At 40.9% G+C, this 70,600-nt stretch overlaps 6 protein-coding genes and 2 long non-coding RNA genes across 12 annotated transcripts; 4 read left to right on the top strand and 4 right to left on the bottom strand.

Moving 5' to 3' along the window:
• Positions 1–9,703: 9,703 nt before the first annotated feature.
• Positions 9,704–20,121, bottom strand: LOC308397499. 2 transcript variants are annotated; one of them, XR_013971787.1, is made up of 4 exons: positions 20,022–20,121; positions 12,167–12,266; positions 11,027–11,071; positions 9,704–10,468 (listed from the first exon to the last, which is right to left on the bottom strand). It is a non-coding gene; the product is annotated as an uncharacterized lncRNA (long non-coding RNA). The 2 variants fall into 2 exon arrangements; XR_013971788.1 differs by lacking the exon at positions 20,022–20,121 and having other exon boundaries at positions 12,167–12,788.
• A 3,376-nt stretch (positions 20,122–23,497) lies between these two features.
• On the bottom strand, positions 23,498–29,521 carry LOC308397498 (uncharacterized protein). Its single transcript, XM_080883428.1, has 7 exons — positions 29,310–29,521; positions 28,205–28,279; positions 27,553–27,652; positions 27,143–27,262; positions 26,783–26,851; positions 26,528–26,674; positions 23,498–25,583 (listed from the first exon to the last, which is right to left on the bottom strand). Exons 3-7 carry the CDS (start codon positions 27,649–27,651, stop codon positions 25,533–25,535), a joined length of 486 nt encoding a protein of 161 aa, XP_080739554.1. The 5' UTR covers position 27,652; positions 28,205–28,279; positions 29,310–29,521; the 3' UTR covers positions 23,498–25,532.
• A 1,399-nt stretch (positions 29,522–30,920) lies between these two features.
• On the top strand, positions 30,921–32,433 carry LOC308397506. The gene is made up of 5 exons (XR_013971791.1): positions 30,921–31,152; positions 31,250–31,361; positions 31,677–31,766; positions 31,881–32,053; positions 32,217–32,433. It is a non-coding gene; the product is annotated as an uncharacterized lncRNA (long non-coding RNA).
• Positions 32,434–34,753: 2,320 nt separating this feature from the next.
• LOC308397481 (uncharacterized protein) lies at positions 34,754–35,642 on the bottom strand. The gene is made up of 2 exons (XM_080883407.1): positions 35,453–35,642; positions 34,754–34,924 (listed from the first exon to the last, which is right to left on the bottom strand). Exons 1-2 carry the CDS (start codon positions 35,630–35,632, stop codon positions 34,769–34,771), a joined length of 336 nt encoding a protein of 111 aa, XP_080739533.1. The 5' UTR covers positions 35,633–35,642; the 3' UTR covers positions 34,754–34,768.
• Positions 35,643–35,666: 24 nt separating this feature from the next.
• LOC308397043 (multifunctional protein CAD-like) lies at positions 35,667–39,573 on the bottom strand (the record flags this gene model as incomplete). The annotated part of the gene is made up of 3 exons (XM_080882767.1): positions 39,292–39,573; positions 38,922–39,200; positions 35,667–35,672 (listed from the first exon to the last, which is right to left on the bottom strand). Exons 1-3 carry the CDS (start codon positions 39,379–39,381, stop codon positions 35,667–35,669), a joined length of 375 nt encoding a protein of 124 aa, XP_080738893.1. The 5' UTR covers positions 39,382–39,573.
• A 1,495-nt stretch (positions 39,574–41,068) lies between these two features.
• On the top strand, positions 41,069–43,795 carry LOC308397042 (low-density lipoprotein receptor-related protein 11-like; the record flags this gene model as incomplete). Its single annotated transcript, XM_080882766.1, has 2 exons — positions 41,069–42,786; positions 43,710–43,795. The coding sequence occupies exons 1-2, from the start codon at positions 41,250–41,252 to the stop codon at positions 43,793–43,795; spliced, it is 1,623 nt and encodes a 540-aa protein (XP_080738892.1). The 5' UTR covers positions 41,069–41,249.
• Positions 42,832–48,197, top strand: LOC308397188 (uncharacterized protein; the record flags this gene model as incomplete). Of its 3 annotated transcripts, XM_080882995.1 has the most annotated exons (4): positions 42,832–43,273; positions 43,766–43,854; positions 45,971–46,080; positions 47,803–48,197. In XM_080882995.1, exons 2-4 carry the CDS (start codon positions 43,802–43,804, stop codon positions 48,195–48,197), a joined length of 558 nt encoding a protein of 185 aa, XP_080739121.1. In that variant the 5' UTR covers positions 42,832–43,273; positions 43,766–43,801. The 3 variants fall into 3 exon arrangements, with proteins under 3 accessions (XP_080739121.1, XP_080739122.1, XP_080739120.1); XM_080882996.1 differs by having other exon boundaries at positions 42,832–43,854; positions 47,806–48,197; XM_080882994.1 differs by having other exon boundaries at positions 42,832–43,854.
• Positions 48,198–52,401: 4,204 nt separating this feature from the next.
• LOC308397189 (uncharacterized protein) lies at positions 52,402–59,942 on the top strand. 2 transcript variants are annotated; one of them, XM_080882997.1, is made up of 5 exons: positions 52,402–52,774; positions 53,123–54,962; positions 55,455–55,543; positions 57,660–57,769; positions 59,492–59,942. In XM_080882997.1, the coding sequence occupies exons 3-5, from the start codon at positions 55,491–55,493 to the stop codon at positions 59,884–59,886; spliced, it is 558 nt and encodes a 185-aa protein (XP_080739123.1). In that variant the 5' UTR covers positions 52,402–52,774; positions 53,123–54,962; positions 55,455–55,490; the 3' UTR covers positions 59,887–59,942. The 2 variants fall into 2 exon arrangements, with proteins under 2 accessions (XP_080739123.1, XP_080739124.1); XM_080882998.1 differs by lacking the exons at positions 52,402–52,774; positions 53,123–54,962 and having other exon boundaries at positions 55,054–55,543; positions 59,495–59,942.
• The last annotated feature ends 10,658 nt before the right edge of the window (positions 59,943–70,600 follow it).

Here is a 70,600-nt window from a genome sequence, read left to right as displayed (position 1 = left end):
CGACACCTGCACTGATGAGGTAAGTGCAAAGAGGTGCAAGGTAAGTGATGACACGTTTTATGGCCCTTCAACATCCTCGGGTTCTGTTGGTGTCAGACGCTTCTGGGAAAGGCCTTTTAACCTTTCACTTGATGACAGCGACTCTGACTAGATTATGTTAGAACTTGTTTTTAAGCTTTAAATGTTTAAGTTGGCCTTTGCAGTGTTTGTAAATGACTAACATTTTTTTCTCAAGCTCTAGCTCACCATGCGGGACAAAGGTAAGTCCGTACTTAATGTCAACACAAATAAGTAGAAAAGGTTTAAAATGATGTCGTGAACTGACTGTAGTCTCTTGTTTTTACATAAGGTATAGCCTGTGGCTCAGGGATCAGAGGTAAGGTAAAAACACATAACAGAAGAAAAGTAAAGTGAACAACTCTGTGATCTGTGAATTCATGCTTTTCTCTTTGTCTTTTTGTCTTCAGGTGCTTTACACTTGTCCTCTCCCAGCATTCAGCACTTCAGACACTCAACGCCCAGGACGGAGCTAACACAGAGAGATACTCCACCCAGAAGACAGCCTTACCCCAACCCGATGAGAAGGATGGATGACCAAATGACAAACTGGAGAGTGGTGCTGTGTTCCAGCTATGTAAGTTATCACCTCACATTGGCTACAAACTGTCTTGAAGACTAAATCCTTCCAATAGCTGGTGTAAATCATCGTCCTACAGTACTGTAGGTTTAAGTTTAGTTATAGTTATTGTGTGTATATGTTGAGTTTAAAATTGCATTTTAACAACATGCTGCAGCTACCAACAATGGAAATGCTGTTTTGTGTTAAAATGACGTCTTTCTCGTGTTATTGCTTTGCAGGGCAGCTGAGAGTGGACAGAGCTGCACAGAGGACCAAAGATCCACTCTCAGCACTTCATACCTGACTGGCCACAGCACCACCCCTCTTCACCCAGGGTGAGGAGGGCCCTGACCCCACCTGCACAGAGGGAGTTGTGAACATGCACTTCTGTGTCGGTGGGTTTAGGAGCCTCCTCACACTCACACGGATGAAGACTGTCACTGGAAGATGTCTCCATTGCATCAGCAGGACGTAAGCATTTGTATAATATTACAGTTTGTGATGTTTTATACATGTTTTTATTGCTTCACTTCAAACTAGGAGATATAAAATAAACCAGTTTTCATAATATTTTCTGTGTATTTAGTTGTTTTCTTAATAAGTTATTTGGAACATCATTGCAACCTGTCAGCTTTTTATTGGGGATTTATAAAGTTGCTGGTGGCTCAAGTGTGTACAGTGGGGTGTTGTTTTTGTCACATGGTAAAAGTGACCTCATAGGGAGCAAAAAGAACAACTGAACAATTTGGGGATTCACAGACTTTGGTAATCATTAAAAGATGAAGAAAAATAGTTTTATGTGATCAGTTTTAAGTAGTGAGCAGCAATTTAATCAAATGCTGGGATGAAATGGGACAAAAGGGTCATGTGACAGCCACATTAGTTCCCTTCCCTCGTTTAACAATGTGTAAGCAGACTGCTTTAACCTGCAATTTACTGCATGTTATTAGGCTGCATGGTACAACCACAGTCTGCTAACCACCTGTGGTGAGCGAAGGTTTTGAGGCATTGTTCGAACTACTGATGAAGCTTTATCAATGCTTGTTAAGTTTCCCAACCACATTTCATCCCGATGGTCCAAGGCTTACATCTTTATGCTCACAAACGTGCTTCTGTAATTAACCAGTAACAAATGTATTACTTTAAGTTACAGTGTGAGGGGCACTGATGAACATAAATTAGATTTAACTTGATTATGTGTTTAGGTCAAGAGACACAGACCTTCATCTGTAAGAGGCTTTTCTTAAATGTCTGATCACGATGTTTGTGTTTGTCTGCAGCATCACTGCAGCAGAGAGGGTATAACACAAGGCCACAGTCACGTGGTATTCTGTCCTGCTATTAAGTGAATAAAATACTGAAACTCTGGCAGTAGACTGGAGCGAGGCAAAGAGTATGTAAAGGGACAATAAGAGGAAATGATGGGAGAAAAAAAAAAAAAAACATACATGTCTGAGAAACAAAGGAAGAAGAAAAATAAAAAAAATGGTGGAAAAAAGGATTAGAGCCTAAATTCTAAAGCTGCAGCTTTGCATGCTGGCAGCTCCAAGATCTCACTGACATGTAATCATAGACTGAATAAACATAGGCCAGTGTGATGTCATTGATTTGTAGACTTTAATTTGTAACAAAGGGCAACCTCTGGGTACACACGACACAACACTGGGAAATATACCATTCACATCTGTGCCAAATTGAAACTCTCAAAACCTAAACTCTGCTGTCAAAACCTAACATTCCTTTGTCAAAATGTAACTGTTGACAAAATGACACATACTTGCATCATATGCAAACACTTACAGATCAGGGGGAGCACACTAGTCTACTTTATATAAAACACTGCAGTCTTTCATTGTTTATTCAGAAGGCATATTTTCAGGAGACACATTTTCAAACAACCAAAACAACAAATAGGCCTACTCAGTATTGTACATTGCAGTACCATGAGAATGGGTGAATGACTGAATGTAGTGTAAAGCACTTTGGGGTCTTTAGGGACTGAGTAAAGCGCTATACAAATGCAGGCCATTTACCATGAATTCAGAGAAAGCAAAAAAAACCCAAAAAACACCATAATACTGCAATAGAAAAAACACCATACTGTAAACACAAAAAATCATGACAATTGTGCATACGTGGGCTCATGGATCCCGCCGTCTGTTGGGGTCTGGCCACAGGACCTCATCGACATCGCAAGCAATGTCTTCTCTCGCTAGGCACCGGGGAAAATATCCTCTTGCATGTCGAAACCATCCATGGATTGCTGTCACCTGAATGTCGCCGCAGGCCTGTTCCATTGCCTGCAGAAGAGGCATGCGGGCATGTGGTTGGCGGTCATATACACGCCATCTCCAAGCCGAAAAAAATTCCTGTATAGGGTTTAAAAATGGTGAGTAAGGGGCAAGTATACCACTTCAAGTTGGTTGTGGTTGGAGAACCAGGCCTGGACCAGAGCAGCCTGATGGAAACAAACCTGGGCTGATCTGGTCTGTTCTGTACAACTATGTTATGGAGAGCATCTAGAAATGTGAGTATATGTTGGCTGTTGTATGGACCTAGTTTTGCATGATGATGCAGAAGCCCTCGAAGGCTTATGGCGGCACACAATGTGACATTTCCCCTGCGCTGCCCTGGGACGTGCACAATTGCCTTTGACCAATGACATTACGACCCCGTCGTCTTGTTTTGCACAGGTCGAATCCAGCTTCATCAATGAAAATGAATTCATGAGGCTGTGCAACTCCATCCATGGCCAAGAGAACATATTACTGTACTACAGTGCTACACATACAGAACCCCATCACACAGGTACCTGTGTAGCTCTCAGAATGGATCCATGTGGTACTGATATGGTACATATTCAGCTGCTACTGGACTTCACCAATACTGTATTGTACATGTAAAGGACAGTTACACTTACCCGTACATATTCAGCTCAAAGTCCTTTGACCCTGTCACTGTTCCTCTCAAATGGGACTCTGTAGAGCTGCTTCATGGTGATGCTGTGTTTACCCAAGATGCGTCTGATGGTGGTGATGCTCACATGGTTTATGCTGTTGAACACTTGCCTGTCTGCAAGTATTTGCTTTCGTAGCTGGTGGAGACGGATGGCATTGTCTGCCCTCACTAGGTCCACAACGGCAAGTTCCTGCTGTTGTGTGAACAGGCGTTGGCGTCCTCCCCCAGAAGGTCTTCGAGTCAGTCTAGAGAAATACAACCACATATTGTCATCGCTTTGCTTATTTTTCTTACAGTACTTTACTGTATGTACTGTGTCATCCACTGTACTTCAATATAAGTAATCATGCTATGTTTCACAGAAACTACCACTTTGGCTGCAAAAGGAGCCTTAGCACCCTGCAATACCCTGTACACTTGATATGGTAATGGTATATACTGTAGAACAGTGCTATAAAAACCATCTGAGTGGAGTAGAAGGTAGAGAGGTGAAGACAGACCTGTTTTCTAGTCGGAATTTTCTTATTACAGATGCCACTGTGAAGCAGCTTAGATGTGGGTGGACTCTCTGCCCAGCTTCCCTCATAGTCAGGCCATGGTTGATGACATGGTCCACCAAAGTTGCTCTTATATCATCAGAAATATGGGTCCGTGCATGGCCTCTTCGACTTCGACTTCGACTTCGACATCGACCTGCTGCTCCTCCTCCTCCTCTTGCTCTCCCTCCATCCATGCTTGCAAAGTTCTTGAATTGGCTAAACTGAGGGCTTTTTGTAGTTGGCTAATTGGTGTTCAGTTTTACAAGTAAGTGCCTTCAGGTGTGTATTTGAGTGGTTGCAATTACCCGATGTGTTTTGTATTTTGGGTACATGTGTTTTCCAAATGGCACCCTGAAATTTCATTTTGTGAACAAAGTGTCTTATGTATGAAATAGAGTGTAGCATGCAGGACCATGTGTGTTGCATAAAGGAGTAAGTGTGTTGCATAATTGCAACTAGGGTGCAAAGCAGCGCTTTTGTTTAAGGTAGGGGTACATGTGTTTGAGGTATGGTAACAAAAGCTTCAAGTTGTGTTACTTTAGTCTAAGCATGGGTTTGTAGTGTTCAAGCAACGGGCAAAAACTGTAATATCTCAAAAAGTATGAAAGGTATGACCACCAAAAGATACAGCTGGCATTAGCACAGGGAGCAGAACAGATTCAAGTTTAAATGGTGGAAATCGGCTGAAAACGGAGGGAGTAGTTAACCAGCAAAGGTCGGAGCAACTAGAATAAGGTAGAATAAAGTTTAAAGAGAAACAGGATCTCAATAGTGTGAATTCACACAATAAACAGAGGAGACAGTTTTCTGGTTGTATGAATCTCAAACATACTGGTTCCAGTCTGAGTACATATACTGGGTAAGTGACCTGGAAACTTACTGGAAGGTGACTCTAACGCATGATAGGTGGAGCAACATGTGAAACCACAGCCCCTAAATGTTTGTTTACACTGTCTTCTTGAAATATCTACTTGTGTGATTGTGTCTTAAAAATGTTCTGTGTCTTTAAAACAGAGAAACCTCTGCTTTTATATGAACTTTTCAGACGACTAAAAAGGACGATAACTAAAAGGTGTTTCTCGTAGTTCTGTCAGTCTGTGATAAATATCTTATAAAAATCATTGATGTGTCACAGCTGTGGCTGTCAAAAATGATCTTAAATAAATACAATGAACTTTGCAAATTCTTCTTTAAGCTGACTGTCCAGAGATAAGCTATCAAACCTGTGATCGATCAATATGCCAGATCTACAAGTTTTTTAACTGAAGGAAAAAAGTGTGTGACTGAGGAAAGTTAGTTTTGCAAAACACCCCAAAAACACATTTTCAAGAAAATGATAAAAGGAATCTTGAGTCTATGTAAACCTGTTTAGAGCAGATGGTTTACTTTATTTTTACAAACATATAAACTTCATAGAAAAAGTAAGGAAACTTATATTTGGACAATCAGTTCTTTGCTGTCGCACTTCTTGGCAAAAAATCTTATGCTACTGGAAAGTGTTGGGTCTGCGCTTCCACAGGCCCCGCTGCTTTAGAGACTTATTCCCGTTAATGAAACAAGACGAACAGCTCAACCGGTTTTTCACATGCTAGCAAGGGAAGGATCTCAGAGCAGCCCCTCTGCCCTCGGTGTCAGACCACTACGAAGAACCATCACGCCACAGCAGCCTTTTATTTCTGTGACACACAGTTTACACAAACACCCATTATAAAAAAAAACCTGTGGTTATAAAAGATAAGGCACTTTCATGTATACTTTCAGTTATCTCCTAAAAGCAGGAAAAGTTGATTTCAATCAATAAGAGACCCTCTGACTGAACTGTGCTTTATTTTAGGTCCCCTTCAGATATGCGATAACATGCTAAATGAAATATAACTCTCCAAATGATGCTATAATTGACTCTTGCACACAGGATGTAGGGAAGAAAAGTATTTAAACTTCAGTTTCACGTGGTTATTGCTTCAAGAACGTAAAATATGATTTTGTGAGTTTGAAAACACATAACATTGTGTGCTAAAATCCTTCAATTCAGAGCCTGGAGACATGCTTACAGCTGAGTTTTACTAAAGACATTGCCCATATTAGGAAAGAGACATGTGTTTGGCTTCACTGATTATGTAATTTTCTGGCCCTCTTTCAATGTGACAAATCAAATACAGTCCACTCCGGAGCTGCAGACATTTCACAACTCAGAAACCACAACCGAAAAAAAATCTGCTTGATTTATTTATGCACTTTGTAAAAGACATGATCCACTTTGTCTGACTTTCATTATCTGTATCATTATTATATTATATGTAAACAAGGAAAGCTTTCCCCTCATAGACATAGAAGTACTCCTGATAATTTTATCACAGCTGTGGTAATGTAAGCCACAGCTGGCCAAACAACATGCTAACATGTGAAAAGGAGAATCCACGTCTTCATACACTGAACAAAAATATAAACGCAACACTTTTGTTTTTGCTCCTATTCCCCATGGGATGGACGTAGAGACCTAAAATTCATTCCAGATACACAATATAACCATCCCTCCCAAACAGTGGTCACAAATCAGTCCAAATGTGTGGTAGTGGGCACATCTGCTATATTGAGATAATCCATCCCACCTCACAGGTGTGCCACATCAGGATGCTGATCTGACATCATGAGTAGTGCACAGGTGTACCTCAGACTGCCCACAACAAAAGGCCACCCTGGAATGTGCAGTTTTGTCTCACAGCAAAATGCCACAGATGCCACAAGCAATGAGGGAGTGTGCAATTGGCATGCTGACAGCAGGAATGTCAACCAGATCTGTCGCCCGTGCATTGAATGTTCATTTCTCAACCATAAGCCGTCTCCACAGGCGTTTCAGAGAATATGGCAGCACATCCAACCGGCCTCACAACCGCAGACCTCGTGTAACCACACCAGCCCAGGACCTCCACATCCAGCAGGTTCACCTCCAAGATCGTCTGAGACCAGCCACCCAGACAGCTGCTGGAACAATTGGTTTGCACAACCAAACAATTTCTGCACAAACTGTCAGAAACCGTCTCAGGGACGCTCAACTGCATGCCCGTCGTCCTCATCGGGGTCTTGACCTGACTCCAGCTCGTCGCCGTAGCAGACTTGTGTGGGCAAATGCTCACATTCGATGGCGTCTGGCACGTTGGAGAGGTGTGCGCTTCACGGATGAATCATGGTTCACATTGTTCAGGGCAGATGGCAGCTGAGAATGTCCCAGTTCTTGCATGGCCAGCATACTCACCGGACATGTCACCCATTGAGCATGTTCGGGATGTGCTTGACCGGCGTATACGACAGCGTGTACCAGTTCCCATGAGTATCCAACAACCTCGCACAGCCATTGAAGTGGAGTGGACCAACATTCCACAGGCCACAATTGACAATCTGATAGACTCCATGCGACGATGTGTTGCACTGCATGAGGCAAATGGTGGTCACACCAGATACTGACCGGTTCTGGGTCCCCAGACCCCCAATAGCGCAAAAAACTGCACATTCCAGGGTGGCCTTTTGTTGTGGGCAGTCTGAGGTACACCTGTGCACTACTCATGATGTCAGATCAGCATCCTGATGTGGCACACCTGCGAGGTGGGATGGATTATCTCAATATAGCAGATGTGCCCACTACCACACATTTGGACTGATTTGTGACCACTGTTTGGGAGGGATGGTTATATTGTGTATCTGGAATGAATTTTAGGTCTCTACGTCCATCCCATGGGGAATAGGAGCAGTAACAAAGGTGTTGCGTTTATATTTTTGTTGAGTGTATATAAATTAAAGTTGAAAATAAAATAACTGTACAACAAAATACACAATACACAATATAGAACTATATAAGAATGTATGAAGAAATCTAAATATAAATAAATATATACACAATAACAGCAGCTGTACAAGTATTAACCGGAAATGAAGAATATAGTGACCAGTGTTGTGCAAAACCAAAGTCCAGAAAGTCCAGTGTGTGTGTAAGAACCACATGTGTGGGTCAGTACTGTGTGGTGGTGTGATTGAGAGACCGTATCGCCTGCGGGAAGAATCTCCTCCTCAGTCTCTCTGTGTTGGTCTTCAGGGAGCGGAATCGCTTTCCTGACCTCAACAGAGAGAACAGTCTGTTGTTGGGATGGCTGAGGTCCTTCACCATCTTCCTGGCCTTGGTCCAGCACCGCCTGCTGTAGATTGAGTGCAGGTCAGGGAGCTCGGAGCGGATGGTGCGCTCAGCTGACCGCACAACCCTCTGTAGAGCTCGTCTGTCCTGCATGGTGCTGTTCCCGAACCAGGTTAAGATGTTTCCCGCCAGGATGCTCTCTATGGTGCACGAGTAAAAGTTCCTGAGCACCTTGGAGGGCAGTTGGAAGTCTCTCAAGCGTCTGAGGTGGTAGAGACGCTGTCGGGCCTTTTTCACCACGGTGTTGATGTGACAGGACCATGACAGGTCCTGCGTGATGTGAACTCCGAGGTATTTGAAGCTGTCCACTCTCTCCACTGGGCACTCGTTGATGACGGGGGTCTGGTAGTTCCTCTCCTGCTTAGTGCTGAAGTCCACTATCAGCTCCTTTGTCTTACTGACGTTTAGAAGGAGGTTGTTCCTCTGGCACCAGTTCTCCAGATTCCTAATCTCCTTCAGGTAGGCCGTCTCGTTGTTATCAGAGATCAGGCCCACCACGACGGTGTCGTCAGCAAACTTGATGATGGTGGTGGAGCTGGTAGTGGCCACACAGTCATATGTGTACAAAGAGTACAGCAGGGGGCTCAGAACACACCCCTGGGGGGCTCCAGTGCTGAGAGTGGTGGAGGCTGAGACATGTCCGCCCATCCTTACTGCCTGTGGTCTGCCAGTTAGGAAGTTGGAGATCCACTGACACATAGATGAGCTGAGTCCCAGATGCTCCAGCTTGGTGGTGAGTGTGGAGGGAATTATGGTGTTAAATGCAGAGCTGTAGTCTATGAAGAGCATTTTAACATAATTCCCCCTTCTAGTGTCCAAGTGAGTGAGTGATGTGTGGAGGAGATGAGAGATGGCATCGTCTGTGGAACGATTTGGACGGTAAGCGAACTGTAGTGGGTCCAGTGTGTCTGGTAGTGAAGAAATGATGAAGTCTCTGACCAGGCGTTCAAAGCATTTCATCACTACTGAGGTGAGGGCTACAGGGCGATAGTCATTGAGAGAAGCAGGGTGGGGTTTCTTCGGGACAGGAACAATGATGGACTCTTTGAAGCATGTGGGGATCACCGACTGAGATAAAGAGATGTTGAATATCTCAGTGAATATCTAATTTGTGCTTTGGACTGTCACCAGATTTCTTCTAGAAGTTTCTTGCCAGTCAGCAACTATCTTGGCAACACCACTTGAGTTTGTGTGTTGCATGCTAACATCCTTATCATATGTGTAATAATACTAAAGCGTCATCTTATGCACACACAAAAAACAAATATGGCTCCTTCGTGCAGGGTTTTCTGGTAGGTTCATTTATGCTTCCCAATTAAAAAAAAAAAAGAAAAAAGAAAAAGAAAAAGCAAAGTTCTTGCTTCTCAGCCACTGCGGCCACATCCTCACCGTTTTTTAGGCAGTTATATAAACATACTGTGAGTGAGTCATAAGCTTAAATACAATAGTTGAAGGAACAAAAACTTAATGTTTAAAAATACCAGTCAAATCTGATTAAAGTAAATAAATAATAAGTATACAATGTAGTTTTAAGACTTCTCAATGTTTCGTAACATTAATGTTCTATGAACTCGTGAGTCCAGAAATCTGAATGTCATGAAAAGTATTTATTATTCGTGTATTATTATTTTACAATACAAGGTTGTTTTTTTCCTGATACTTCATGCAAACCACATTTCTCCAGGCCTGTCCTAATCAGCTTACTCAGTATCACTAGATCCAATGCTGCTCCTCCAGCAGAGCACACAAAAGTAGGAGAGACCAGAGATGCCATGGCTTAGTTAGGAGACTGTTTGCTTCAAGGCCACTAGAGGGTGCTGCCATAAAACTACAATAAATGAATTGACCTTTTGACCTGCTCACACTCTTTTATGCAAAACCCTGTTGATGTTACACACACACACACACACACACACACAGATTCTAGGTCTGACCAACCGTCTCCACCGTGGGCAAAAAGATGACAGTCAATAAAATTCTAAAATTTTATTTATAAACACAATGAATAATATTTAAAAAAGTCCAGTGTCCCATTTAGGTACAAAGTAAAAACACACAGTCCAAGGCCAGAGCCAGCTATGCCACAAAGCCAGTTGCACTCCACACGTTGTTCACTTCAACAGGGGTAGCAATTGTCCTCTGAGACCCACCACCCTGTAAGTAGAAAGCCTGCACAGAGCGACAAAATAAGACAATACACTATATAATTCACAGCCCATCCATCCCAAACATATCAGATCATTAGAGGTTTTGTCACATTACATACCTGCACTGAGAGACAAAATAACACAGCAGTGTTTGTAATGTGGGCTATAAGTAGACTAGCATATCAGTGCAATCAATTACACCTGCCTCCAATTAGTCCAGCCCTTTTACAGTCATTGACTGGGTGAGAAAACACGAGCAAATCAACCCAAGAGACAAGCAGGAAGACTCTCTGAAGGCTCCTGTGGCTGCACAGGCAGTCTTACAATTACGAGGTTGGAGAGTTGTTGTTTCAAAATGTTCACACTGATTTCACATGCTCATTAACTCACAACCAGCTGACCATATATATTTCTGCTGCTGAGCTGCTTTTTGATGGAGATTTTCTGAATTTATTTTGCTACCATAAGAGCAGACTCCATGCTGAAAGCATGTGCACTGTCACTTGCAATGAGTGGCACTAATGACGCTAAATTTAATTACAGGTCATGGACAGCCTTCATAAATGCTCATATTACTCACCCACACTGAATTCCAGCACAGGTTCATCTGGGTCCTGACTATTTCCTGCAAAGTAACACAAACGTCATCAGAACATTAAGTCAGAGAAACAACATTTGGAGCTTTTGTACATGATAAATTATACTGCAGTAGTAAAACAAAGTCAAGCAGCAGTACATTTATTAAAATCACCTTCAGCTGTAATATTTAAACTGATTTAGTGTCAATTTAGATTATGTTGAGATTAAAATGAAACTAGTACCCTTGTAATGTCTTTTTAAATTAGAGGTAAATATTTGTATATTTTTTACATAATATAATTATATTTACTGGATTTTCTCTCTATTGTAGTTTAGTATTATAGTTATTACTTGTTTTTTATTGACTTGTCTTGTTTTTACAATGATTTGCTCTGAATGCAGCCTTTAAAGAAAAGACTATCTGTTCAGTAACTATCCATCAGACTGGGTCCATGTTACCAGCCAAATGGGTAATAATTAAAGTAAGTTTTGAATTACGTATATTTGGGTGTTTAGGTGACACTTTTGCAAAAAAAAAATATATAATTAGGTTTAAAAGAACTAAACATGTATGTATTTAAAAACAATAAGTGTGTTAGAATTACTACAGCAACAGCTTGTAGCTCACTGTACTATTTTTGAGCACAACTTTGGTGCTTTTGCCTCATTTTTAAATCAGTGATCCCAGTAGCACAGTCTAAGCAGAGACCTCAGTGCTTGGCAAACAATCAATAGAATCAATATAATTATTAAAAAGAAACAAAATAAATGCCAACCATATAAAAAAAAACATAAACTTAAGGAAAAAACTAAACTTGATTTTGTGTCTTTAGGCTATTGTTAACAGCAAGCATGAGGTTAGTGCATATGTATTATTATTGGAACGATTACTGCAAAGAAAAAAAGGTTGAACCAGGAGGGGGCGATATTGCTCTTCTTACCATGAGTTACATGCAGGCTATTACTTACCATGTCACTCACATTTATTTCACAAAACAGCTGAACCCACTTAATTCGATTTAATTGTATTTATGCAGAGCTGAATCACAACAACAGTCTCCTCGAGGTGGTATAGATTGTAAGGTAGAAAGTCTACAATTAAAAAGAAAAAACCTCAATACAGTGGGAAGGAACAACTCACTTTTAACAGGAAGCACCCTCTGGCAGAACCACGGTCAGGGAGGGGCAGCCCGCTGCGACCCTTTGGGGATGAGGAGACGAAAAAGGGGACAAAAGACACACTGTGGACGAGAGCCAGAGATGAACAAGAACTAATTATTGAATGCAGAGAGGTGTATAAACACATGGTGGGAATCCCCCAGCAGGGTAGTCCCAGGGTAACTAAGGGAGGATTCATGGTCACCTGATTCAGCCCTAGCTATATGCGTTGGCAAAAAGGTAACTTTGAAACTTAATCTTAAAAGTAGAGATAGTGTCCGTCTCCTGCATTCAAACTGGGAGCTGGTTCCACAGAAGGATGATCCCCTTCTACTTCTAAATATCCTAAAAACCACAAGGAAGCCCACAGTCTGAGAGCAAACTATCAAACTACGAGGTCTTTAAAATAAGATGATTATTCAAGACCTCATGTGTGATGGGAAGGATTCTAAATTTGATGCTGGACCCACAAATCATAAAAGAGAAACACTAACTCACACACACCAGAAAGTGCCAAGAATTATAATTATATGTAATTTAGTTTTGCGTTCCTTTATAATGCTTTCAACTATACAAATAAGACACTTCATGGGGGCGCCTGAGCCTTGTAGACACAACAAATACTGAACAAACCTCATGTGCCCTGTTGTTGACAAAACGATAAAAATGAATGTGTACTTCTGTCTTATTTAGGTCATTTTTGTAGTTACAGAAAATCATTTGAATTCATTTTTCCTTAAATTATTTTAACCCTCTATTGATGCTATTGAAATTGGTCTGTTGCCTCAGGGCAACAACGGCAATAAGGGTTCCACAGTGTCACAGTTTTCTGCATATAGTCGATTAATAAATGTTGAGAAAACAACTAATCGATTCAAATTTTTTATTTGAACAAGTATCAAAGTGATGTTCACAGAAGCGTTCAATGGAACAAATACATAAATGGTAAACTGACCGCTTTTTATATAGGGTTTTTGTATTTTGCTCGTGCATTAAAAAGCGCTTTATACAACATGCCTCATTCACCTATTCACCCAAACATTATTACAAGCACCTTTTCTACAATTAAGCTAAACATGCATAAAATGTTAGCAGTGGAGATTTGGCACCTGAAAGGACCCCCTTTGATCCACTCCTAGTTTGAGTCTATTTACATTTAAATACTGATACTTCAATTTTGCCTTGGTTCGAGCTCCATAAAGCAGGCAAACCAGAATTAATCACAGAAGGCGAAAAAAACACTGAAACTGTGGTGGACCACTGGAGGGCTCCACTCACACCCAGTTCTCAGGAAGTGTTGTTGCTGTGTTTTGGAGGGAAAGTGTTCAGTTCTGTGGTGATGAGTAATAAATGAGCAGTGTTTATCGAGAGCTCTCGTGTCGTCTGTATTTACCTCCACAAAACTACGTTTTAAGCTGCGAGCCAAACAAACCAAAGGTAACCGTGTTTTGAAAAGAGCTATGAAGAGAAACAGACAGACTACTGTAATTTCTCAATAAAATGTCGCTTATTATCGCTCACTCTCAAGAACAAAAACGTGAGTAATTTTCCAGTAGCTCACCATATTTGGGATCTTCTAACATCCACACTTCATGTTTAAACGGTGGTGCGGAGGCGGTGTACCGTCGCAGGACGGATGTAGCATTCAGCGCGGTGTGCCTTTTTTTCAGTTGCTAAGCAACAGATTTGTCCCGCCCCTTTCGTTATGACGAGCCGGGCCAGTCCTTTGACTGGTGACGTTTCTTTGTAACGTCACCTTAAACCGACCTTATATATAGACCTGGCTGTTCAGTTGAAACGCATTCACACAGCGGGACAGCAGCGCTTTAAACGTTCAAACACGGAGTTTAACACAAAACAACATTTTAGACATAAAAAACAAAAAAGTGAAATGGCAAGCTCGAACTGTAACACAATGACAAATGATGAAACAGTTCAGACCAATGGGGATAATTCTACAGTACATGCTTTGGTATCCCTCTTGAATAACTTGTTCAGTAGTTTTTCGAACAAGCAGTGGGGAGAGCTTATCTCAGGCTATCCGGATTGCTTCACCGCTAAGCGGCTTGTAGGTTTTGTAGAGGACGTAATGGACCTGTGTGCACAGTCAGTAGCAGTATCACCACTGAGGTCTTCCCAGAACTCCCCTGTACATGAAAACTGTTCTGTCCACACCACTACTGGCAAAACGGTTTTGTCACGTGTGAAATTTTTGGACGATTCTGCTGAGCAGGAGTTTGATACAGCACAGAATATAGATGCTAACAGCCAAGAAACAGCTAACACAGAAGAAAGCTGTCAAAATGCTGACCAACACAGTGCTGCAAAACCAGAAAACAATCCAATTCCAGATCCCCAGCAGCAGAAATCCTGTGTTGAACATGAAGCCAGCATCCCACCGTTAACAAACATAAGTCAAACGGAGTCATATAAAAAGATACAGCATCACAGATCTTCTGTAGACTGTGAGCCACCTGAAAAAACCTTAGACTTTGAAAGATGGTTAGAGACATTAATTCAGGCTGTGCTTTCAAAGCTTGGTAAACTTTTAAAGTGCCCTCATTCTCACCAAAAACGTTTGTTGGATCTACTCTTGGACAAATTCAAGGGGATGGATTTGCATTTAGACCGAAAAGTGCAGAATTATTTTGACTGCATTGCTAATGCGATTTTCACTGATATTTGTGACAAATTACATAAATTGTCACTAATATCATTGAAAATGGGGAGGAGTGGGGAGGAGGATTCAATGAATTTAATGGAACAACCAATATTTAATATCATAACTACTTCAGTATTCCAAGAACACCTGTTGGCAGTAACAGTTACTGATAGACTGGAATCATATGAAAAGAAAGAAAGATGCAGACTTTCAGTGGAAATCTTTGTGGAAGGACTGATTTCCCAGGTTGCAAAAAAATCAGGCACAGTCTTCAGCATTGAAAGTGCTGAAGCTATCTCCAACCGGCTTACCATGAAAATCTGGACTGAAATCAGGGCCGGATACGACAAAATCCCACCAGAGAAGTTCAAGAAACTCAGCGAGAGGGTTTTCAAATCCCTCTGTAAAAGATGGAAGCATGCAGCGGTTATGGTGACATTCTGGCAATTAAACTTCCAAGATCTTGATGAAGATATTGTTAAAACTTTCAAAAGAAAGATATTCACAGAACCAAGTTGCATATCTAAGTGCTTCTCATCGGTGCGGGCATTTTTTGGGAGGTGTAAGGGAAGAAACAAAGTTTCCACTTTATAGTGACATCGTGATATCAACAGCAAAATATTTTCTAAAACTCACTGGACACTTTAAATGAGCTAGTTTTACATTTAGATCAGATCAAGTCATTTTTGAAATCCCCAGGAATGGTCGCGGCAGATGGCCACCCCGCCCTGAGCCTGGTTCTGTCGAAGGTTTCTTCCTCTTAAAAGGGAGTTTTTCCTTCCCACTGTCGCCTCGTGCTTGCTCAGAGGGGTTTGTTCTTTTGGGGTTTTCTTTTTAATACTGTAAGTTGTTACCTTACAGTGTGAAGCACCTTGAAAACACCATTGTTTCCTTTGGTGCTATACAGATTGAAGTGACTTGCACTGATAACATAACTATGCTGGAACTTTAATTTAACATCAATAAAATTATAAAAATATTACATCTTGATTTCTGCTTGTTTTCATTGTCTGTGACTTAATGAATACAAATGTGTAATTTAACAGATTTTTTCTTTATGTTAGTCTGACCGGTGATTCCACGTTGGCCTTAGGTGTTGGCGCGGATACGCTGCAGCCCCTGAGCCATTAATGGCCCAGCACACTACAGTAAAAACAAAACAACAGCCATCTGTCCAACTAGGAAAGGAAAATAATAAACTGCCTCCTTGGAGGCAACCTGACTCAAAACAGTTGCAGTCCAACTCAGACCGACTGCAATCACTCTCAGGCAGATTGATGAAGATTTGCAAATAACTGTTGTCTAATTTATAAACGCAGACAGATTGCCAACACGTCTGTTCACAATAGAGGACTGTACTTACATGGTTGCAAACTGGTTGTTATCTTGCTTATATGAAAACATTGCTTTGGAGCAATGAAACTCAAACACATTCATTTTTAAAATGCCTCAAAATGAAATTTTGAAATATTTGGCTTTATTGAGAGCAGGCATGTGCCCTCTCCAGCTCAGTCTCATATGACTGAGCTGGAGAGGGCACTACTGCAGGGAACAAAGACACACAGACACATCTGTATCCGAGCTGGGACTGAGGATACTCTTACACTCACCAGCCACTTTATTAGGTACATGTGTTCAAAAGCTTGTGGCAGTAATTTAGTGCATTTAGTCAAATAAAGACATTAGAGTGGCCTGCAGGTGTATATTTTTGTAATGTTTCTGTCTTATGCCTGAAATATGCTTCAACGGGAAATATACGCTGTAACTGGAAACAACAGCGTGGAATAGTGATGTGCGGATCGATCCTGAAATATCGATTCCTCCGATACCAGTCATTTATGTTCTAGAATCGATTCTCACATTAAAATATCGATATTTTTTAGTAATTTAGGGTAAATTTGTAGTTTATCATTAACAGCAACACAGTGGAGAGAAACTATAACATTCGGATTGTCTACATTCAAAGGAACTACTTCCTCTTCCCCCTTTCATAGTCATGTGCAAAATACGGCTGTATAAATGTCACAACAATGGCTGAGCGTAATTGTGCGAACGTATTTTTCCTCCACAAACAGCTGAGACGTGGTTTGCGATACATGTGGCAAAAAAGTGCTCCAACATTGAGGTGTTGTGGCTATACTTTCCCAACCGTGAGACCTCAGAATTAGGGAGACATTCAAAAGGGCTGTTGGGGGGGGCGGGGGTGATAAATACATTTTACAATGTTTATTTATTGGATAAAATACCTTAAATGTCACCGTTATTATTAGCCGGCCCGGAAACAGCGGGGGTGTCGAAATTCAGAGTCTGCTTCCACCTGAGGACCCGCCCTTCACGGTCTAAAGAAAGCCGGGTAGTACGTCATGAGTTCCCTCGGTGGAGTGGAACTGCCGTCTGCTCCTTGCTATCTAAAATATAACCGGGCGCTGGCGTAAACTCTCGACCGTCTCACACTTTCTTTAATTAGTTTTCTGTTTGACGTTTATTCAGCTGTGTGAAAACCCCGTTGGAACCCTCCCGAGGTATTAATAAAGTTAAATTTAATTTAATCGAATCTAATAACTTTAATCTCAGCCAAACCGATTTACTCACGAACAAATAAAACACTGAAAAAGCCAAACAATAACATTTTTAAGTTATCAAAGTGACTTATATATCATGTTTAACCCGAGTAGCGAAAGGCAGCGGGGGTTTGAAAACGATGTGTCGATCGGCTCAGATATTTGAAGTTTACACAGCTACATTCTCACCTGAAAACATGTTAAAAGTTGTTTGTTTTTTTGCGACCCAGAAAGAGAAATAAGAGTAATATTAAAACTAAGTAGCTGCCGCCATTGTTGGAAACTGGAATTGGCTGCAATATGGTTTTTCAATTTTGTTGTCCAGGTGGAAATTCGGGAGAATGGTGGCTCCGGGATTCTCCCGGAAAAATCGGGAGTGTTGGCATGTATGGTTGTGGCAACATCACTAACCTTGTCAAACACCTCAGAGTAAATCATATCACAGAATATGAGGAGTGTATGTTAAGACGAACTGAAGAGGATGAGAGGGACAGGTGCTGCTAGGGCGAGACAGACGTCTCTCATGGAGTCCTTTAGTGCTGCAGGCAGGCAAGGTGTTCAAATAGCGCACAACTTCAGTTTTTTTTATTTCTATATGATGAACTCTGCATTATTAAGTGATAAGAACAAGTAATCTGATGTCCTGTAAATTATTATGACGCTATAATTTGAGATACAATAAATAAAATACGTTTTTGTATAAAGTATCGGTATCGGATCAGTATTGTCGATACCACCCTGAATATTACTTGGTATCGGATCGGAAAGGAAATCAGTGGTATCGCACATCACTAGCGTGGAATGGACCGGTTTAGTGTTAAGAGGTGTTACATCTGAAGTTAGAACGTAAATTTCCTGCAGAAATCTAAATCAAGCTTCAGAGGTACTGTTCCAAAAATATAGGGAGGGACGTTACCCACCAGATGTAAAAACAAACACTGTCTGCATGCACATGCCTGCTCTCAATGAGCCTAATCGTGGCTTAGAAAAAACAACGAGGAGCCGACTTCGATAAATGCCGGGGACGGAGAGCGATACCACTCGCTTCACAAATTCAGACCATCTGTGTAGAAGAATTTTAGAAACGTCTCATTAATATTGTCAGGATTTGACTTTCCAAGCACAGAAACATGTTTTTGATAGACTTTAAAATGACTGAATTTATACAATGAGCAGTATTCATATACAACTTTGTGACAAAGGATTTGCTCATTTTAAGCTAACACACATTTTAGTTCTATATTAGTGAACACATCACCGATGCGCTACGTGCCCTTTTTTTCTTGCATTAACATGATAAGCTGTGCAAAACCCCATTCTTCCAGCTTAAAACTGAAAATACTTTGTTGTACAAATCTTAAGGATAAGATAAGAAGAACTTTATTTATCCCGAGGGAAATTCTTTAGTCATACACATACTCAATGCAGCAAGAGAGACAGAGGAACAGAGGAATAAGATATACCATATATACAATAAGAATACTACTATTACAGTAATATACAGTAGGATAGTGCAAAATACAATATCAAATAACTCTAATGAAGTTAGTTCAGTCAAATGAAAACAAGCAAAGCAGTGCAAGGACTCACCATTCCTCCTCATTTACGCTGATTGGAAAAGTAACAAAAGCAAAACTAAGAGGAAGCCATAAAATGGGAACTGAAGTATTAATGCAGAAATTGAAGAAACAAGATGACCAAAAACGACTGTTTAAATACAAATCACAAGACGAATAAAGCAAAATATAAAAACCCAAAACAGGAGCAGAGGTCATCGCTATGCGATTGCATTTGTCCCTAAACACCAGAATCCCTCACGTTAACTTTTATCAAGTGGAAAAAAGTGAAGCTGGCGTTCATCCTCCAGCTTCACTGTGCTAATGTTATGCTAACAAAGCTGTGTCGCTAGCAATCACGTAGCACAACATTATATACCAGGTAGTCCAACTTCAGTAACCCTGCAAACGCCACTGCTGTTTAGTTTTCTGTCTTCATTTATGTTGGAAGTGGTAGCAGAGCTGTACGTTTTAATTAGTTTAAAAAATCTCTCAGTCAGAACATGGTATGAAATGTTTAGATGGAAACTAGCAAGCTAACTTCCTGTTAACTTGTAACTCCGTTAAATTTAATAAATTCTGTTTTCATTGATTCATGGATGTTAAACTTAATTGTTACACCTGGTAAAGCAGCAAGGTTGATGATTTCATTAAAGATGAAAGAATTTAGACCGTTTTTAACTCTCAGTGTTCGTTTGACTTTGGGAGCTGAAGCCCACGGAGTTTTGGACCCAGATTACTCCGTGAAGCTCCTCACTACGGCAGCCGTAATGCTCTGACAATCCATCAAGCAGTGCAGCTTACCAAAGTTGTACTAAAACATTTTTTAACAGATTTCTGCACGCCAAAATCGGTTCGAGGTCAGTAAGCACAACCAGAATTCATACATAGGCACAAAATTAATTAAGTGTCATATAGTGTGGAAAATATGTTATACAGAAGAAAAGAATATTTCGCGATATATATCTTTACCGCACGTGCTTCAAATTATACCGCGAAATGGATTTTAGGCCATATCGCCCAGCCCTAATGTGACGCCCGACTTTACTCTCAACTTACTGTTTCTTTGCTTCCTCAAACTTCTGGATGAGCTTCCTCAGAACGCCATTTTTAGAAACCCTGGCAGTGAGAGGCCGGTGCTCCGACAGTTATGACATCATATGTCTGTTCTGGAAAGACAAACAAGGATGTTTTAGAGGCACAAAAAGAAGTATGTGCGATCACAAGACGATTTTTTTTAAATCATATGTATTTGTGTCTAAACCAAAACCCATTTCCCCTGTCCAAATCACGTTTTATGTTTTTAAACCCACTTTGCACATAGAGGCATGTTTTGAAAAATTATTCTTACAAAGGGGGAATGAAACAACTACACTTAAAATAAAGATGGTATTAGTTTATTTTGTTCCAACCTGTAATTTATTGTAGTTTACTTTTATTTGTTTGCTTTTGGTTTTTTAAAGGTTTGAGGTGTAAAAGAAACTGCAGTGGAGTTTGAAATGGCTGTGTGTGGTTTGAGGATGTGTTTGTGCCGGGGGGCTGCGAAGATTTTCTTGTAAAACAAACAGGGGTCTAACAAAAAAAAAAAAAAGGTTTGGGAACCACTGGTTTAATGTAACATCCTTTTATTTATCCTCCCTGTCCTATATATCCAGGTTCAAGGTCATGGGTTTGGTCAATCTAAGGAGAGAAACTTTTGCCTTTTGCCAGCCACTGCTTCCAGCTCATCTGGGGGAAAACTGAATTATTTCCAAGCCAACTGTGAAATGTAATCTCTCCACCGAGCCCTCAGTTTGCCCTGGGGCCTCCTACCTCCAGGACATGCCTAAAACACCTCATGCAGGTGGTGTCCAGTAGTGATGGGATTTCCGGCTCTTTTTTGAGAACCGGCTCTCTCGGTTCAACTCACTAAAAAGAGCCGGCTCTTTTGGCTCCGAACCGGCTCTTCAGGTTGTTTTGTTGCTTTAATTAATTTGTTATTAACAATAATATAAAATTATGCACAAAAGGAATTACTAATGTAAAAAAAAAAAAAAAAGGTTTTATTTATAAATGTTTATATATAAATATATGCGGTGGCCCCTAGAGACAAAACACGTACAAACTCTTCCAAAACAGAGCTACCTAGATCACTTAAATTACACAATTGAAAGCATGAAAGCATATGTGTATTGTTTGTGTATTTATACACAAGAATTCGTATATAGTCAAATAAATAAAAAATTAAAAAAATTTTCATTTACCTGTTATTACCACACACCAAATACGGTCGTTGGTACTTGCTGGCTTGTGTAGCCACTAGGTAACAAAAGTTCAACACTGCTCCCAGCATCCTGGAGCACTTCTGTTGTCTTTTGTACGTGTTTTGAGTTTTTATGTGTTTCTGAGTTTTTACGTGTTTTGGAGTTTGTACGTGCTTCGGGGTTTGTGCGTGTTTTGGAAATGTACGTGCTTCAGGGTTTGTACGTGTTTTGAGTTTTTATGTCCTTCTGAGTTTTTACGTGTTTTGGAGTTTGTACGTGCTTCAGGGTTTGTACGTGATTTGAAGTTTGTATGTGTCTAGTCATCAAAGAGATGACTGAACTAGAAAAATATAACTGATAAATGCAAAGCAGTGCTAAATATGATGGGACCGTCCAAGTGCACGACCAACGCAGATGTCTGACAATTTTCAACTAACAACTCATATAGATATTGAAAATAAGACATTGATATATGACAGCAACATAGATCCTGATTGTAATTTCTTTAACAATAAGACAAATGAATGCAATTATTATACAAATGAGCAACTTAAAAAGGAATTCAAGGTAGAACAGGGTATAACAATGGTTCACTTTAATAGTCGAAGCTTATATGCAAACTTTCAATCCATCAAAGACTACATAACACAGTTTGAACAGCCATTCAATGTGATAGCCATATCGGAGACCTGGATAACTCCTGGAAAAGAAGAAGACTTTAAAATAAATGGATATGAATTCCTTCATGTAGACAGGATCAACAAGAAAGGAGGTGGGGTGGCACTTTACATTGATAAAAACCTAAAGTACAAAAGAATGGGAAGAATGACAACTGTTATTGATGGAGTGATGGAATGTTTATCAGTGGAAATAAGTATAGAAAAAAGGAAAAACCTAATTGTCAGTTGTATATATAGAACACCAGGATCTAAGATTGAGATATTTAAGGATAATATGGAGGACTTATTTACAAATATAAATCAGAAAATAATGTTTATTTGTGGGGACTTTAATATTGACTTATTGAATCCAAATCATAATAAGAGTACAGAAGAATTTATTGATTCCATGTACAGCATCGGTTTATTTCCACTGATAACAAGACCGACCAGAATAACATCTCATTGTGCAACTCTATTAGATAATATATTTACAAATATAATAGAAGGAAAGATAAAAAGTGGGCTGTTAATCAATGATATAAGTGACCATTTACCAGTCTTTGCATCTTATAATTGCCATTATAAAGTGAATAACGATGGACATAAGATTATTTACAAAAGAATAAGAACAGAGAAGACCTTAAATTGTCTTAGAAATGAACTTTTAAAGCAAGATTGGAATATTGTATATGAACAAACAGAAGTTAATAAAGCTTACGAAGGATTTTTAAGAACATTTAACACATTACTTGATAAAAACTGCCCAGTAATTGAAATCAATAGGAAACACAACTATGCAGGAAGACCATGGATGACAAAAGGACTACAAAATGCCAGCAAAAAAAAGAATACCCTATATTGAGAATTCATAAAAAAGAGAACAATAGAAACTGAAATGAAGTATAAAACTTACAAAAATAAATTAACTAATATAATGAGATCCTGTAAAAGAGAGTATTACATTAAAAGGTTAGAACACAATAAAGATAACACAAGAGATATATGGAATGTATTAAACAGAATAATCAAAAATGAATCAAGGAATAATGATTACCCTGGGTACTTTATAGAAGGGACAAGAAGTATTAATAACATGGAAGAGATAGTAAATGGCTTTAATGAATTCTTCATAAACATAGGGCCAAAACTGGCAGAAGAAATAAAGGTTGATGGAATAGAAAGGGACACTGCTGAAAATATTGAAAGGAATAGTAGCTCAATGTTTTTAAGAGCAGTGGAAGAGAAAGAGATTTATGACATAGTTAGAGGACTTAAGAACAAAACCAGTACAGACTGGAATGATATTGATATGGTAACGCTAAAGACAGTTATTGATGGTATCGTAAAACCATTAAAATATATATTCAACTTGTCGTTTCAAAAAGGAGTTTTTCCACAAAAAATGAAAGTTGCTAAAGTTATTCCCATTTACAAAACCAGTGAAAGACATCATTTTACAAACTATAGACCAGTGTCAATACTCTCCCAGTTCTCTAAGATACTGGAAAAACTCTTCATAAAAAGATTTGAGTTTTGTGGAAAAATATGAATTAATGACAGATAGTCAGTATGGGTTCAGAAGCAACAGATCAACAGCTTTGGCACTGATAGATTTAATGGAAAAGATAACGGAATGTATGGATAGTAAGAGGTATGCGCTCGGAGTTTTCTTAGATCTAAAGAAGGCGTTTGATACTGTTAATCATGAAATTCTATTAAAAAAAACTGGAAAAGTACGGGTTTAGGGGAGTGGTTTTGGAATGGTTAAAAAGCTATGTAGGGAATAGGCAACAATATGTACAAATAAATGAATATAAATCTAATTTGATGGATATAGCTTGTGGAGTACCTCAAGGTTCAGTACTGGGTCCAAAAATGTTTATTATGTACTTAAATGATATCTGCAGAGTATCGGAGATTTTAAAGTTTGTAATATTTGCAGATGACACAAATATACTGTGTTCAGGAGGGGAATTGCCACAGGTTTTGGAAATGATCACACAGGAATTAACAATATTAAAGAAGTGGTTTGATATAAATAAATTATCATTGAATCTAGATAAAACCAAATTTATGTTGTTTGGAAACCAAAAAGAAAAACATCGAAGTAGAAATATGTGTTGACAATGTAAAGAGTAAATGAAATAAAATTTCTTGGGGTGATCATTGACCACAAGCTCTGTTGGAAGCCACACATTACTTATGTTCGGGGGAAATTGGCACGGGGCATTGCCGTCCTGGGGAAAGCAAAGCATATGTTGGATCAGAAAGCACTGCACATTTTATACTGTGCTTTACTACTGCCATATATGAGCTACTGTGTAGAGGTCTGGGGAAACACATACAAAAGTAACACACAAACAATAACTATAATACAGAAAAGGGCCATTAGATTAATAAATAATGTAGGGTACAGGGACCATACAAATGCACTCTTTGTCAAAATGCAAGCTATTAAATTCCAAGACTTAGTGAAGCTTAAAACAGCGCAAATAATGTATAAAGTAAGAAATAAATTGCTTCCCAAAGAAATCTGTAAATTGTTCATAGAAAGAGAAGGTGGGTATAACTTAAGAGGGAAATGGAATTTAAAAATACAAAGTGCTAGAACAACTTTAAGAACTATGTCAATCTCAATTGCAGGAGTTAAATTATGGAACAGTCTAACAGAAGAAATAAAAGACAGTCAAAACATAAAACAGTTTAAAGTAAAATATAAAAACCTAATTTTAAATAAGTATAAGAATGAAGAAAACGGGGTTAACCCAGGACGGTAATGTTGCTGGCAATGGTGTTGCGGTTCTTTTTTGGGGGGTTTTTTTTTTTTTTTTGGTTTGTTGTTTTTCCATAACTTGTGTATCTGCAAATATACACATTCTGTATTTTTCATATGAAAGAAACTATACTGTGGTGGGGCTTGCTAATTTCTTGTTTTTGATTTATGTATGTTATGTTTTGTTTTACTTCATATGTTTCATATGTTGTTTGTTTAATTTAAGACAAAAGAAAATTAAATGAATGAGAGGTAAAACTTGAGGGGGTAGGGACAAATAAGTAAATACTTCAGCCTACTCCTTTTCAAACAAATAAGGGAATGATATTTTGTAATGATTGTGAAGGCACATGTTTGAAATGTTTGAAATAAAAATGAACTGAACTGAACAATTGCACTTTGTGGTACTAAGGTAGAGAAGTCAGTAAAACCAGGTGTCTATTTCTATAACTGTGAGCAGTTACAGACTCTGCCATGAATCATTTTATTGTGGTAATGCTCAACCACTTGAAAGGCATTCTCTCTTTTGCATCACTGAGCAGATACATGCAAAATTATAATACAATTCTCCTGCTGCACTTTGTGAGTTGGCACCATGTCTGATAATTTAGAACTGAAATGATACAAAACAAATGCTCTAAGGTCTTCTGGGGGATTGGGAACAGAGAACGGAAAGTACACAATGAGATTTCAAACCATTTCAGCTTTTTAGTGTCATTATCCCAAAGAAAGAAAGAAACAAAACCCTGAACCATGCCACTCAGTTTGAATTCTTCAGTTAGGCTGCAGGACTGTAACAGCGTTATTGGGAGTGCCTCTTTGTTTTGATGAAGTGAAATTAAAACGTGCTCTTCTGTTCCCATTGTTGTCATTGATTGGAGTCATTTCACATTCACTGCGGAGCGTCCAAGGTCACTGCTGGTTTCGACGAGGGGCCGGGCGCCTGTTCAGGAACAACTGACATTAATCTCTTGGTGACACGCAGTAAAGAATTGCCGTTGACATGTTAACCCTTCAGGATCCAGTTATCAAAACAGCAAGGACACTTGTACTGTGGCGGGTGCCGGCTGAGGGATAGATGGACCTTTTGTTTAAGCAAAGGGAAATACTAGGGATGTGCATTTCACATTTGAATTTTAAATACTGCCTGGAAAAATCTAAATACTAAAAGCAACCTTTTATCTTTCATCAGTGTGAAAAATTTATGATTATATCTCAATTTAGACCTTCCAGATCCCTCAGGTCATCTGGATCCAGTCTTTTATCAGTTCCTAGAGTCAGAACCAGACACGGAGAAGCTGCATTCAGCTTTTATGCTCCTTATATCTGGAACAAACTCCCAGAAAGCCTCAGATCAGCTGAAACACTCAGTTTATTTAAATCCAGGTTGAAGACTCACCTGTTCTCAGCTGCTTTTGAATAAAGCACCAAATCCACACTTTTAAGCTTAAATTTCAAAACTTACATTTTAACTACTGATTTTATCTACTGTTTTTTGTTTTGTTTTTTTTAATCGATTTTAAATCATGCTCTTTTTATTGTTTTTGTTTTTTAATGTCTCTGTAAAGCACTTTGAATCACCTTGTTGTTGAATTGTGCTATATAAATAAACTTGCCTTGTCTTGCCACTGAAGGAACAATAGGCTGGAAGGTCAGTTCATTGATCAATAATATACAAATTGTCATGGGCCCTGATCAAAGACCTCAGAAACCTGCAGTCCGCTGAGACTGAAGAAGTCACGTGGATGAGTGACGAAACGTTTCTCCCACCTGAAAACGCTACGTCCAGATGAACAGAGTCAATCTTTTGGACCACCTATAATTCTAAACATTTTGGTAAATGACATTGCTATTACATGTTGGTACAAACATATGGATTCTTCATACCTCAATCTTAGTATAGGAGGTCGTCTGGAGCTGTACACCATAGGCAGAGTGGTTTACTTTGACATGGGAGACCTTTATCTGATCTCCCACATGAACATTGTAAATTGATGCCTCCCTCCACAAGGAGACAGTCATGGTATGCCCATCCTGAAATCACAAACATGACAGAATGAAAGATTTATTCATTAACTAATACAAATCTCAAATATGCCTATTTTCACCATTTTCAATACTACACTTTAGTTGCACCATTACCTGCTTTAGCTGGAGCGTTCGTATAGGCACCTGTTGTTTGCCTGCGAAAACCTTCCTCACTGCAGAACACTGAAAATTCAATTAAAATATAATGTCAGTTATTGTGATTGCATAAATCTGTGTGTGTACATCTAGGTGCTTCTTTCTTGACTTACTACATCTATTATTTTATTATTGTTGTTAATGATAAATCTACAACCATTTACAAAATAATAGCGGTTGATCTTGTTCTCACAATTTTGTGTTTGTTTGACGACAACAACAACAAAAATTATTATTTTTACTTTTAAAGACAAAAAAGTAATGGTTTCTTTGAAAACCTAAAGCAATATCAGTTCTGATGGAACCACAAATATTTACCTCCAGAACCTCCCCTTCCACTATAATAAGCCCTCCAAACGTTGGGCTCATCTTCAGTGGTGTTGGCTGGGGAAGGTGGATTAAGAAGCTCCTCTGCCTTTGTGATGAGGGCCTCTGTGACTGCAAGGGCAGGAGCTTTAAAGAACTGTGTCCTCGCCGTAATGTTGATTAGATAAGGGGAGCTTGGCCCCTCAGCTCATGTCCCCTCATCATATAAGACATGCCCTCTTTGACTTTGGATGAGAATTCTTCAAACAAAGTAATTTTTGCCACTGTCTCTCCGTCAGTGATTGTTGCCACCGTATTTTTTTTGGTTAACAGTGGTTTGACCCCTCCATCTTGGATATCCCAGCTGATCCTCCTGTGTGTCTGTGATTTGATGCTATATAAATAAAATTGAATTGAATCACCTTTAGCTGGTTGCAAGATTTTAACACCCGGATGTGAATGGGTGGGGGCCTGAAGTACGGCGTCTCAGGCCGGTTATTGGTCAATTTCATTAAGGCCATTCTGAAAAAAAAAAAAAAAAAAAAAGCAAAAGAAACACATTAACAGGTTCATACATTTCTGCTGGATCCAGTTCTGATAGAATACAGTAACACCTGTTGCTTTTATGTTGTCTCTTCACATTTTGATATGAAACAAACATGTGTCGCGACCGACACATCTGTCTTCTTCTTGATATCAAATATATCCATAATAGGCATTTCAGTATTTTATACTTTTTATTATGGTTTCCTGAAACACTTCTTTTTTTTTTTCTCCCATGAAAGTTTATTGAATTACAAACACTACATTTGGCACATTTAGAAACTAAGATTATCAGAACACCAAAAAACTCATTATCAGATACGTCACCTCATGAAAGCGCATGATGAAGCTTTGTAAAAGCTTTAAAAACAAAAAAAAAACAAAACAAAATGATGCAAAATAGTAACTGTAATAAAATAAATACTTACAATCATAAAAAGAAAAGTCCCTGATTAGATTTACTATATGACAGCTAAATATTACACAAAACAATAACAGTCAGATGGCTGGGGAAAAAGGCATCAGACTCACTTGTTTCATGCAAGGATAGTCCATTTCACCAGGCCCAGGCTCCTGCAGCCGCCGCGCCACCGGGCCCAGGATCCTCTAGCAAGGCACCAACAAGTAAACAGAGGTGGGACCAAGTCATTGTTTTGCAAGTCTCAAGTCAAGTCTCAAGTAAGTCTCAAGTCATGTCAGGCAAGTCAGAGTCGAGTCTCAAGTCACTGGTGTAAAAGTCCAAGTAACGTCACAAGTCTGAAATTTTGAACTTCAAGTCCTTTCCAGTCTTTAAAAAAAAAAAAAAAAAAAACGAAAAAAAAAGCATGTTGCAGTTATATGCTAAATGTAAATATTAGACCATGTAATTTTTAAATCTGTGTTTTTCTCAACACATGACAAAATAGTGAACGTAGAAAATATACACAAATTGTGAAATTGCACCTCTTTAAAATGCAGCTCAATTAAACCTAGCTCCAAGAATTATTTTCACCGACAGTTCTGAGATAAGCTGCATGTTATTCTTGGATGCGGTTGTAGGACCAGCTTTAAAATCGCATGACAAAAATATCATACACATTAAAAAAAAAAAAACAACTGTATCACCAATGTAGCCTGGACAACATTTGCTAGTTAGATGCTAGTTAATTTCTCTTCAACGACGTAATCCAATAACAACCGATCTCTTTACCCGTCGGCTTCCCGTGGCTGTCATGCGACCGGCTATTGCAGTTAATAATACAACAGCTTCTTGACATTTTTGTGTTTCTTTTTATCGCTGTATAACTGATTTTAATTGAAAGCCTGCGTGCGCTAGTACCGCTTGCCACGAGTTCCCAGAATCCTTTGCGGTTCTACCCGTGAATGACGTCACATTTTCAATCTCTATATAATATGCATGTTAAATCCAGATGAACAGAGTCAATCTTTTGGACCACCTATAATTCTAAACATTTTGGTAAATGACATTGCTATTACATGTTGGTACAAACATATGGATTCTTCATACCTCAATCTGTAATAAAATAAATACTTACAATCATTAAAAGAAAAGTCCCTGATTAGATTTACTATGACAGCTAAATATTACACAAAACAATAACAGTCAGATGGCTGGGGAAAAAGGCATCAGACTCACTTGTTTCATGCAAGGATAGTCCATTTCACCTGCCCTGCGAGCGGTTAACAGTTTCTGCCAGCTGATAGCCGCCGCGCCACCGGGCCCAGGCTCTTCCTGCAGCCGCCGCGCCACCGGGCCCAGGCTCTTCCTGCAGCCGCCGCGCCACCGGGCCCAGGCTCTTCCTGCAGCCGCCGCGCCACCGGGCCCAGGCTCCTCTAGCAAGGCACCAACAAGTAAACAGAGGTGGGACCAAGTCATTGTTTTGCAAGTCTCAAGTCTCAAGTCTTTATCCTCAAGTCACAAGTCTTAGAACATTTTTTTCAAGTCAAGTCTAAAGTCATAAAATTAACTAGAAAGCCGCCGCTAATCACCCAGATAGCAAGGAGACATTGAACAGATGTTGATTTTCCATCTGAACCATCAGAATCGTCAGGATTGAAATGTCAACACAAAACCAATGTTGAAACAACATTGAAATACTGATGAAACCTGACACTGACATTGAAATAACATTGATTCACTGTTGTTCTGTCATCGTTGATTGTTGATCTATTTATAGTTGACAAGGTGACAACAATCACGTTGAAAAACCATCGATTTATGGTTGAGCGGGAAATTAAAGCTGCTACCACTTGGACTATTCCGCAGCACCCCTCTCAGTGGTACATCCCTCCAGGTAACCATTGTCTTGTACAGTAGAGCGGGACATTAGATTTACTCTCAGCGGAATTGACCGGAGGAGGCATCAGTTCATGCACTGCACTGGCCTGCGCCACGATTAGTATAAGGTAAGAATGAATGACTTTTGTTCTATTCGTTATTTCCACGGTTGCATTTGAATAACAGTAAAAAAAACAACAACTTGTTAATGTAAAGTTTCGGATAAAATGTGGGAGCCCGAAATTGTGTCTACTTTCATCTTACAATCCGGCAACAAATAAATTGCACTGCAAACAAAGTCTATCAACAAAGAAAACATTTTCGTTTCATACTTTTCCGTTATATTCCCTTACAAAGCTAGCTTTAACGCTTCGAGGGTTCCTTTGTTCTTGCCGTCGCCTCGGCGCTTGACCCAGACTTTCGCTCTGTAGTTGCTTTTTAGCATAGTACTACAAAAAATTGTAAATCTGTGATATATGATTGATAAACGTAAAGGTAACTGTATAAATGTGTTCAATGAATTTGTTACTTTTAATGATTGGAGAGCACCCGCTTCGATTCGCACTCAATTCAAACTTTACGCTGCACGCTCACCTAACTTTACGCTGCACGCTCACCTAACTTGCGTTTGCACCTTTTGTCCACACGTAAACTGCGTTTAGCATTTACGTGTGGACGAGCAAGACGGAGAAAACGCAGCGTCAAAGGTGTGCGCCTATTTTGACGCCACACTGTGCGCCAAGTTTTTGTCTCGGTGCCATGAATTCCTACAATGGCAGACTTAGACAAAATACTGTTAATTTTATTATCTTCAGTGTTTAAATGCTTACATATACGGGTTTGCTTGTAATTGTTGCCTATATACATTTTAAGCTATTATTTATTATTTAGTTCAATCAATAGATCAAGTTTTGTAGTGACTATGAAATATATTGTAATTATCTGTTTCCTGTTTATCCTAGACAGGGCAAAAAGGACTCCAAATTTAAAAAAAAGATAAAAATGAAAGACTGGTGCATTGTGCAGTTTAGCACTGGTGGTACAGAAATAGTCCCTAGATCATGGATAAATGGGGAGAAATTGTCATGGCCTCCATATCCTCCGTGAGACACATTCAGGATCCACGACGCAGTAAAGAGGAGAGTTCATCCTGGTGCAACATGGCTCACCTATGCACCAGTCCGACTTCTAATAAGCCATGGTGGGTATCATCTGGATTGGTGTTGTATAAATGTAACAATAACAAGTTTTTCGTGTCCTAATTTATGTCTGGCCATACATTGTGTTTGTACTTCCAGACACATTTCACGAAGCAGAATGCAGTCTTCAGAAATATCTAAGTGAACACTGTGATACGTCTGACCTTCAGTCCGAAGCTGAAACTCAGACCAGTCATAAAAGAAAGCACAAGTAAAACTTTTTTTATTTCACAAACATATCTTTGATTGCTAAGAATTTATGATCTTGTCTGTTATACATATCTGTGGTGCTTGCATACTGCAATATCACCACATAATATAGTACAAAAAGTGGAAGCTTGTAAACTTTTTATAAATGCAAAGCCGTGTACACTTGTGCACTTCAAAAATTCCTTGTATACTGTACCTTCTTGCACATCTCCGTTTCCTGTGTGTGTTGTTATAAATCAAACTGTAACTTTAGGAAAAAATATTCCAAAAGCACATTTGTAATTACTTATGACCGTTTTCAACTTTTTTTCTTTAGACCAAATCCCCTGTACACATATAGTGACTCAGAGGATGAGCAGCCCACAAAAAAAATGGTTTCCCCAGGCCCCTCGAGTGAAAATACCAGGTAATAAAATACTGTCTAGTGTCTTTGTACATATCTGTGTGTGACACAAGGAAACGTTTGACAAGTTGTCTGTATTCTTAAATACTTAAAAAAAAAAGCATCTTTTTCTGTCAGACCTGACGAGAGCTGTTAACGAACTCCGTGAGGAGGTCAGAGCCATCCGCAATACCGGCTGCAATGAATCGGTAGATGCTGGGGTACTGGCTCTGGATTTGCCCTTGCACAACATTGAGGAGCTAAACAATGCAGAGCCAGCTCTTCAATCACAAGAGGCAAATAAGGCAATGGTAAGTATATAAAGGTTATGTACACTTTGTAACTATAAAGTGTAATAGCTGTCAGATGTGATTTAAATACATAACAACGGCCTGTTGATTAAACACACAAGCACTTGCATACACATTTAAGACATGAGACACGCTAATTCCATCTCTTAAAATGTGTCTATAGGTGAGACGCTTTGCCTTGATTGGAGCCTGACGCAGCAGTTAGGGGCAAACTCTATGTCCGAGTTAGTCTTTGCACAAGCAGTGCAGAAATGGCTCCGATACGCCCCAGATCGTTTGGGTGGTGCAGGACGCACATCATGCAAAAAATTACAAACTTCTGTGAATCATATAAACGTAAATAGGAAACTGTCTTTTAATAAAGTATTTAGCAAACGAAACATGCCTATTGACCCTTTTTTTGTTTATTTTTTTTCTGTTACATCACATGCAATGCTTTCTTATTTTAGGATATTAATATTGACATGATACATTGTGAGACATTTGGGGTTTTTTTTATAAAGGGTGTCCAATTTAAGGAATAAGTACAATTATGTGTTTAGGTGGTTGAAGTATTGATGGAAACATGCAGTAGTTTAGTATTGGTTAAAATACCTATAAAGAAAGGTAGGTTTCCAGTCATGATTTAACTGTTGTTTTAATAAAAAGCAACTGTGCAAAAGAGGCGGAAAATCAACACCATAGCTCAACAGTGTTTCAATATCAGAATCTGACATTGTTTCAATGTCAGCAGTATTAGAAAATATAACGTTGAATCAACGTCAGGTTTCAACATTGATTCAACATCAAAACCTGACGTTGTTTCAACATTAAAAAAGGGTGCAAGAGTGACGTTAGGTCAACGTCACACTTCAACGTTGGTTCAATGACACAGCCTGATATTGACTCAACATTGTTTCAATGTTTCCTTGCTATCTGGGCAGTATAGGTTGCCATTCAAACGGCTACAGAGAGCAAAACTCAGTGGAGCAGCCATTCTCCACCATGAACTATGGTAAAACCAAACACCGCTCGAGCCTCACAGATGACAGCTTACAGTTTTGTGTAAAGATGAGGTGACTTCGTACAGCCCCAATTTGTAGACACTGTGCGCAGAGGTTCATAAGCAGACCCGACAATGTTTGCATGAACACACTTTGAAGCATTACGTTATGGACCACTTTTCACACATAGTTGCTGTACCCATACAGCCGGCTGTAGCTTTTCATCTCACAGCCCGACACATACAAAAAAAAAAAAAAGCAGAGAGAGCACAGACTTCACACCTGAGAGGCGTGATTGCAGATGCCGCTGAGGTGGGTCCACCTCCCCTGCAGCGGCACTGCAGACCACGCCCTGCCACACACATCAAACACGTAAAATAAATATTTATGCACTTTTCATTCACTTGGGTTTTTTTTGTTATTTTTACACAGTGTTCTGAATGATTAACAATGGTCTACAGCCAATCTTGTGTATTATTATACAAACTTTGGTTGTAAGATTCAGATAACTATTTAATAAAAGCTAAATATTTTATATGAGAGTAAGAAAGAAAAGTATATCTTTGTCTCATACTCTCATCAGACAATACATGAACCTCTCAATAAACAAAATATATGCTCGGCTTAAATGACAAACCGCTATTTTACACAGTGGAACACTTATTTTTAAACAAAACCAATGCAGTTCGCCACTGACAGTGCTTACCTTTGCACATCACAGTAAACACTGAACCAAGATGGCGCCCACGCGAACGAGAAATCTGAACTACGGTGTCCTGCAGAGGACAAATGGTCAAAATTGCTAAAATATACAACATATATGCAGCTCAACAGCGACACCTTGTGACTTATTCCAGTCACTACCTTAAATATACATAACGTCTTACCTGACATTCAGTTCACCGGACACTCATACCGAATCACCAGCCCATATAAATGAAAAATAAGTCCAGCAGCCCACCAAGAGTCATCACGAAAGACTAGGGGTGACACGAGAGCGTGAGCGGGCCTGGGTGTCAGCCAACCCGACCTGGGTGTCAGCCAAGCCGCCCTAGCCAGCTAGCCGGCTAGCTGCCATGCGGCGCTAGCAGTAACATCGTGAGAGATATGGGACTTCTTGATAAAATATGGGACTTCTTGATAAAACGAGCAGATATTTGAAGTTTACACCCCTACATTCTCGCCTGAAAATAGGGGAGGCTGTCATAAAGTTCAACATCAGTAACTTAGCGCGCACAGCTGTATGGAAACTCCGTCGTGCTAGCTAGCACGCAGTACAGTTATTGTAACTGTCAGCACAACGAAAATAAACTACACCTAAACTCGGTTTATATCTGACCCAAATAGAGTGCAGTTAATAACGTCTTACCTGAAATTCAGTTCACCAGCCGCCTGCTTCTCCTGCATTGGGTTTCCCTTATCCACGATTGAGCTCCGCGTTAGCCACCACCGGTCGATCGGTGGCCGCCTCGCATGTTTCTTTCCCCGCATACGAGGGGAAGAGACATACACCGGTGGCTAACGCAGAGCTAGCTAGCCACCGGTATATGAACAACTCAGTTATTTTTTCCACATCGACCAGCATCATCGGCCCATATAAACGAAAAATAAGTCCAGCTAATACAAAGACTGTTTGCGGAGCGATCGGGGGTGAAAGGAGTTAGAGACGCCTCACTGAAAGCCAAGCCTGGGTGCTTTTGAGTGAAGCGGCGCTAGCCGGCTAGCTAGATCATTATCCGCCGTTCTTAAGCTGAGAGACGTACTTGAGCTGTGGCAGCGGGATCCCCAGACCAAGTTTAGCTGCTACGTAGGCCAAAGGATAACCAGTCGCTTTACTGGCCAGAGCAGAGCTCCGTGACAGGCGGGCATTCACCTCAATGATGTAGTACTGCAACACATTATACATAGAAGATACAATTCAATCACAGACATTACGGGAATTAGACCAGGAGCAGGAATACCAGCTCCCCATGCACACAAGACCTGTTTAAAGGCCTGTTCTGATACATAAAGCCTATTCATACAAATCTATTCCTGGTTTGTATGAAATGAACTTGGTCACATTGATACCTAAAACAATTTTCTTTTAAAACTTATTGAACTAGGATTTACATAGCAAAGGCTTTTTACAACCTTGTTATGGAGCCAAAACAGTAAATGTAAGCCGCTGACATACCTGGCTGTTACATTATCTGCAGATCCAGCCGCACACTCTGTACATCCTATAGCCATATAAACTGTATATACTTCAAGTCATGTTACCACCCATGCTTATTTCAATATACCTACACTTTCTGTACTATTCATTACAGCATGTCACTGGCTTTAAAATAAGGAAATGCAAAACATCCACTTTATAGGTGAACACAGTCCTATTTGTGCTTTTCATCACCCAGGTCTTCACATATATGCTTACCTGTTCAGATTCGGGGTTAAGAGCGTACTGGATGTTACACTCTCCCACGATGCCGAGATGTCTGATGACTTTAATGGCCGTGTTTCTCAGCATGTTGTACTCGCGGTCATTAAGCGTCTGACTGGGAGCCACTACAATGGATTCCCCAGTGTGGATACCCAGTGGGTCGATGTTCTCCATATTACACACCTAAACAAGAGGAAACAACAGCCACTTAAATCTATGGAACGCCAGGACTGCCATAATGAATTAATTAAATACACCATTAAATAATTAATTAAATGTGGCAATAATTAATTAAAATTGGAATTAATTAATTAAATAAATAGTTATGATATATGTAATTAATTAATTATTGACACATTTAATTAATTATTTATGTATTTCACATTTTAATTAATTATTGACACATTTAATTAATTATTGACACATTTAATTAATTATTTAATGATATATTTATTTATTTCATTTTGGCAGTCCTGACGCCTGGCTCTCGTCATGAAATAATTTTATCTGTCAGCCTCACCCATCAAACTCAGGGGGCGGGGTTAACGCTGATCGAGTCAAAACCATTGCTTTGGCCTGGTGGCCATTGTTTCTAGCACACAACAGAAAGCTAACAGAACTGAGCTTTGAAAAACCCTGTTTGTGTGTTACCAAATACCGTTTTAATATTTTTTTAGCCGAGAATGTAGTGGTTTAATCTTCATGTGTCTGGTCGGTTTGTCAAGATACAGCCTCTTTGCAAAAGTGTTTCGATGATTTCGGAGATGTCTGCCCAGTCTCACGGCAAAGCGTGGGATAGACCCGCTCGCCTCGCAAGCAATCCCACCGACAAAGCGCAGGCCCCGGTACACAGCTGTAGTAACCCCCGCTGACTTCTTTTACTGAGGTTATATTTATCGATGTTTTATTTCCTGATGTTCTTATGTGTCCTACGTGTTTCAGTCGCCAATTCTGAATTATAACTAACATTAAAAACATGTTTAAGGAGGAGAGAGAGCAAATAAATCTGTTTAACATCTGATCTTTGGGTTTTTGTTCAGTAATCAGCGTGACCTGTGTATAAACACATAAAAGAGATAACGTTGGTGTTTCCGTCATGTAGTAACTGCTGGCTTTAACTGTACAAAGGTTGTTCGACACTATGAAACACATACAGACTTCATGATGTTCGGCTAATATTTTTATTGTGAATATTAATCATGCTGACCTCGCTCTGTACACCACGCAGCGAGGTCAGCATATCCACGATATCCTCAGCTCCATGAGTTAACACAAAGTTTCCCAGCTGACTATCTAACTGCCAACTATTCCAGAGACGTGAAAATATACAGCATAAAGAAAAGTGTAAGAGACTCAGCAGCAGATTAGAATAACAGTTATACATTTAATAAATCACCAAATGAATCCAAGAAACGAGCAAACCTGTTCCGACAATTTGAATTTGTATTCCCTCAGCTGCAGACTCGCTGCTGTTTAAATGTTTGAAAAGGAAGATTAGATATAAACAAACGTCAAACATAGACTCAGTCTGCCTTCACATTTGATATGAGGCCAGCACGTATAGTGGCCTCAGCAGGCTATTACTGAAATACACGTGCTATATCATAAACTATGATATAAACAGGGAGGTCCTATTAACATGTTTAGTTTTAAAGGACACCTTCCTGCCTTTAGTCTCATTCATGAGCAGTATTCGTTTTCTTCTAACATCCAGAAGTCTGCACAATGTGTTTCATAGTTTGTAACAAGCCTTTGACAGGTAAACATAACATGACCGAAAAAGCAAAAAAAAAAAAAAAAAAAAAAGAGAGAGAGAGAGAGAGAGTGTTGACATAAGAAGAGAAAATGCTCTCAATTATGGAGACAGGCAAATGGTTCATTTATGTTTGATGTGTGTTTATTCCTCCCTAAATATCGTCGGTGAAGTTCGCCATGCACGTCAGATTTTCCTGCGCATTTTTATAACTCTGCCAACAGAGAGAGAAAAAAAAATCACATTCTAACAGACAGCTGGTGCTTAGAATACAGTTGAATAACTATTAAAAAACAGATGATATTTAGATGATAGTTCAGTCTAACACATGTGCCAGTGAACCATTAAACGTCTGTGAAACTATGCAGTTATGAAACGTAACTTTAACCTCAGCCAAACCGATTTGCTCAGTTGTAAATAAAACAGCGAAGTAAACGTGACCCGACAGACAGAACCTGAGTGAATGAAGTCCAGCATTTAACCACTGAGAGCTAAAACTCAGCTGAGGTTTGAAAGCTGTGTGCCGGTGATTGGACATCAGCCGCTGATAAAGCTGTTCGCCTATAAAGTGCTCTGTAAGGAAACGAGCTCCAGCAGCTCTGCGCTCGGGGAAAATACTATATTTACTTATCTTGTGCAGAAAAATGCGCTGACATTGCGTTATATCGAGCACCGGCTGCCCAGTTAAACTGTGACTATCACCAGGTAACTAGGCGTGTTTCTTGAATTAGCAGCAGGTGTTAAACAGCTGACAGATGAGGAGGAGGATGCATGCAGGTAAACTGAGGGTCTGCTGAGCTGATCGCTGGTTTCGTGAGAAAAATGTCAGCTCGTTCTTTATGTTACAGAAGCACAGAGACACAAGACCAGGCGGAAAGAGACGATCGTTCGGTGAAAATGAGAATCTGCGAATGCAACATGTGGAACACGGAGAGTGGAATATGTAAACAAACCGGTTAACGTAACCCCCTCGGTGCGCTCTGCATGCTAACTGTTAGCAGAGCTAGTGAAATCTCTGAAAACATCTGAGCACTTTTGCAAGCATGTTCTATGTTGACAACCTGACCAGACATACGGCGCGACATTCGCGGCTAAAACACTGTTAAAAGTGTAGCTGGTGACAGAAAAACGGGGTATTTTAAAACTACACCACCACCATTGCTGCCTGTGATTTGATCTGCATTCTGGGATAACTGGCTGCCCCAAGTCTACACAAGCAATCGATTATCTAGGATCGACCTGTTTTGACTTACTTTGCACGGCAACCAATCAAATGTTAGAGAAGCTGCATGGGCAGCGTTAACCCCGCCCCCTGAGTTTGATGGGTGAGGCTGACAGATAAAATTATTTCATGACGAGAGCCAGGCGTCAGGACTGCCAAAATGAAATAAATAAATATATCATTAAATAATTAATTAAATGTGTCAATAATTAATTAAATGTGTCAATAATTAATTAAAATGTGAAATACATAAATAATTAATTAAATGTGTCAATAATTAATTAATTAAATGTGTCAATAATTAATTAAAATGTGAAATACATAAATAATTAATTAAATGTGTCAATAATTAATTAATTACATGTGTCATAACTATTTATTTAATTAATTAATTCCAATTTTAATTAATTATTGACACATTTAATTAATTATTTAATGGTGTATTTAATTAATTCATTATGGCAGTCCTGGCGTTCCATATATTTCACCCTCAGTTTTTTTTTAGTGAGTATAAACCGTTTGTTCTCTGGTCTCCTTTTACTCACAGTCACACAGTTGTCATAGGCGTCCCGGACCACCTCGTACTCGATCTCCTTCCAGCCTTTCAGGGATTTATCCACCAGCACCTGAGAGGTGTGAGCGAATGCTGCCGTTACCAGAGAGGTCAGCTCCTCTCTGTTGTTGGCAAAACCGGAGCCGAGGCCTCCGAGAGCGAACGCTGAACGAACCAAGACGGGGTAGCCAAGACGCTCAGCAGCTGCCACCGCCTACAGCAGAGTTAATCAGATAAATTTAGACTTCACTGGGGCAAAAAACAATCCAGAAGCTATTAATTTATAAGCGAACACGTCTCCTCACCTGTTCCACCGACAGAGCTGCTTCACTGGGAGCTACATGCTCATTGATCTCTTCCATTTTCTCCACAAAGATTTTTCTGTCTTCGGTCATCTCAATGGAGGAAACAGGAGTTCCCAGAACCTGCACTTTATATTTCTCCAGAACGCCCAGCTTGGTCAGCTCTACACCGCAGTTCAGAGCAGTCTGACCTCCAAAAGTCAGCAGGACGCCGTCCGGGCGCTCATTTTTTATCACCTGTAACAACAAGATGTAATGACACGAAGCACTCACAACACATGAAAATGAGACAAACAGCTCTGTGGATTTCACACTGGGAATTTCATCCCATCCAAGACATTTGGAAGTCTGCAACTGAACTAAAAGCAGCTTAAGTGATCTTTGATTTTTTACTGTAAAAGCCTTTTAGCCTCTTCGTTTCCACTCTATACTGCCATATGATGGATGCAGGTAGAAAGCTGAGCAGGGATTTTTATATCTTTGAGCCAGCACATTTTTACAGAAACGTATTATGAACACTGAAATTTAAAAATAAAAATAATAACATAAACTACATTAAATAAACCTGGGCAAAGAAGGTAAAAATCTGAGGGAATATTTGTCCTCAAACTTGTTTCTTTTCATTATCATTATTAATCCGCACTCTTATTTTTCCTCTTACTAATTACTGGCTGTTGTCTCTATATTGCATCTATATAAAAACCAGAGTGGAGCAACGAGCTCTCTTTAGTCCACCAGCACCACCCTTTATCTTACATGATGACTTCCATGGAGCCGCGGATTTAAGGGCTGCAACACAAAGCTCATGTTTTGCCTTTGCTTTTAAACACTTGTGCTGCATTCAAGTGTTCAACCAAACAAAGTGATGGACCACGTAAAAGTATCTTATCCACAGTAAAGAAATAAAAATAAAGGTTGTCCTAGAACCCACTGTCCCAATTCCTACAATACAGACACAAAAGAAGACTGAACTACCTTCAACAGTCACCAAAGCTACAAACACACCTGTACAGAACTGCTCTGTGTTCTTTGGTGGGTGTTACGGCCCTAGCAGGGCCTCCTCCTGAAGGTGCCTGTGTGGGCGTGTCACACTACCTCTTCTGCCTGAGGTGCCACCTTTCCCTTTTGTGCAGCTGACTCTCGTCAGTAATCAAGGAGATTTAACTTGTTTATTTAGTTATTTGTTATGCCCCACTGTTTGTTTGCCACTACACCTCTGTAAATAAAACCACCGGTATCTCATCCACTGCCTGCATCTTGGGTCCTTCTTCCAACTCCACGCGGCTCGCCTCGGCAGCCGTGACAATTAAAGCTTCTGCTATAATAATGCCTCATTAGAGGGCACCTTGGTTAAGCTAAATGTATAATTATAGATTTTGTTAACCGTGGGAAATGTCTTTTATCCATCTTTTAATTAGTGTGTTATTTCCTCTTGTTTCTCAGGTACGGTAACCGTGGACACAACCAACCGTGCATCCATAATGGGACAGAGCGCTGCTTCATCACCAGTCAGAATCACGGCTTCGCTGTCGACCCTGACACTTTGCCCAAAGACTGGGACGTGCTCTTCACAAATGCTAACGACCACACCAACGAGGGCATCGTACACAACACAAAGCCTCTGTTCAGGTAACAGTCTGTGAAAGATGGAGTCCAGTGGTGATTCACTCTAGAAGTGACTGGTTCTGGTGCCTTAAGTGCCTCTGTACTGGCCGGAAAAAACCCAATTAACAAACTCCCCCTCACCATGACAACAGCAGATTTCAAGCACAGTCGAAGGACGAACTGTAAGCTCCGCGGCTCTACGGTTACAGCTGGTTGTTCAGCCTAGCAGTGGCGTTAAACGATATTAACAGGGATATATTTAATGTAGGAAGGCCGTCTGTGCCGGGAAGGAGTTTCATGAGCGGGAGGCCAGCCGGAGGCAGAGGGAGACGCCGTCTGACTGTGTGATCAACAACATGGCTCTGCTTCAGCATCCCCGGCTGCTGCTCGCCTGTGTAGGGCTGCTGCTGCTGCTCACCTTTGGCAGCATCGACGCTCGATCTTCGCCTATATCGGACTTGAAATCCAAAATATCCGGGGTGGAGGAGCTCTTGGAGGAATTCCGCAAACAGCTGCAGCAGGACCAGACCTACAGGACAGGTGAAGTGATGGACTCCTGCGTGGGCGACTTCAGTGCCGCAGGGGATCGCATCATCCGGGCCAAGGACTCCATCGAGCAAGGAGCCACCTTCCTGCTGGCCCCGGACAGGGTGTACACCAGGAAGGACTGTGTGCACGCCTGCTGCTCCCAGCCTCACTGCACAGTTGCGGTGCTTCACGAGGACCAAAGGCAGCCCGGGGACAGTCTCCGCTGCTACCTGTTTAACTGCACCTACAGGAGTAAGAATGTGTGCGCCTTCTCGGCTCAGAAAGGCTTCACGACATACAGCCGGACTCCCAACACAACGCAGGGACACCTCCCTGTTTCATCTAGCGACTCAGCCCGGAGGCCCGGAGAAGAAGCTCCTGATGAGGATGATGCAGACGTGGATGAGCCTCCTCGCAGTGACGCTGGACAGGATGTGGTTATCCAGCTGCCCACAGATTGGGCTGTGCTGGATGGCCGTGACAGCGTGGACGACCACGGGATCCGCCGCTATGAGTGGAGTCTGATTAAAGGAGACACAGCCATCAATATGAAGTCAACACATCCAGGTTTGCTGAAGATCAGTGGCCTCCAGGAAGGAGTCTACACGTTTCAGATGACAGTCACTGACACGGCGGGACAGAAGAGCTCCGATAACATCTCTGTCACCGTACTGGCTCCAAAACACCAAGCAGAAGTATGTACCGGTCACTGCTCAAACTACCAATTTAAGTGTGATGACGGTTGCTGTATTGACATCACCTATGCCTGCGATGGGAAGCAGCACTGTCCAGACCGCTCAGACGAAGACTTCTGCCCAAACTTCGATGGCAGCCGAAAGTCAGTGACCCACGCTGTGGACCTGCCCAGCCCTCAGCGGCCTGTCGCTCAGACAAAGAAAGCTGAAGACGACTCCATGCTCCCGACTGGAGCCAGAAAGACCATCACACCGCAAGACACAAGCAAGGCGGCTCCTTCTCAAAGTGCCAGTGAGCAGGAAGCTTCAGTCAATCAAGACCCATGTGCTGCTGCTCCAGTTGTGGGACCCTGTAAAGGCACCTTCCCACGGTGGTACTACGACCAAAATGTGGGAGAGTGCAAACACTTCCTGTATGGAGGCTGCCAGGGAAACCACAACAACTTCCTCCAGGAGTTGGACTGTGTCAGTGAATGCATACAAAAAAGTCCAGCTTTCAGACCTGCCAGTGTGGCTCCTCCAGTCACCAAGCAGACTGAGATAGCTTCCCCTAAAGCCAACCAGAGCCAAGCAGTGAGTGACGCCCCCATCTCCAAACCATTTCCAGTTCCTCTGACACTTGGCCTAATCATCACTGCCGTGCTGCTGCTCATGATCTGTCGTCTGATCTGTGAGCCAGCATCAGCTGAGAGATATAGAGGAGAACAGGGGGACAACAGACAGCTCTCTGTAGTTGACAGACTGGTAAAAACATTGAAAACAGTTTTTAGATATTTGCTTCCTGTATTTGCAGAAGTATCTCCAACACAAACTGTAACAGCTGCATGCAGGGAACCACTCAGTCATGTTTATCCTGCAGGACAGGATCTGACAGGGAAAGAAGGAAAAATAAGGGAACCACGGACAACTTTGATAATGCTTTGATTTATCCACAGTACATTTAGTTCAAATATTGTTTCCATCACAGAGGGATTGTGCTGGTTTCAGTGGGGAAAGTATGCAGCTCATTTAAATGTTCAAAGAGCTGTGAAAAGTTGTCCGTTCATAAAGTGTGTCAGTATTTTATAAGGATGCCATGTTTCTGTATCATCTCTCTCCTGTCAGAGCCTCTTCCAAACATCAGCCTGTTTAATGCTCTCATATCTTCAACATCTCGAGTAAATTATACTGCACAGTTTTCTCTCCAATAAAAGAATATTTACTGCATGAGTCTGTTTTCCATTTTATCTGAAACATTCAAGGAGGAGATCTTTTACTGTATTTTGGTGATATTGCCCTTAAATGTGACTAAAGCTTTCATACAGTGGTGATCACGGACATAACTCTGAGATCAGTCTGACTGAACTCTGAAAATCACTGAGTGTTATTTCACAGAACCATAATTAGATTAACTCAAACGGAAACACGCGGTGTTAAACAGTAGTATAATTATCATTAACTGTCAAAGTAAGTGCGTATTTTGCTTGTTTCCGTTTCCATCAAAAATCGAATTAATTAATAATTGTTTGATTTGTGTTGATGAAGGCCTGCCTCCTTCTCCTCACAGTCACTTTTTACGAGACCATGAGTGTGTTTCATTTTTTGTTCTGTCAGTCTTGGATGTGACTCCTGAAAAGAGATTCACCATGATTCTGGTTCTCCTTTCACAGTCAGTACTGCTGGTTTCTCTCTCAGACTGACTGAAGATGAGTGATCTGGAGTCTCCAGGATCCAGCCGTCTGTCTGTGACCGACACAAAGTAAGATACTGTCTCTAATGTACACGAAGGAAATAGAGAACATAGGTGAAATCAGTATGTAGAAACAATTACAAGTTTAAAAGGACAAGTAAGATTGAGTGGGAGAGGACTGGTTTAACAGGAAGAAGAGAAAATTCCACAGTATCCGTGCAAAAAGTTTCACTTTGAAATCTTTAAAAGAATGTGGACAAACAGGTGGACTTGGTGTCAGTGGAGTTTACTCCTGGAAGTTTGAGATTATGATGATTATTACTTCAAAAACACCTGTACAGACGTTTATCACTCATTCCATACCAGCGCAGTGCCCAGTAACACTTTGAGGTGACTGGAGCTTTATATATAAAATGAATGCAGTCCGATCAGTTTATGAGAATAGTCAAAGTGACTTTGGTAATATTAGTTGCCAATTTTTAGTTGGTATTGGTTTGTAAGATTAGTTTAAAATAAAGACTTCATTTTAACTGAATTTTGTTACGTCTCAAGAATTTGGACGTTTAGCCTTAAGGACAAACCTAAGGAGGAGGTTGGACTTTAGAGTTGAGCCCAGAGATGTACGGCTGAGTGAGGGGCTACTTTTTGTCATCAAACTAAAAAGAAATAAAATGTAGGCTTAGAAGACACGGTTGGTTGTTTGGTTCAGCATCTCTGAATATCTTCAGAGCTGTAGAGGCTTCAGAATGTAGAAGTTTGGATGGAAACTCCAAATACTTGAAGCCCACAAGATGCATCTTTAAAAAGTCAAAAAGAAGCGAAGAATTGCTGTCGCTAAAACCAAAATAACATTTATAACAACAACAAAAGTGTATGATTTGGTAATATGATTGGAATGGAACAAATGGATTCTGAAAATCAGAGATTGAGTTTCCAAGTGAATAATGCAGCTGAAAAATTTTCCTGTTATATGAAGACTTTTAACCTGTAGTTCAGTATTGATCTGCCACAGTCAGCGAACAAAACTGCCAAAAAGGAAAAAGACATTAAGATCCTCAAAAGCTTGGCATAATATAGTCATACATTTTCACCTGAATACATCTGCCCTGTGCAAATCCGTTTCGAAGGCCTTTGCAGCTAATAATGGTCAATATATTAATTTAAAGAACACAGAAAAACAGCTGGTTCTTTTTCAGGGTTTCATAGCTTTTTTGTGTAGAATGCCAAGCTTTAATATTATAGAGATTTGCAAGTATCTACAAAGCATGATATGATGTGAAGTTCAACATCTGGGACATGTGTCCCGCTATGCATTGCAGAAAATGACTCAATCTCTTAGTACAGCAAACAAACAATGCAGGAGGGCGGGAAAATAATGGTCTCCTCTGCCGTGGCATCAGAAGTTGAGAATTGACGGGACAAAGTGTTGGGTTTCTCGTTTTGGGTTGCCGGGTCTATAGATCATAACACAGTTGAACCAAGCAAAGGAGAGGGCCCACCTGGTTTGTCTTGAGTGGCTGCTGTGAGATATGCAAGATGCTTGTGGTCAGTCAAACGATGAACAATGAGCAGGTGTTCTGCTCCCTCCCGCCAGCTAGCAGTTCCACTTCTCCCACGTCATAGTTTTGCTCAGTTCGAGAAAGACAGCAGAAGGGAAAAAGCTGCATTTTCCCTTCCTTGTTCTGGAACAAGATGAACTCCATCAACGATAAATTGTTGGGTGGTCACACACAGCTGACTGCAGCTTTCCAGTCTTATAAACAGTACATTTGTACAATGACTGAAACCAGCCCACTGGCTGTGACGTCAGTTCCTTGATCATGAATATGCAAATTGTCATGACCATTGATCAACAATCATTGATCAAAGACCATTGATCGTGGAATAATCTTCCACACTGCACCTAACGTGACAAACTGAAAGCAGTCATTGGGTGGGAAACCTTGAGGAGAACACTTTTGACCTTAGAGAAGAGCTCTGCATAGAAAAGGATCAGGTTTGAACTTAGTTTGTGCAGCTGTACCTTTAACTAAGGCAAGTTCCTGCATCAACTCGTCCTGTTGTCTTTTTGAACTGTGCTTCACTATTCACTACAGATGAATGCACTGTAAACACCTGCGTGTGAGTCACTTTGGTCACTTTGACAGTTGCACTGGTAATAATAATTTTCCCTTTGTGTCCTCAGAGAGAACAGTGATGTTGGTGTGGAGGAGGAGGAGCAGTTGTCCTGCTGTGCTTTGGGTCAAGATGTCTCAGAGGATTCAGTCGCTACCAGTTGTGGCATCTCTGTCCAAAGTAAGAGTCGGTATCCGTGTGCTGATGAACACATTTTTGAAAACTTGACTTCTTGTTTTGTAGGTGCATGAAAAAGATTTCATTCGATTTTTTATGGTATAGGTTTTTTTCCTGTTTTACTTTGAATGTTGTTTCCTTTCATGTCTCACGTTAGTTTTACTTCCTGCTTTGTGATTGTCTTAATTATTTTTCACCTGGTTTGCTAAAGTTCAGCTGTCATGTTCCCCACCTGCTCACAATATCAGGCAATCCTCAATATATACTACTCAAAACAATCAGAGGAACACACTGAAAACATAATGGCTCTCGCGCGGAGAAAAACATGCTGGAGATCAATACTGATGCAAACTGGGTGATGTGTTAGAAACGAAAGGATTCAATTGTTTGTTGGAAATAAATGATCAAAATACTGGATACTGGCTGAATCCAAATACAAACAGAAAATCAGAGTAAAAAACGCTGCAGCAGGCTTTTCCATTTGGCTCTGATTTCATAGCAGCAGCTCAAAATGAAATAGTTTGTATGGCTGCGTGTGCTGCTGGGCCAAAAGTTTAGCTGGTCATTTGTAGATTTTTAGATGAAATAAAAAACAAAAAAAACACTCAACAAAAGATCATCTAAAGAAGAGCAGAGTTCATGTACACACTTTATTAAGCAGCTACTGTACAACAAGAACAGAATCATGTAAATGGCCAAACAACAGCAACAGTAATCCCAGGGTGTAGCACAGCAGGCAAAGAGACGCAGTAGCACAGAGAGAGTAAAGGATCACATGGAGAACAAATGGAGCGCGCTCACGAGCCCTCTCTTCGTACAGAGCCAGAAACGTCTGACCCACAGAGCTCACTAAGACGACAATAACTCGTTTTTCCCACACAGATTACATATAACATCACACTGAATGAAATTACATGTAGCAGATTACATGAACTATATAAGATGAGGATTCGCGTATTAAGCATATTCAGAACTATTTCCTTCCATTATTTTCTTGGGTTAACAGTTTTTGTTGCTTTTCTGCTATCGCTTAAATTTTATTCATATAGCACCAAGTCACAACAGCCACCTTAAGGCACTTTATAGTGTTAGGTAAAGCCTCAGTAATAAAGCCTCAGACAACTCCCTACGAGCAACGACTTGGAGACATTAAGAAAGAAAAACTCTCTCTTTGTACAGTCGAACACTGAGACGGAACCAGGTTCAGTGACGGGCCGCCATCCACCACGACTGGTTGGAATGAGGGGAGGAGGGCAGGATAAAACCTGCAGGCTGAGAGCAAAGTGCTCCATCTATCTGATATGATACTGTGAGGCCTCTCAGATAAGATGGGGCTGTTTTATTATGGCCCTTTTTATGTGAGAAGCATTTTGAATTCAGCTCTGGATTTAACAGGGAGCCAATGATGTGAAGCCAGTATGAGGGGGATTTTCCCTCCTCTTAAAATGTCTCATTAGGAACATTTTTAACAGTTGCTTCTTGTCTCTGCTGTGACAAAAAAAGGTTCTGATTATGAATCAAAATGTTTTAAATAAGTCACACACTGGTTATAACTTAATGCCGAAAATGTCATGTTACACGATTTACTATTTTCTGAAGCTTATTTACAATTTACAATGCTTAACACCATTCCCATCCCTCCCGTCAAAAGATAAAAGTCTGTTTTTCATGCAGTTTCACACACTAAAGACATTTCATTCTTTTTGGTTTCTTGTTGTCAATCAGCAGATGCGAGTCTGGAAGAGGTTTTAGAAGAATATAAGATCAGTCTGAGGAGGAGGTTTGAAAGTGTGACTGAAGAAACTGATAATACAGGAAGTGGAACCCTCCCGAACAGGATCTACACTGAGCTCTACATCACAGAGGGACAGAATGAAGACGTTCATAACCAACATGAGGTGATGCAGCTGGAGACAGCTTCCAAGATGGAGGCTCTTGATGACATTACAGTCAGGTGTCACGACACCTTTAAAGCCTTACCTGACCAACAGAGACCCATCAGAGTGGTTCTGACCAACAGCGTCGCTGATCAGAGACGAGCAGTACAGTCTTCTGGAGCTGCTCCATGTTTTCCATCCAACATTACAGAAGGTCACAGCAGAGAAGCTCGCTGTCTGTAAACTTTTGTTCATCTTTGACGGCCTGGATGAAAGCAGACTTGGATCATTGGATTTCACCAACGGGAAGCTGCTGTCTGATGTCACAGAGAAGTCATCAGTCAGCCAGCTGCTGACAAACCTCATCCAGGGGAATCTGCTTCCCTCGGCTCTCGTCTGGATAACTCCCCGACCTGCAGCAGCCAATCAGATCCCTCCTAGACGTGTTGACAGGGTAACAGAAGTACGAGGCTTCACTGATGCCCAGAAGGAGGAGTACTTCAGGAGGAGATTCAGTGATGAAGAGCTGTCCAGAATCATCTCCCACATGAAGACATCCAGGAGCCTCCACATCATGTGTAGAATCCCAGTCTTCTGCTGGATCACTGCTACAGTTCTGGAGCACATGTTGACTACAGAGCAGAGAGGAGAGCTGCCCAAGACCCTGACTGACATGTACTCACACTTCTTGTTGGTTCAGATGAAGAAGGGGAACAAACATGTGGGGGGACATGAAACAAGTGAGATGGCTGAAAGGAAATTTCTTCTGAATCTGGGGAGGCTGGCATTTAAACATCTGGAAAAAGGAAACACCTTCTTCTACCAAGAAGACCTAGATCAGTGTGGTCTGGATGCTACAGAGGCCTTGTTGCACACAGAAGTTTATACGGAGCTCTTTAAACAGTGTTTGTTAATCTTGAAGGTGGCTTTTATTTGTGATTCAGGTCTCAATGTCTCTTTGTGTATACTTATATGCAGAAGTAACACAAAAGAAGAAGTGGGAGCTGGCCTGACACCAGTAACTGACTTCCAGTGAAAGCTTTGGCTAATAATATTTTTTAGCGAACATTTTTCTTGTAAAACAAAGGGGGGCCTAGCAAAAAAGGTTTGGGAACCACTGCTCTACAAGGTTGGCGAAATAAAAAAAAATGTATTAACATTTTTTTATTTGGACTTTTATTAGTCCAAATTTTTTTATTTGGACTAAAAAAAATGTTCGAAGTGGACTAGGTGCTAATTTTCAGATGTCAGGTCTACATCTAGAATCAAAATGAGCACATACATAAACAACCAAAGTGAAGCATTAAGACAAAACATAGCAACGTCAAACAGCGTCCACACATTTTGCCACAAATACATGCAAAACAACTAAATTGGGCCACAAAAGTGATGTAAATTGACCAAACTAAGACACAAATCAGACAAAAACAGATGCAGGATGATCACAAACAGACACGTCGGCTACAAACTGATGCAAAATGACTAAAATCACACGTGTAACACTTTCTACATATTTGACAACAGAAGAAAAACACAAACAAACTTGGAATGCATTTTTAATTTGGATTTTTTTTATTTCATGCCGAATTAGATATTTTAAAAATCAAGCCAAAGTCTCCTCCCTGTTTGTACTGTAAGGTCAAAGCCCTACTGTACTACAGAGAACCCCAACAATCAAATGATCCCCCTCTGAGCAAGCGCGAGGCGACTGTGGGGAAGAAAAACTCCCTTTAACAGGAAGAAACTTCCAACGGAACCGGGCTCAGAAGGGACGGCCATCCGCTGCGACCGGTTGGGGGGATGGAAATCAAAAGGAGACGAGATGGCGTGAACTACAGTTCTAAAATTTGGATTTGAGGGCTGATCCCAAAATTTTATGGTGATGTTTTTAAAAAAAGGATTTGGTGCTAAAAGTCTGCTTCAAGATTTTAAAAGAAGCAGGGCAGTGGGAAAAGCCAAAATGGTCATTTTAATGATCTCTGGCTTTAGTGAACCACCTGAAGGGTTTTAGCAATGTTTTTCCCACCGCAGAAAAAAACCTGGATATTTTGGACGTCTTTGGGGGACCCGGGATGACTCCGAGAGTGATTTTTAGATGTCTAATCAGAGCCTCATCAAAAGATGAATCATTTGCCATCAAAGCCTTTAAGACATTGTCTGGGGAGCCAAACTCCTTGATGAGGCGTTTGGCTATTTTCTTGATGAACTTTGTCTTGTCATTTGTCAGACTTGTGGCAGACGCTGTGCTGCTGAGTTCAGGCTGCATTAGATTGCTCAGACGGTTGATGACCGTGTCTATTTCTTTTGTAGTAGTTGCGATCCGAGCAGCAAACTTTTGGGTCTCAGGTTTAGATTTATAGATGACTCTCATGATAAGGAGCAACGCAAGGTCATTGGAAATTTTCTCAACATCAGAAGATGAACCTGACACAGAATCCATCTCTGATATTTTGGAGGAATCTTTGAGAGAGTGTTTCAGGCTCAAGGCTCCAGATGATTTATCTGGAGAAATGCTCCCAGGTTGTGGCATTTGAGGTGACTTGTCAGATGCCACAGAGCATTTATCTGGAGAAATGCTCCCAGGTTGTGGCGTTCGAGGTGACTTGTCAGATGCCACAGAGCATTTATCTGGAGAAATGCTCCCAGGTTTTGGTGTTGGAAGTGATGCACCAGATTCTTTTCCTCTGCCATCTGAATCAGGGCTTTTTTCCTGTGTTGTGGTCTGTGCTCTTTTAATAAAGTTGTGGATGTCTTCCAGGGCCCCAGAAATCTTGTCCATTTGAATCATTTGATCTTTCTCTTCATTGCAGAAGAGTAAAAGCTTCTGCAAAAACCTTTCTACTGTGTCATCTATGAGGACATAGAGGACTTCAGCAGAAATGCGACGCTTTGAGCCCTGTACTGATTTCGGAGTCCTGGAGATGACCGTGTCTGAGAGGGACCTACCCATTAGAGGTATGGGGATTTGATAGCCTCGATCCACCGTAAGTAGATCAAACAGGTTTGCCACTAAGTCCTCCGTAAAATTCCTGATATGCCCACTATTTTTAAAGTCCCCCAAGGTCTTATCGATGAGGAAGAGTTCTTCTTTCTTTGTTAATTTGTCAAATAACTGATTAACGTCTGATCTAATGACGTTAAAGTCGACTGAAGAAGAACGTTTAATTGCGGTTCCCAGGCTTGCCGTATGTCGAGAAGGGGAGCGATGAGCCTCTGTACTCTGGGGAGCAGCCGTTTCAGGTACTGACCCTGGGAGAATGAAAACTATACTTTCATTGGAGGGCGCAGTTTCCTTCTTGGGGTGATTGCAAATGTTTTGTAGACAAACAAAATGTTTCCTGTTTGCCTTTATTCTTTTTTTCAGCTCTGTTTTCATTTTTTCAAATTGTTTTTTTGCAAACATGGAAAAGTTGTGTTTGCGTGCTTTGAGCCTGGCGTGTGAGGTGGATGGCACACATTTGGAGAAGAAGTGTCTCACCTTGTGGATAATTAAGCCTGCATTAAAGGCAGGTTTGGGTAAGTTACATTTCTCACAGAGCTCTTCACTGCTTGAATCCATGTTAGCAAGTATCTCACCTACGATGTCAACTGCAACCATTTCTACTGGGGTTGGAGCCTGGATACTTTGTGTTTCTGCAGTGGGTTTTATATGGCTTTGTGATTCTTCTGGGAGCTCATCTTTATCTTTTCCTGTCATCTCTCCATCTGAGCTCCTTGTTGACAGAATAACAGAAATCTCTGCGATTGCTGATTTCACTGATATTTTTGAACCAGTACGTTCTGTACTGGAATGAGACCCATTTGTCCCACACTGGCAGCGCAGCTTACATGCTGCATACCTTTTCAGGCATGAGGCAGCGCAACAAACCATGCGGTGTAGTTTCTTAATACTACTAAATTTGCCGCTAACATAAACGGCAGGGTCTACTGGGAAATCGGGGCTTTTTTCAATCAGTGCAATGGTTGAGCTGACCTTTTCTGAGATCTCTTCCTCAACCATCAGCGTCAGCTTGTCAGCGCTCTTATCTTGCTGTTTTGAGACATTAAGAGCGCCGGCGATGGCAGCTGAGATCGAGTCTCCGAGGGACACCCTTATTTTCCCCTCATCCATAAACTCTTCCCTTATCATGGGTTCCTGAATAACAGGAAGGGCAATCTCCAGGATGCTGGCAGAGGCGATCTGAATGATTTCAGAAATCATATCAGCGAGCACGGCATGGACGCTGGAGTCGCATTTTCCATTTTCTATAATGCTCCACTGAACTTCAGAGAGCCTTTCAAAGCACCTGTTGATTGGCGGGATAATCTGGTCTGGTGTGACCACGATTGAATTTTCGTTGATGGTTTCCATTGTTGTGTCACAAATTAGATTTTCTCCGTTTGAGCGTGTGAGAATTTTCTTGTATTACAGAGCGCCGACTGCTGAACGTTTTGCAAACAGATGAGCATCGAGTTCTGATTTTTCTGTCTGAGAGCCGTTATTTATAGGCTCGGTTGTCTGTGACGTTACTGACAGACCAGCGCGAACGCCTTTGATCTGCCAGTGACGTCACAAGAAACGCACGCGGAGAGGCGGCGTTCCTTGCGCGCTCACAGATTTGAATGACGCTTTGGAGTTGACGGCACGCCGCAATGCATTGTGGGAGCCCGGCACCATTTTCGGGGTCTACGAATCAAAACAAACACGCTGTGTTGGAACGACGATTACAAGATGCTTAAAAGCAGTTCCTGACCCACCAGGATTCATTGGAATCATAGGTTGGAGGACGTTTTGGGGAAATGGCCGACGGTCGAAGCGGAGAAGAAATAAACTCTTAAAAGTTAGTTCTGGGTTTTTATCCCACTTCATATATACACCAGGACACATGTTAGCATAATGAAAGAATTGTAGAATTAAGTGGAGTCAACAACAGCAGCATAGTGCAGTCATATCACAAATGTTAGCGTAATGAAAAAGTCTTACAAAGTCAAATTTAGCTAACCTTCGGCTAAGTTACGTGACGTTAGTGATATCGCCACTTAACGCGGCTCTTTGGTCGGTTAGTTAGTGTCATCCAGGGAAGACGGACGTTGTTTTGCTGTGCTGTATTTTTATGTGAAGTGTATATATTTATTTTTTATATTGCATGTATTTTGTGCAGTGTTTTATTTAGTTTGCATGTTTTTAGTTGCCGGCAAATTGTCCTGGAGAGACTCCGCCTTTTCCCCCGTTTTTACTAATTGGACACACCTGAGAGAAAAGAAAAGGTAATTTACAGAGTGCTCAAGGACACATAAGAGGTTTGGAGCCGGTGTTCAACAAAAATGTAACACGGAGAATGCGAGACAGACAGAGGAAAGACACAGACGATCAGAGGGGAGAGCGAGAGACGATCAGAGAGTAGAGATGATCAGATGGAGCAGACGACCAGCGACTGGGAAGAGAGATTACCAGCGACTGGAAAGGGGAAACGATCAGAGGAAAAAAAGGCAGATGACCAGCGACTAGGGACGCGTAGCGGCAGTCTGGTGGCAATAACGACAAGAGCCAGCTCGTGCACTGCGGGAGAACAGAAGCAGTGAGACCGCGGTGCCGATTGCAGTTTGAGGAAGCGGCGGGCGGAGTTGAGAGCTCTGCCCACCCGGGTAAGTCTTTGACTTATCCTTTTTATAAAGTAAACTGCCAAAGGAATAGTGACTGCCGCTCCCTCCCTTTCTTCAGTGCACCAGGACGTGGAATGCGGGGAGGAAGGCGAGGACTCCGCTGGGTTTCCCTCTTTTAATACTACGCTGGACCTCTTAGTTTTCTGTGACTTTTAGGCCGTGGTGGATTCCACTGGACTTCTAATGTTGTGTGTTATTGATTTTTATTGTGTCTTCCCTTGGCCAAGGTTGTTTTAATTCATTTTATATTTTTAACTATTTAAACATAATAAATTATATTTTTAATTCTACAGTTTTTGTATCGTGTGCTTTTCCCTCGGCGGCTCCACTGCTCTGCCCGCTTTGAGGAAGGTTTCCTTCCTTTTAAAAAACACAAACCATCTTGGAAACATAATCAGCCTTTCCGCTCCGGTGTCATATTAGTTTAGGTTTGTGCCGAAGCTGGGTCTGTTTGTCAGTGTGAAGCCAAACGTGCTTTAACGTTTTAGGAAACACCGAGCAGACGGTTCATACTTGCCAACATTCAAAGGGCTGTTGGGGGGGGCAAATATATTTTACAGTGTTTATTTATTCGACAAAATACGTTAAATGTCACCGTTATTATTGGCTGGCCGGAAACAGCGGGGGTGTCCAAATTCAGAGGCTGCTTCCACCTGAGGACCCGCCTTCGCGGTCTAAAGAAAGCCGCGTAGTACGTCACGAGCTCCCTCGGTGGAGTGAAACTGCGTCTGCTCCTTGCTGTCTAAAATATAACCGGGCGCTGGCGTCAATTCTCCACCGTCTCACACTTTGTTTAATCAGTTTTCTGTTTGACGTTTATTCAGCTTTGTGAAAACCCCAGAGGACCCCTCCCGAGGGATTAATAAAGTTACATTTAAAGGAGCCAGCATCAGCTGAGAGATATAGAGGAGAACAGGGGGACAACAGACAGCTCTCTGTAGTTGACAGACTGGTAAAAACATTGAAAACAGTTTTTAGATATTTGCTTCCTGTATTTGCAGAAGTATCTCCAACACAAACTGTAACAGCTGCATGCAGGGAACCACTCAGTCATGTTTATCCTGCAGGACAGGATCTGACAGGGAAAGAAGGAAAAATAAGGGAACCACGGACAACTTTGATAATGCTTTGATTTATCCACAGTACATTTAGTTCAAATATTGTTTCCATCACAGAGGGATTGTGCTGGTTTCAGTGGGGAAAGTATGCAGCTCATTTAAATGTTCAAAGAGCTGTGAAAAGTTGTCCGTTCATAAAGTGTGTCAGTATTTTATAAGGATGCCATGTTTCTGTATCATCTCTCTCCTGTCAGAGCCTCTTCCAAACATCAGCCTGTTTAATGCTCTCATATCTTCAACATCTCGAGTAAATTATACTGCACAGTTTTCTCTCCAATAAAAGAATATTTACTGCATGAGTCTGTTTTCCATTTTATCTGAAACATTCAAGGAGGAGATCTTTTACTGTATTTTGGTGATATTGCCCTTAAATGTGACTAAAGCTTTCATACAGTGGTGATCACGGACATAACTCTGAGATCAGTCTGACTGAACTCTGAAAATCACTGAGTGTTATTTCACAGAACCATAATTAGATTAACTCAAACGGAAACACGCGGTGTTAAACAGTAGTATAATTATCATTAACTGTCAAAGTAAGTGCGTATTTTGCTTGTTTCCGTTTCCATCAAAAATCGAATTAATTAATAATTGTTTGATTTGTGTTGATGAAGGCCTGCCTCCTTCTCCTCACAGTCACTTTTTACGAGACCATGAGTGTGTTTCATTTTTTGTTCTGTCAGTCTTGGATGTGACTCCTGAAAAGAGATTCACCATGATTCTGGTTCTCCTTTCACAGTCAGTACTGCTGGTTTCTCTCTCAGACTGACTGAAGATGAGTGATCTGGAGTCTCCAGGATCCAGCCGTCTGTCTGTGACCGACACAAAGTAAGATACTGTCTCTAATGTACACGAAGGAAATAGAGAACATAGGTGAAATCAGTATGTAGAAACAATTACAAGTTTAAAAGGACAAGTAAGATTGAGTGGGAGAGGACTGGTTTAACAGGAAGAAGAGAAAATTCCACAGTATCCGTGCAAAAAGTTTCACTTTGAAATCTTTAAAAGAATGTGGACAAACAGGTGGACTTGGTGTCAGTGGAGTTTACTCCTGGAAGTTTGAGATTATGATGATTATTACTTCAAAAACACCTGTACAGACGTTTATCACTCATTCCATACCAGCGCAGTGCCCAGTAACACTTTGAGGTGACTGGAGCTTTATATATAAAATGAATGCAGTCCGATCAGTTTATGAGAATAGTCAAAGTGACTTTGGTAATATTAGTTGCCAATTTTTAGTTGGTATTGGTTTGTAAGATTAGTTTAAAATAAAGACTTCATTTTAACTGAATTTTGTTATGTCTCAAGAATTTGGACGTTTAGCCTTAAGGACAAACCTAAGGAGGAGGTTGGACTTTAGAGTTGAGCCCAGAGATGTACGGCTGATTGAGGGGCTACTTTTTGTCATCAAACTAAAAAGAAATAAAATGTAGGCTTAGAAGACACGGTTGGTTGTTTGGTTCAGCATCTCTGAATATCTTCAGAGCTGTAGAGGCTTCAGAATGTAGAAGTTTGGATGGAAACTCCAAATACTTGAAGCCCACAAGATGCATCTTTAAAAAGTCAAAAAGAAGCGAAGAATTGCTGTCGCTAAAACCAAAATAACATTTATAACAACAACAAAAGTGTATGATTTGGTAATATGATTGGAATGGAACAAATGGATTCTGAAAATCAGAGATTGAGTTTCCAAGTGAATAATGCAGCTGAAAAATTTTCCTGTTATATGAAGACTTTTAACCTGTAGTTCAGTATTGATCTGCCACAGTCAGCGAACAAAACTGCCAAAAAGGAAAAAGACATTAAGATCCTCAAAAGCTTGGCATAATATAGTCATACATTTTCACCTGAATACATCTGCCCTGTGCAAATCCGTTTCGAAGGCCTTTGCAGCTAATAATGGTCAATATATTAATTTAAAGAACACAGAAAAACAGCTGGTTCTTTTTCAGGGTTTCATAGCTTTTTTGTGTAGAATGCCAAGCTTTAATATTATAGAGATTTGCAAGTATCTACAAAGCATGATATGATGTGAAGTTCAACATCTGGGACATGTGTCCCGCTATGCATTGCAGAAAATGACTCAATCTCTTAGTACAGCAAACAAACAATGCAGGAGGGCGGGAAAATAATGGTCTCCTCTGCCGTGGCATCAGAAGTTGAGAATTGACGGGACAAAGTGTTGGGTTTCTCGTTTTGGGTTGCCGGGTCTATAGATCATAACACAGTTGAACCAAGCAAAGGAGAGGGCCCACCTGGTTTGTCTTGAGTGGCTGCTGTGAGATATGCAAGATGCTTGTGGTCAGTCAAACGATGAACAATGAGCAGGTGTTCTGCTCCCTCCCGCCAGCTAGCAGTTCCACTTCTCCCACGTCATAGTTTTGCTCAGTTCGAGAAAGACAGCAGAAGGGAAAAAGCTGCATTTTCCCTTCCTTGTTCTGGAACAAGATGAACTCCATCAACGATAAATTGTTGGGTGGTCACACACAGCTGACTGCAGCTTTCCAGTCTTATAAACAGTACATTTGTACAATGACTGAAACCAGCCCACTGGCTGTGACGTCAGTTCCTTGATCATGAATATGCAAATTGTCATGACCATTGATCAACAATCATTGATCAAAGACCATTGATCGTGGAATAATCTTCCACACTGCACCTAACGTGACAAACTGAAAGCAGTCATTGGGTGGGAAACCTTGAGGAGAACACTTTTGACCTTAGAGAAGAGCTCTGCATAGAAAAGGATCAGGTTTGAACTTAGTTTGTGCAGCTGTACCTTTAACTAAGGCAAGTTCCTGCATCAACTCGTCCTGTTGTCTTTTTGAACTGTGCTTCACTATTCACTACAGATGAATGCACTGTAAACACCTGCGTGTGAGTCACTTTGGTCACTTTGACAGTTGCACTGGTAATAATAATTTTCCCTTTGTGTCCTCAGAGAGAACAGTGATGTTGGTGTGGAGGAGGAGGAGCAGTTGTCCTGCTGTGCTTTGGGTCAAGATGTCTCAGAGGATTCAGTCGCTACCAGTTGTGGCATCTCTGTCCAAAGTAAGAGTCGGTATCCGTGTGCTGATGAACACATTTTTGAAAACTTGACTTCTTGTTTTGTAGGTGCATGAAAAAGATTTCATTCGATTTTTTATGGTATAGGTTTTTTTCCTGTTTTACTTTGAATGTTGTTTCCTTTCATGTCTCACGTTAGTTTTACTTCCTGCTTTGTGATTGTCTTAATTATTTTTCACCTGGTTTGCTAAAGTTCAGCTGTCATGTTCCCCACCTGCTCACAATATCAGGCAATCCTCAATATATACTACTCAAAACAATCAGAGGAACACACTGAAAACATAATGGCTCTCGCGCGGAGAAAAACATGCTGGAGATCAATACTGATGCAAACTGGGTGATGTGTTAGAAACGAAAGGATTCAATTGTTTGTTGGAAATAAATGATCAAAATACTGGATACTGGCTGAATCCAAATACAAACAGAAAATCAGAGTAAAAAACGCTGCAGCAGGCTTTTCCATTTGGCTCTGATTTCATAGCAGCAGCTCAAAATGAAATAGTTTGTATGGCTGCGTGTGCTGCTGGGCCAAAAGTTTAGCTGGTCATTTGTAGATTTTTAGATGAAATAAAAAACAAAAAAAACACTCAACAAAAGATCATCTAAAGAAGAGCAGAGTTCATGTACACACTTTATTAAGCAGCTACTGTACAACAAGAACAGAATCATGTAAATGGCCAAACAACAGCAACAGTAATCCCAGGGTGTAGCACAGCAGGCAAAGAGACGCAGTAGCACAGAGAGAGTAAAGGATCACATGGAGAACAAATGGAGCGCGCTCACGAGCCCTCTCTTCGTACAGAGCCAGAAACGTCTGACCCACAGAGCTCACTAAGACGACAATAACTCGTTTTTCCCACACAGATTACATATAACATCACACTGAATGAAATTACATGTAGCAGATTACATGAACTATATAAGATGAGGATTCGCGTATTAAGCATATTCAGAACTATTTCCTTCCATTATTTTCTTGGGTTAACAGTTTTTGTTGCTTTTCTGCTATCGCTTAAATTTTATTCATATAGCACCAAGTCACAACAGCCACCTTAAGGCACTTTATAGTGTTAGGTAAAGCCTCAGTAATAAAGCCTCAGACAACTCCCTACGAGCAACGACTTGGAGACATTAAGAAAGAAAAACTCTCTCTTTGTACAGTCGAACACTGAGACGGAACCAGGTTCAGTGACGGGCCGCCATCCACCACGACTGGTTGGAATGAGGGGAGGAGGGCAGGATAAAACCTGCAGGCTGAGAGCAAAGTGCTCCATCTATCTGATATGATACTGTGAGGCCTCTCAGATAAGATGGGGCTGTTTTATTATGGCCCTTTTTATGTGAGAAGCATTTTGAATTCAGCTCTGGATTTAACAGGGAGCCAATGATGTGAAGCCAGTATGAGGGGGATTTTCCCTCCTCTTAAAATGTCTCATTAGGAACATTTTTAACAGTTGCTTCTTGTCTCTGCTGTGACAAAAAAAGGTTCTGATTATGAATCAAAATGTTTTAAATAAGTCACACACTGGTTATAACTTAATGCCGAAAATGTCATGTTACACGATTTACTATTTTCTGAAGCTTATTTACAATTTACAATGCTTAACACCATTCCCATCCCTCCCGTCAAAAGATAAAAGTCTGTTTTTCATGCAGTTTCACACACTAAAGACATTTCATTCTTTTTGGTTTCTTGTTGTCAATCAGCAGATGCGAGTCTGGAAGAGGTTTTAGAAGAATATAAGATCAGTCTGAGGAGGAGGTTTGAAAGTGTGACTGAAGAAACTGATAATACAGGAAGTGGAACCCTCCCGAACAGGATCTACACTGAGCTCTACATCACAGAGGGACAGAATGAAGACGTTCATAACCAACATGAGGTGATGCAGCTGGAGACAGCTTCCAAGATGGAGGCTCTTGATGACATTACAGTCAGGTGTCACGACACCTTTAAAGCCTTACCTGACCAACAGAGACCCATCAGAGTGGTTCTGACCAACAGCGTCGCTGATCAGAGACGAGCAGTACAGTCTTCTGGAGCTGCTCCATGTTTTCCATCCAACATTACAGAAGGTCACAGCAGAGAAGCTCGCTGTCTGTAAACTTTTGTTCATCTTTGACGGCCTGGATGAAAGCAGACTTGGATCATTGGATTTCACCAACGGGAAGCTGCTGTCTGATGTCACAGAGAAGTCATCAGTCAGCCAGCTGTTGACAAACCTCATCCAGGGGAATCTGCTTCCCTCGGCTCTCGTCTGGATAACTCCCCGACCTGCAGCAGCCAATCAGATCCCTCCTAGACGTGTTGACAGGGTAACAGAAGTACGAGGCTTCACTGATGCCCAGAAGGAGGAGTACTTCAGGAGGAGATTCAGTGATGAAGAGCTGTCCAGAATCATCTCCCACATGAAGACATCCAGGAGCCTCCACATCATGTGTAGAATCCCAGTCTTCTGCTGGATCACTGCTACAGTTCTGGAGCACATGTTGACTACAGAGCAGAGAGGAGAGCTGCCCAAGACCCTGACTGACATGTACTCACACTTCTTGTTGGTTCAGATGAAGAAGGGGAACAAACATGTGGGGGGACATGAAACAAGTGAGATGGCTGAAAGGAAATTTCTTCTGAATCTGGGGAGGCTGGCATTTAAACATCTGGAAAAAGGAAACACCTTCTTCTACCAAGAAGACCTAGATCAGTGTGGTCTGGATGCTACAGAGGCCTTGTTGCACACAGAAGTTTATACGGAGCTCTTTAAACAGTGTTTGTTAATCTTGAAGGTGGCTTTTATTTGTGATTCAGGTCTCAATGTCTCTTTGTGTATACTTATATGCAGAAGTAACACAAAAGAAGAAGTGGGAGCTGGCCTGACACCAGTAACTGACTTCCAGTGAAAGCTTTGGCTAATAATATTTTTTAGCGAACATTTTTCTTGTAAAACAAAGGGGGGCCTAGCAAAAAAGGTTTGGGAACCACTGCTCTACAAGGTTGGCGAAATAAAAAAAAATGTATTAACATTTTTTTATTTGGACTTTTATTAGTCCAAATTTTTTTATTTGGACTAAAAAAAATGTTCGAAGTGGACTAGGTGCTAATTTTCAGATGTCAGGTCTACATCTAGAATCAAAATGAGCACATACATAAACAACCAAAGTGAAGCATTAAGACAAAACATAGCAACGTCAAACAGCGTCCACACATTTTGCCACAAATACATGCAAAACAACTAAATTGGGCCACAAAAGTGATGTAAATTGACCAAACTAAGACACAAATCAGACAAAAACAGATGCAGGATGATCACAAACAGACACGTCGGCTACAAACTGATGCAAAATGACTAAAATCACACGTGTAACACTTTCTACATATTTGACAACAGAAGAAAAACACAAACAAACTTGGAATGCATTTTTAATTTGGATTTTTTTTATTTCATGCCGAATTAGATATTTTAAAAATCAAGCCAAAGTCTCCTCCCTGTTTGTACTGTAAGGTCAAAGCCCTACTGTACTACAGAGAACCCCAACAATCAAATGATCCCCCTCTGAGCAAGCGCGAGGCGACTGTGGGGAAGAAAAACTCCCTTTAACAGGAAGAAACTTCCAACGGAACCGGGCTCAGAAGGGACGGCCATCCGCTGCGACCGGTTGGGGGGATGGAAATCAAAAGGAGACGAGATGGCGTGAACTACAGTTCTAAAATTTGGATTTGAGGGCTGATCCCAAAATTTTATGGTGATGTTTTTAAAAAAAAGGATTTGGTGCTAAAAGTCTGCTTCAAGATTTTAAAAGAAGCAGGGCAGTGGGAAAAGCCAAAATGGTCATTTTAATGATCTCTGGCTTTAGTGAACCACCTGAAGGGTTTTAGCAATGTTTTTCCCACCGCAGAAAAAAACCTGGATATTTTGGACGTCTTTGGGGGACCCGGGATGACTCCGAGAGTGATTTTTAGATGTCTAATCAGAGCCTCATCAAAAGATGAATCATTTGCCATCAAAGCCTTTAAGACATTGTCTGGGGAGCCAAACTCCTTGATGAGGCGTTTGGCTATTTTCTTGATGAACTTTGTCTTGTCATTTGTCAGACTTGTGGCAGACGCTGTGCTGCTGAGTTCAGGCTGCATTAGATTGCTCAGACGGTTGATGACCGTGTCTATTTCTTTTGTAGTAGTTGCGATCCGAGCAGCAAACTTTTGGGTCTCAGGTTTAGATTTATAGATGACTCTCATGATAAGGAGCAACGCAAGGTCATTGGAAATTTTCTCAACATCAGAAGATGAACCTGACACAGAATCCATCTCTGATATTTTGGAGGAATCTTTGAGAGAGTGTTTCAGGCTCAAGGCTCCAGATGATTTATCTGGAGAAATGCTCCCAGGTTGTGGCATTTGAGGTGGTTTTTCAGATGCCACAGAGCATTTATCTGGAGAAATGCTCCCAGGTTGTGGCGTTCGAGGTGACTTGTCAGATGCCACAGAGCATTTATCTGGAGAAATGCTCCCAGGTTTTGGTGTTGGAAGTGATGCACCAGATTCTTTTCCTCTGCCATCTGAATCAGGGCTTTTTTCCTGTGTTGTGGTCTGTGCTCTTTTAATAAAGTTGTGGATGTCTTCCAGGGCCCCAGAAATCTTGTCCATTTGAATCATTTGATCTTTCTCTTCATTGCAGAAGAGTAAAAGCTTCTGCAAAAACCTTTCTACTGTGTCATCTATGAGGACATAGAGGACTTCAGCAGAAATGCGACGCTTTGAGCCCTGTACTGATTTCGGAGTCCTGGAGATGACCGTGTCTGAGAGGGACCTACCCATTAGAGGTATGGGGATTTGATAGCCTCGATCCACCGTAAGTAGATCAAACAGGTTTGCCACTAAGTCCTCCGTAAAATTCCTGATATGCCCACTATTTTTAAAGTCCCCCAAGGTCTTATCGATGAGGAAGAGTTCTTCTTTCTTTGTTAATTTGTCAAATAACTGATTAACGTCTGATCTAATGACGTTAAAGTCGACTGAAGAAGAACGTTTAATTGCGGTTCCCAGGCTTGCCGTATGTCGAGAAGGGGAGCGATGAGCCTCTGTACTCTGGGGAGCAGCCGTTTCAGGTACTGACCCTGGGAGAATGAAAACTATACTTTCATTGGAGGGCGCAGTTTCCTTCTTGGGGTGATTGCAAATGTTTTGTAGACAAACAAAATGTTTCCTGTTTGCCTTTATTCTTTTTTTCAGCTCTGTTTTCATTTTTTCAAATTGTTTTTTTGCAAACATGGAAAAGTTGTGTTTGCGTGCTTTGAGCCTGGCGTGTGAGGTGGATGGCACACATTTGGAGAAGAAGTGTCTCACCTTGTGGATAATTAAGCCTGCATTAAAGGCAGGTTTGGGTAAGTTACATTTCTCACAGAGCTCTTCACTGCTTGAATCCATGTTAGCAAGTATCTCACCTACGATGTCAACTGCAACCATTTCTACTGGGGTTGGAGCCTGGATACTTTGTGTTTCTGCAGTGGGTTTTATATGGCTTTGTGATTCTTCTGGGAGCTCATCTTTATCTTTTCCTGTCATCTCTCCATCTGAGCTCCTTGTTGACAGAATAACAGAAATCTCTGCGATTGCTGATTTCACTGATATTTTTGAACCAGTACGTTCTGTACTGGAATGAGACCCATTTGTCCCACACTGGCAGCGCAGCTTACATGCTGCATACCTTTTCAGGCATGAGGCAGCGCAACAAACCATGCGGTGTAGTTTCTTAATACTACTAAATTTGCCGCTAACATAAACGGCAGGGTCTACTGGGAAATCGGGGCTTTTTTCAATCAGTGCAATGGTTGAGCTGACCTTTTCTGAGATCTCTTCCTCAACCATCAGCGTCAGCTTGTCAGCGCTCTTATCTTGCTGTTTTGAGACATTAAGAGCGCCGGCGATGGCAGCTGAGATCGAGTCTCCGAGGGACACCCTTATTTTCCCCTCATCCATAAACTCTTCCCTTATCATGGGTTCCTGAATAACAGGAAGGGCAATCTCCAGGATGCTGGCAGAGGCGATCTGAATGATTTCAGAAATCATATCAGCGAGCACGGCATGGACGCTGGAGTCGCATTTTCCATTTTCTATAATGCTCCACTGAACTTCAGAGAGCCTTTCAAAGCACCTGTTGATTGGCGGGATAATCTGGTCTGGTGTGACCACGATTGAATTTTCGTTGATGGTTTCCATTGTTGTGTCACAAATTAGATTTTCTCCGTTTGAGCGTGTGAGAATTTTCTTGTATTACAGCGCGCCGACTGCTGAACGTTTTGCAAACAGATGAGCATCGAGTTCTGATTTTTCTGTCTGAGAGCCGTTATTTATAGGCTCGGTTGTCTGTGACGTTACTGACAGACCAGCGCGAACGCCTTTGATCTGCCAGTGACGTCACAAGAAACGCACGCGGAGAGGCGGCGTTCCTTGCGCGCTCACAGATTTGAATGACGCTTTGGAGTTGACGGCACGCCGCAATGCATTGTGGGAGCCCGGCACCATTTTCGGGGTCTACGAATCAAAACAAACACGCTGTGTTGGAACGACGATTACAAGATGCTTAAAAGCAGTTCCTGACCCACCAGGATTCATTGGAATCATAGGTTGGAGGACGTTTTGGGGAAATGGCCGACGGTCGAAGCGGAGAAGAAATAAACTCTTAAAAGTTAGTTCTGGGTTTTTATCCCACTTCATATATACACCAGGACACATGTTAGCATAATGAAAGAATTGTAGAATTAAGTGGAGTCAACAACAGCAGCATAGTGCAGTCATATCACAAATGTTAGCGTAATGGAAAAAGTCTTACAAAGTCAAATTTAGCTAACCTTCGGCTAAGTTACCTGACGTTAGTGATATCGCCACTTAACGCGGCTCTTTGGTCGGTTAGTTAGTGTCATCCAGGGAAGACGGACGTTGTTTTGCTGTGCTGTATTTTTATGTGAAGTGTATATATTTATTTTTTATATTGCATGTATTTTGTGCAGTGTTTTATTTAGTTTGCATGTTTTTAGTTGCCGGCAAATTGTCCTGGAGAGACTCCGCCTTTCCCCCCGTTTTTACTAATTGGACACACCTGAGAGAAAAGAAAAGGTAATTTACAGAGTGCTCAAGGACACATAAGAGGTTTGGAGCCGGTGTTCAACAAAAATGTAACACGGAGAATGCGAGACAGACAGAGGAAAGACACAGACGATCAGAGGGGAGAGCGAGAGACGATCAGAGAGTAGAGATGATCAGATGGAGCAGACGACCAGCGACTGGGAAGAGAGATTACCAGCGACTGGAAAGAGAGATTACCAGCGACTGGAAAGGGGAAACGATCAGAGGAAAAAAAGGCAGATGACCAGCGACTAGGGACGCGTAGCGGCAGTCTGGTGGCAATAACGACAAGAGCCAGCTCGTGCACTGCGGGAGAACAGAAGCAGTGAGACCGCGGTGCCGATTGCAGTTTGAGGAAGCGGCGGGCGGAGTTGAGAGCTCTGCCCACCCGGATAAGTCTTTGACTTATCCTTTTTATAAAGTAAACTGCCAAAGGAATAGTGACTGCCGCTCCCTCCCTTTCTTCAGTGCACCAGGACGTGGAATGCGGGGAGGAAGGCGAGGACTCCGCTGGGTTTCCCTCTTTTAATACTACGCTGGACCTCTTAGTTTTCTGTGACTTTTAGGCCGTGGTGGATTCCACTGGACTTCTAATGTTGTGTGTTATTGATTTTTATTGTCTTCCCTTGGCCAAGGTTGTTTTAATTCATTTTATATTTTTAACTATTTAAACATAATAAATTATATTTTTAATTCTACAGTTTTTGTATCGTGTGCTTTTCCCTCGGCGGCTCCACTGCTCTGCCCGCTTTGAGGAAGGTTTCCTTCCTTTTAAAAAACACAAACCATCTTGGAAACATAATCAGCCTTTCCGCTCCGGTGTCATATTAGTTTAGGTTTGTGCCGAAGCTGGGTCTGTTTGTCAGTGTGAAGCCAAACGTGCTTTAACGTTTTAGGAAACACCGAGCAGACGGTTCATACTTGCCAACATTCAAAGGGCTGTTGGGGGGGGGGCAAATATATTTTACAGTGTTTATTTATTCGACAAAATACGTTAAATGTCACCGTTATTATTGGCTGGCCGGAAACAGCGGGGGTGTCCAAATTCAGAGGCTGCTTCCACCTGAGGACCCGCCTTCGCGGTCTAAAGAAAGCCGCGTAGTACGTCACGAGCTCCCTCGGTGGAGTGAAACTGCGTCTGCTCCTTGCTGTCTAAAATGTAACCGGGCGCTGGCGTCAATTCTCCACCGTCTCACACTTTGTTTAATCAGTTTTCTGTTTGACGTTTATTCAGCTTTGTGAAAACCCCAGAGGACCCCTCCCGAGGGATTAATAAAGTTACAGCTGAGTAGTGAGTTGTATGTGAGGCTGGACACTAAGGAGAAAATGATTTTTAATGAATGGCAAGGCACATAAATTGTGCTGGAAGAGAGTAACCAAGTATAGAGATGGAAATGTGCTAATGTGAAGAAAGTGTGTTGAGAAGGGAGAAGGAGTACTTTGGACGAAAATTGAATTAGAGAAGGAAGTGAGGCAACTCTGAAGAGGATGGAGACGGGAGGCATAGAGAGGGTAGGAGTGAAGGCTATGATAAGGTGCGAAGAGAGTAACTGTGGTGCTGCATAAGAAAGTCCTGAGGGGCAGAGAGGTATGTGATGGGTTGAGATTACATCAGAGAGAGGCTCTGAGCCCCTTCTTGTTTGCACTGGTGATGGAGAGGCTGACAGATGAGATCAGGCAAGAGTCTCCGTGGATGATGTTTTCAGACAACCACAGAAAGGATTTGTGAATGTAGTGAAGGTGGACATGCAGGGGGTTGGTGTGACTGAGGAGGATGCTAGAAATAGAGAGATGGAGGCGGATGATCCACTGTAGCGACCTCTAAAGGGAGCAGCCGAAAGAAGAAGAAGCACAAATAATTCTTCTAATGCTTTTCTTTTATTCTCAGTACTAAGCTATGTAAAGGAAGTCAAGGTTGTTTCCTCCTACAATCACTTTGGTCATGCTGTTCTTACAAGTGTGGAGGTGCCAGATGGTTTAGACTTGTTTAGATTGGTGCTCTGTCTCCCTTTATCCAAACTAAAACTTTGATGGGGTTTTTTATCTTCACTAAACACTTTTTTGCTTTGTGTTTATTATTGTGCTACTGCAAGTATTTCATATATTAGTCAGTTGATTGTTACTGTAGGGCAGCTCTAGGACAATCCCAGATGTGATGTAGCTTGCTTTTATCCAGCAGATACGACATCTCATGAGGAGGTTCGAACCCTGTACCCTGACCCTCCTGCTGACGCACAAAGTCTGGACATCCAGCAGCAGGCCCTTCTACGTGAACAACAGCACAACAGTTTCTATTTCTTTTAATATTAGAAGTCAGTTATTCATTAATGAATACAAATGGTGACTGAAGTTATTTAGACAGGACATTAAACAATAAACTTCCAATAAATTATGAACAATGTGTGACTGAATGTGTTCAGTGAAAGACTTTGAAAATATCGCAGCATAAAACCAGTGTAAAAGTACTCAGACTACTTTTGGGGGTATTTATTTGATGATGCAACCAGAAAATGTGCAGGTTGTGAGTTTAACATTTTCAACACTGGAGAAGAAGTACATGTACACAGACTAGCTAATGACAAACATTTTTTTTAAATTAACCTTTATTTAAACAGGTTGTTCATTTTTCTGAGCTTATCTGGTGTCCAGTTTCGGTGGCAGTAGCATAAGCAGAGAAGACCCAGACCTTACTCTCCCGAGCCAGCTCCTCCATTATTTGGGGGACACTGAGGCATTCTCTGCTGAGTGCTGTGATCTCCCCAACATGTCCTGGGTGTGTCCTGTCTGTCCTGGTGGGACATGCCTGGAACATCTCACCCAGGAGGCGTTCAAGAGGCACCCTTGTCAGATGCCTGAACCTCCTCAACTGGCTCGTTTAGATGTAGAGGAGTAGCAGTTAACTCGGAATGAGACAGACAGCACCTACTGCTGGGGTGGGCCTACAGGAGGGAGAGCTCATGTCGTCTCTTCAGGACACATCACTGGACCCCAAGAAGCTCTCCCCGGAGCTCCCTTTGGCTGCTGGGGTCGGCATACGTTCAACTTTAAAATCACTCTTGGTTCTTGGCTAGCTTTGTGTTAGCATCCTTTGTGTACTGATGCTTGCAAGAAGCTAAAGTTGCTTTGGCAGAATTTTCTTTCTCATATATGCACACATAAGGAGAGAGATGTTTTATAAGCTTTAGTCATCACCGTGCACTTTTCCTGATTCACACAAAATACAGCAATCTGGCACCTTCCCACAGGGTCTTGCACGAGTATTAAACATGTTCATTTGTGCTTTGGACTGTCACCAGATTTCTTCTAGAAGTTTCTTGCCAGTCAGCAACTATCTTGGCAACACCACTTGAGTTTGTGTGTTGCATGCTAACATCCTTATCATATGTGTAATAATACTAAAGCTTCATCTTATGCACACACAAAAAACAAATATGGCTCCTTCGTGCAGGGTTTTCTGGTATGTTCATTTATGCTTCCCAATTTAAAAAAAAAAAAAGAAAAAAAAAAAGAAAAAGCAAAGTTCTTGCTTCTCAGCCACTGCGGCCACATCCTCACCGTTTTTTAGGCAGTTATATAAACATACTGTGAGTGAGTCATAAGCTTAAATACAATAGTTGAAGGAACAAAAACTTAATGTTTAAAAATACCAGTCAAATCTGATTAAAGTAAATAAATAATAAGTATACAATGTAGTTTTAAGACTTCTCAATGTTTCGTAACATTAATGTTCTATGAACTCGTGAGTCCAGAAATCTGAATGTCATGAAAAGTATTTATTATTCGTGTATTATTATTTTACAATACAAGGTTGTTTTTTTCCTGATACTTCATGCAAACCACATTTCTCCAGGCCTGTCCTAATCAGCTTACTCAGTATCACTAGATCCAATGCTGCTCCTCCAGCAGAGCACACAAAAGTAGGAGAGACCAGAGATGCCATGGCTTAGTTAGGAGACTGTTTGCTTCAAGGCCACTAGAGGGTGCTGCCATAAAACTACAATAAATGAATTGACCTTTTGACCTGCTCACACTCTTTTATGCAAAACCCTGTTGATGTTACACACACACACACACACACACACACACAAAGAGATTCTAGGTCTCACCAACCGTGGGCAAAAAGATGACAGTCAATAAAATTCTAAAATTTTATTTATAAACACAATGAATAGTAGTTAGAAGTCCAGTGTCCCATTTAGGTACAAAGTAAAAACACACAGTCCAAGGCCAGAGCCAGCTATGCCACAAAGCCAGTTGCACTCCACACGTTGTTCACTTCAACAGGGGTAGCAATTGTCCTCTGAGACCCACCACCCTGTAAGTAGAAAGCCTGCACAGAGCGACAAAATAAGACAATACACTATATAATTCACAGCCCATCCATCCCAAACATATCAGATCATTAGAGGTTTTGTCACATTACATACCTGCACTGAGAGACAAAATAACACAGCAGTGTTTGTAATGTGGGCTATAAGTAGACTAGCATATCAGTGCAATCAATTACACCTGCCTCCAATTAGTCCAGCCCTTTTACAGTCATTGACTGGGTGAGAAAACACGAGCAAATCAACCCAAGAGACAAGCAGGAAGACTCTCTGAAGGCTCCTGTGGCTGCACAGGCAGTCTTACAATTACGAGGTTGGAGAGTTGTTGTTTCAAAATGTTCACACTGATTTCACATGCTCATTAACTCACAACCAGCTGACCATATATATTTCTGCTGCTGAGCTGCTTTTTGATGGAGATTTTCTGAATTTATTTTGCTACCATAAGAGCAGACTCCATGCTGAAAGCATGTGCACTGTCACTTGCAATGAGTGGCACTAATGACGCTAAATTTAATTACAGGTCATGGACAGCCTTCATAAATGCTCATATTACTCACCCACACTGAATTCCAGCACAGGTTCATCTGGGTCCTGACTATTTCCTGCAAAGTAACACAAACGTCATCAGAACATTAAGTCAGAGAAACAACATTTGGAGCTTTTGTACATGATAAATTATACTGCAGTAGTAAAACAAAGTCAAGCAGCAGTACATTTATTAAAATCACCTTCAGCTGTAATATTTAAACTGATTTAGTGTCAATTTAGATTATGTTGAGATTAAAATGAAACTAGTACCCTTGTAATGTCTTTTTAAATTAGAGGTAAATATTTGTATATTTTTTACATAATATAATTATATTTACTGGATTTTCTCTCTATTGTAGTTTAGTATTATAGTTATTACTTGTTTTTTATTGACTTGTCTTGTTTTTACAATGATTTGCTCTGAATGCAGCCTTTAAAGAAAAGACTATCTGTTCAGTAACTATCCATCAGACTGGGTCCATGTTACCAGCCAAATGGGTAATAATTAAAGTAAGTTTTGAATTACGTATATTTGGGTGTTTAGGTGACACTTTTGCAAAAAAAAAAATAATAATTAGGTTTAAAAGAACTAAACATGTATGTATTTAAAAACAATAAGTGTGTTAGAATTACTACAGCAACAGCTTGTAGCTCACTGTACTATTTTTGAGCACAACTTTGGTGCTTTTGCCTCATTTTTAAATCAGTGATCCCAGTAGCACAGTCTAAGCAGAGACCTCAGTGCTTGGCAAACAATCAATAGAATCAATATAATTATTAAAAAGAAACAAAATAAATGCCAACCATATAAAAAAAAAACATAAACTTAAGGAAAAAACT

Source organism: Rhamphochromis sp. 'chilingali' (genome assembly GCF_963969265.1).
Source record: "Rhamphochromis sp. 'chilingali' genome assembly, chromosome: 5".
Taxonomy (NCBI): domain Eukaryota; kingdom Metazoa; phylum Chordata; class Actinopteri; order Cichliformes; family Cichlidae; genus Rhamphochromis; species Rhamphochromis sp. 'chilingali'.
The sequence above is the reverse complement of the archived record's forward strand: the minus strand, read 5'-3'. Positions and strand labels throughout refer to the sequence as shown.

Excerpts from the sequence above, each read along its gene's own strand:
- LOC308397498 (XM_080883428.1), bottom strand. The coding sequence starts at position 27,651 with ATGGCCTTAATGAAATTGACCAATAACCGGCCTGAGACGCCGTACTTC. Across the intron at positions 26,852-27,142 it reads TGGAAGGGGAGGTTCTGGAG|TGTTCTGCAGTGAGGAAGGT; the intron begins GTAAATATTTGT and ends TTGAATTTTCAG. Across the intron at positions 25,584-26,527 it reads CCTCCTATACTAAGATTGAG|GCGCCCGGCCCCTCGTCGAA; the intron begins GTATGAAGAATC and ends GTTCCTGAACAG.
- LOC308397481 (XM_080883407.1), bottom strand. The coding sequence starts at position 35,632 with ATGGAGAACATCGACCCACTGGGTATCCACACTGGGGAATCCATTGTA. Across the intron at positions 34,925-35,452 it reads TTAACCCCGAATCTGAACAG|TACTACATCATTGAGGTGAA; the intron begins GTAAGCATATAT and ends AATGTGTTGCAG.
- LOC308397189 (XM_080882997.1), top strand. The coding sequence starts at position 55,491 with ATGAGTGATCTGGAGTCTCCAGGATCCAGCCGTCTGTCTGTGACCGAC. Across the intron at positions 55,544-57,659 it reads CTGTCTGTGACCGACACAAA|AGAGAACAGTGATGTTGGTG; the intron begins GTAAGATACTGT and ends TTGTGTCCTCAG. Across the intron at positions 57,770-59,491 it reads TTGTGGCATCTCTGTCCAAA|CAGATGCGAGTCTGGAAGAG; the intron begins GTAAGAGTCGGT and ends GTTGTCAATCAG.